General features: G+C 32.6%; 2 protein-coding genes across 2 annotated transcripts; both read left to right on the top strand.

The window, feature by feature from the left end:
• The first annotated feature begins 12410 nt into the window (after nucleotides 1–12410).
• LOC146995224 (uncharacterized) lies at nucleotides 12411–16393 on the top strand. The gene is made up of 6 exons (XM_085825170.1): nucleotides 12411–12696; nucleotides 13571–13736; nucleotides 13852–14150; nucleotides 14293–14445; nucleotides 14845–15015; nucleotides 15842–16393. Exons 1-6 carry the CDS (start codon nucleotides 12478–12480, stop codon nucleotides 16262–16264), a joined length of 1431 nt encoding a protein of 476 aa, XP_085681296.1. The 5' UTR covers nucleotides 12411–12477; the 3' UTR covers nucleotides 16265–16393.
• An 11679-nt stretch (nucleotides 16394–28072) lies between these two features.
• Nucleotides 28073–64623, top strand: LOC146995223 (uncharacterized). The gene is made up of 2 exons (XM_085825942.1): nucleotides 28073–29018; nucleotides 61274–64623. Exons 1-2 carry the CDS (start codon nucleotides 28228–28230, stop codon nucleotides 64470–64472), a joined length of 3990 nt encoding a protein of 1329 aa, XP_085682068.1. The 5' UTR covers nucleotides 28073–28227; the 3' UTR covers nucleotides 64473–64623.
• Nucleotides 64624–68468: the final 3845 nt, after the last annotated feature.

Genomic DNA, 68468 nt, shown 5'->3' with positions numbered 1-68468 from the left:
AGAGAGAGAGAGAGAGAGCTTAATTAAAAATTCTGAAAACGCTAATTTTCGCCCTTGTTTCTCGCAGTGGCAACAATGCTGATATCAGCAACAATGGCTGTGCGTGCCATAACACAATCAGAGAGAATTATATATTTGATGCGATTTCATCAAAAAAACATAAAATTAAAAAAAAATCCTTCTTTAATTCCATACACTTTAAAAGTCTTCTGAACTCTGTCTTGCTATTGCCACTTATTTTTGTTAAATATTACAATCCCATTTATCACAGACATGTACTATTATTTATATAATTCTTTAATTCCATACACTTTAAAAATGTTTAGAATTCTGTCTTGTTGTGGTCATTTATTTTTGCTAAATATTATAATCCGATTTATACTATTATTTATAAGTTGTTATAAAATTAATTTTTACAGCACGTGAGGTAATTATTTGTAAGTCTTATATTTAACTAGCAGCTACGCGGCGAGCCTTCGTCTGGCTTTTAAATGTACTGGGAAAATGCCTGAAGGGAATACCAAACGTTAAATTTAAAAACTGCGCAAAATTTTACTCTGCAGAACAACTTCATTAAAAAAAAATTCAATATATATATATATATATATATTACATATACCAAAATTACAATGAACTAAGCAATATCCCTTAATACAAATATTAATTATATTAATGAATAAATTAACCAACTTCCCGTTGCCTTCTCTCAACGAACGTCCAGTGTCCAAGAGAAACATTCAATTTAAAAACTGCACAGAATAATCGGCCTCATTTTTCCGAGTGGCAACAATGCTGAATTTCAACAGTCGGCAGTCCAGTATACAATTGAATGAAAAACTGTTGCCAAAACCACATTTCCAAAAGAATGAAACTATTCAAAATGATGCGATAAAATCGAAAATATGAAATAATAATAATAAGAAAAAAACTCATCGAATTTTGAAAAAATCGCTTCGAGGTGCACTGGCTCTTGTCTAGATGCATCTATATACCAAATTTCGTAGCCCTGGGTCTATTAGCTTACGCGCAGGACGAACGAAAGGCACACAGAGAGACTCTACCTTTTATTATATTACTAGCTTTTACCCGCGGCTCGTTGATGTCCTTAAATAAGTTTTTAACTCCACGTAAATTTTAAAAATACACTCCGCGTAAAATTTAAGTACTGCTCTTCTTGAATATCTATAGGGCCCCGGATATTTTGTGTTTACGCGAAGTGTATTGTCATGAAATCTAGTAAAACTGCCTGTGCTTAAATTGCCCCGGCTCCGGTACTTCTCAATTTTTAAGATAAAATACAATTCTAGCCGGAGCCCTAAATAAAATAAGCTCTGGTACTTCTTTTTATAAAATTGAGCCACAATTTCAAGGAAAAAAAAAAAAATTAGAATTCCTAACGTTTTAGTTTAACAATAAGCAGATCTTGCAATACTCTATTTCCCTAGAAATACGAACTCATGAGAACATGAGACGTTCAATTAAAGTCCCCTTACTCCCATGCGGAAACCTTTCCCTTTAAGAAGGGCAATAAATTTCGGGCAGTTTGTGAGATTCTTTGATCCTATATTCTCTGAGTACCGAAGTTGTCGAAGGCGCGTGAAAAGTGTTGCCGCGTCGTCAATCAGAGATGTGCAGTTGACGTACTAAGTAGACAATGGCTTTGTATGTCATATTTAAACGAAGAATAAGGTCGTAGATCTCTGAATCGGTGGCGAATTGATAGAAAATATGTTGATGCTTTTGCTCTGCCAAAAGGTGTTTTGATTGCGTATTTCAGATTGCCAAAATTTATAGTTATTTTAATTTGCGATGAACTGAGGGAGTATTTGGAGCCACATTCAGAAAACAAAAATGCAATTTCTACTGAAAGAAAGGTTATACTATTCCTGAAATTATAGATGTAAATTGTAATTGTATGCTTTAAATATGTAGAAGATAATAAGTTTATCAAGCACATAAACCTTCTTCATTTAATACAAATATAGACATCCGATAAGCTTCTACTCGATTTATGTGCAGCAAGAATTACGTTTACTTTAAAATCTAACAGTTGAATACCTTATGAAAAATACTGTGAACACAAAAAGGAATGTCGTTCATTATTACGCGAAATTCATACTTCCGTAAAATAAAAATTAATATATATATATATATATACATATATATTTGTAATAATAAAATTCCATAGTCAAGAATACACTTAAAATTTTAACTGTATGTTCTTTTCATTTTTAATGGCGACGTTCTCTTATTTGAATGTACGTGGGATTTAGTCAAGTTGTTTTCCCCGCCTTTTCTACACGTACAGTTATAGAATAGAAGTTATAGAATGTTCTGGAAATATTTAAAGCGAACTGGATTGGCTGACGTCATTTCTTGGTAGCTCTGCCTTTCCAGAGGCTATAAAAGGAATATCGGGGCTTTTTCTTAAATGTCACGATGCAGTAAACTTCATACAAAAAGTTATTAGTAATTGTTTTTATTTATTCCGGGTATCTGATTTTTGTAACTGTTATTTCTCCTGAATAATAATAAATGGATCCTGTTTTTTTAAACTTATCGTCTGATTATTTAAGCTACGACTAAAGCTGATACATCACAAGGAGTCGGCAGGAAAGGTGTACCCAAAAGGAAAATAATTCCAATGGAAGAGAAAGAACTTTTTAAGTGCAAGTTGTGTCTGTTTTTTGCGATTGAAGAATTGTGAATTGTGATACAGCTTTGTTATCGCATTTTGAGCGCGTCTCATAGTTAGAACCGCATGATTTGGATATCGTCTGCTGGAAAAAAGCTGAAAAATTTCAATTTTTTATGCTTTGTTTTTTTTAACAGCACACAAACGAACGGGTTTGGTTTATTAGATTACGGCAAAGCACTCGAGGGCCATCTGTCTTAAGGTAGGGATGCCTTCGTGGAGGACATTTAAGGGAAACTGGCTCGTATACACGTTACACATGGGGAAAACCACGAAAACACCCATGCAGCCAGCCCGTTCGCAGGATTCGAACCTCGGACCGAACTACCAGTGTTCAGCGACCACAAACGAACAAGATTAAATAGTGTACTCAACAGCCAAGTAAGAACATATTTTAAGAAATTATTTTTTCTCAGTGTGTGAACTAAGTTGCTACGGCAATAGTTGTTTTAAATATATTATGTTAAAGTAATTACGAGTTTATTTAAATTTCAAGTCTTATTCTAATTAATAGTATTCCAAGTAAGATTTGATATTATCCTGAAATGTGTAGTGATAATCATAATATTTGAGAATACAAAATTTTTATTTAAGTCTATTAGTCTATTATTCTATGAAGTATTGATAATACTCTGAAGAGATTTTGGTTTAAAGAAAAATATTTTATATATATATATAAAACTATGAAATAGCTTTATAATATTTTTTTCAGTAGCTGTACTACTACTAGTGTGATACTTTTAAAAATAACTTTTAGCTCAGAGGGCCTATTAATTTCGTTTTGCCATTTTGTGGCGTTTCACGATAAATGGCGTTTCACTTTTCAAATCTTTGCCACCAAGTATTATCGCACTCTATTATATTTAAAGAAATTAAATTATGAGGAATCTGCAGAATGTATGAATGTTTCTCGCACTGTGATAAAACAACGGTACCTAGAGCCATGAAATTCTGAATAACGTAATCCTCCATCCTAATATAGGCATCTGGAGGCCCAAATTTGGAACTGGGAATTTGTTTTATTATCTATTTCATATTTTGTAAAACATTTATGAGTTTTTGATTAAGAAACCCAACGATTTCAAAGCGAGCAATGGCAACATTGTATTTTCATCTCTAGCCCGCGAAACTATGTATCGGAAATTCTAAAGATATGCTTTTTATGTACATATAAATTTGTACATACAAATTATATGATATTGCTGTTGAATTGAATTTTATGGTTTAAGTGCGAAAAACATGATATTTAATAAATAAAGGTAACACGCAAAACGTTAAAAAAAATGGCCCTTTGGGAATAATATCAAATCTGAAGGCATTCAATTTTTTTTGTTTGTTTTGTGTGTGTGTGTGTGTGTAATTTTATTACGTTTTAAAACTAGTTTCTAATTGAGGACTTTCTAAGGGAAACTGGCTCGTATACACGTTACACATGGGAAAAGCCACGAAAACGCCGTCCAGCTCGTTCGCTTGATTCGAATCTCGGACCAAACTACCTGCGTTCAGCGGCTGGTGGGCTTGTTAGCAGAATTATACTGCATTATTATTGTATTATGCTATAAAGTAACAATGCTATAAGACTGAGGGTTTGTTCATGGAATAGTACTTTTGTAACCTATTATAGTATTAAAAAATCATTGTTTCTTTGCAAACTTAAAAAAAAAAAAAAAAAAAAAAAAAAAAAAATACAGTTTATAGCATATTATTTTTATATTGTAAAAGAGATATTACTAGTTTTCTATTTAAAATGTGTCAAAACGCAGGTTTGACAAGGACTTCAACTGCAGGAGACCTACACTGATTATTTTTACTTTAGTACTTGCATTGTGAAAATATTACTATCTTTTAATTATTTTTATAGAATAAAATCTTTTGAGAAGGAAAAATATTTAAACTGAGCAGTTCTTATATATATATAAAATTAAAATAACAGCAATGTAATATTAAAAAAAAGGTATTAGTAATTGTGTGAAAAAAATTGCAAAACGAATTAATCACACATACAGGATAGATTAGTTTAATTTTGGTTATATATTTTATATTGAAAAAATATTTTTTTTCATGTTAATTATAGAATAAATTATTTAAAATAAAGCATTTTGATGAGTGTGTGATAGTTCAATGCAGCAGCGATCGGCCATAGCGAATGAATTTTATTTCTTTTCCTGAAAGAAATAATTTTCATAGAAAAAGAAAATAAAAAAATCTGATGTGTACACCACGACTTCCTTGTACGTAATATTAAATTATGCGAATTTTTTTTTGCATTTCATTTAAACTTATTGGATTGAATTAAATCTACTTCGCCGACAGCGCATAAACCACAGTAGAATAAATGCATTCTTTAAAATTCACTCTAGTATTTGTTTACCATAGCGACACTCTGGCGCTATATTCACTTAACAGTATTAATAATTATATAACAGTTAACTTATATATTTCGTTCATATTATAACTCATAATGCACAAAATTTGCATCATTTAAAGAATAGAATTATCCAATCGTTGCCACCTGTTCTATTCAAATACTATAATAAAGCTAGAATGATGTATAAAAGAAATTAAGCAAACAAAATAAAAAAGAAACAGTTTTTCACAGACGATTGAGTATTTCTCATTTAATTAATTCAGTTCTCACTTCGCGAGAAGGCAAAAATACATAAAAACTCAAAATATCTATTTTAAAAATTACGAAGTAAATCTTAAACACTTATTTCCTCGAAAAAATTTTAGAAAGAATTAAGCATGATTTAATTGGCAATAATAAATGAATGCGTTATCTTTGTTGTTGGGAAGCTAAGTTTCTCTAGATTGGCAACAAATCCACTAGTCTCCTGTTTCAAATGTAAACATCAATGGTTGCCATTAAAAAAAGGCTTAGCGGCAATTAAACAACTTTAAAATTGCTGATAATTCTAAAAATATTGCACACAGATTTACTAAAGGCATAAAATCCTTAACCGGAAGATTAAAACAATATAATTCAATCATTTTTAAAGCAAAAAATGTACAATTTACAAACATATAAAAGTAAAAAAACTGAGATCACTGAGCCGGGTAACAGAGTGGATATATATATAAATATATTTATATACGTTTGGTGCGGCCGATTGCAACCAAAATACGAGGTGCACATCTACATGTTATATCAGTCCTATATACAAAATTTCAACGTTCTGAGGCTACTCATTTTTGAGTTATGCGAGATACGTTCGTACAGACGCCACGAAAAATTCTCTTCAGAATTAATTTTAAAGCAGTTTTATAATTTTTTTGAAGGAAAAGAGTATTTTATTCTGTCCTTACGTACAGATATCACGCAAAAACATCGTTAAATTGCATTCAATAGCGGTCAAAATGGATATTTTCGTTGAAATATGCTGCCTGAAACTTTTCGCGATTACAATACTTCCTTTTTACTTCGTACAAGGAAGTAAAAAGGGAAGAAATTTTAAGAAAGAAATATTTTCTTTCTAATTTCTTATTTAAAGAAATATTTTTCCAACAATAGTAATTGTAAATTGCGGGAAAACAGTTTTAATGTAAGCATGGGGAAAAAAAAAAAAAAAAAAAAAAAAAAACACCTTAGTTTGTTATTAGATTGTAATGCAAATTAATCATATTATAAATTTAATTGATTTAAATTGTTTATTTCTAAAAAGATTTGAAGTAAGCTTAATTCATTTACTCTTCTCTATTTACCATTGCTTTCGTGGTATTCCGTATCACTCTTTACTTCTTAGCTTTAAATTCCTGCGTTAACTTTGCCCTTAAAAAACGGGATTTTCCTTCACATAACACAGCAGCATATTCTGCTGCGTGTTGGTCATAATACTGTTTTGTGCAATTTTTTTCGAACTACAAACGCAGCGTGTGAAATAATAGGAGAATATTCCTAGAACTTATTTATGACTTACTTTTTTCTGGTCATTAAGTACTAAAGAGCTTTTGCCAGTAGATCGCATTAAAGTGCACTAGGCAAAGATATTTTTAAATAAATGGTACTAGGGAAGTACCAACACCCGTGGGCGAAGAAAATTCAGCTGCGTGAGCAGGCATATCTTAATACTTACGAAAGTAGGCGTTCATCATAAAAATTGTGCAGTGGTAAGCAATAGCATTAAATTGAAGCATGTAGGCAGGTTCAGTGAGTTGTATGGCAAATGCAGGTGGTGAGCTCAATATAGCTAGTAAGAGTGCAGGATAAGCAATAGTGAGACATCATGAAAATGGCGCGAAGACAGTTTGAAGCTGTGAATAGCATAAGAGTTCAAAGTCCTTCAGAAGTATGCAATAGTTAGATAGGCCGTAAAAAGTTCAAAAGTTCGTAGAATCATATGATAAAGTAAAAATTCATACAAAATAATTTTAAAAAATGAAATAGTAACATAAAAATCTTGAATAAAAATTTTTCTTGATTAACATAAGTATAAGATGCAACACAAATAATAGGATAGAGTCCAATCAGAGTTCAAGTAAATTTTAAAATTAAATTTTACAAGTTACCACCATAACGAATTGTGATGAATTGTCCTTGGGCGTTTGACAGTATATTCAATGGTTGGATCATAATCCAACATTTGTTTAATTGCGTTATACTGACTATGCTTCATCTTCTCGAAGAAGTTGTGAGCTGTCATGAGTATAAAGTTATGCACAGATGGAATTGTAACTCTGTTTTAAAGCACAAATAGGATTAAGATTCGAATCAAACAAAAACAGTTGCAATTTAGTATAGTTTAATGTAAACCTGATTAATTTTCAATAAGTTGATTTAAATTTTATAAAAACTGAAGTAAGTTAACTGCTGTTTATCTGTTTCAATTGCATTTTGAAAAAAATTGAAATTTGGGATTTATCTTCAAAGGAACAGCATGATCCTGACAGCAAGAAAAGTGTGGATGAACAATAGCTAAACAACATAAAAATTATGGCATGCAATATAAGTTTTTTATATGATATGCCTGTAACTTGTAAAATTTGGTAAAGTAAATAAAGAACAATCTATTCCTCAGCCAGCGCGCGCTATAAATATCGTCACTCGTCTGTACTGCGATTGGTCTAAAGCTCCTTGAAGCCTTGTTACCTTTCAGTAAAGTCAAATGGGCTCACCCGCCCACCAACTGAGGACCACAGAATGGCTTTCTCCGATAAGTTGTGATGCACGGAGTATAAAGAACATGGAGGTAGGAAAGGACCTCCATGATAAAGAAGGAGGGGAAACTGGTATTACCACTTTTCCGAAAAATGGTCCACTTTTGTCGCATTATTTACAGAGGGCGCTGCATTCGTTAGCTTTTCGTCTTTTCGTAGTATTTGATATAGGCAGCAATACAGAAAATATTGATTTGATATCAATTTCTATCATGAGTAATTCTTGTAATGCAACCTGCTTCGTCCCTGGATGCAACAGTGATTATACATCTGTTAGGCAGAAGAATAAAAGCTTGGAAATCAAGAATCCAAGTATATTTAGAGCTCCAAAGGTGAGCAACATTAATATCATGCCTGATCACAGTCAGACGAATTTATATAATTTTACAGAACGTCTGGATTGCTAGTAAATAAGAAGGTATTTAAAAAGTAATAGACTGGAAATTAGTTAAATATTTCACAGAACTTTAAATTGGAAATTAGTTAATTATTTCACATAACTTATGTGCATTTGCATTTCGTGCACGAAAGCAGGCAATCCTGAGATTTTAAAGTTAAATAAATTTCTGAAATTATGGAAGAATGATGGAATATGCGCCTCTTTATTTCATTTACAGAAAAGAAGATTAACTCATTTCCCCTTCTTTTCCGTTTGAAGTAGGTTTTTATAATAAATGGAAATGAACACTGTGCTGCTTAAAATTAACTTTACTTTCATGGTTGAGTGAAAACATAACAGCAGATAAGTGTAATAAAAAACTGATTTTCCAGGAGTTAAATTCAGCATATTAAATAAGTTATGACTATTATGAAATCATGCCACCTAATCACATAATTGAATGGCTGTTAAAAATTAAGATTTAAAACTTGATACACTGCACACTGAGAACCATTATGCACAAGGATTTTAAATTTAAATGTGTAAAACTATTCAAGCATTACGTGATGCAATTAAATTTTAATTTGCCATTACTATTTTCAAATTAAATTTTAATCATTAAATATTAAATTTGCATCAAAGTCACGTTAAAAAAAATTGCATACAACAAGAGTATTTTTATTTTGTATGTAACTGAATTCTGATATTTATACATACTTGTTGAAATATATTTTACAGGATCCTGTGCTGCTAGATAAATGGAGACACGCAATTCCTCGGGCCGACCGAATACTTTCAGAGTAGGATGTTGTATGCGAGCATCATTTTGCAGAAAGTGATGTGAAACGATTTTACGAGACGAAGTTGTCCTATGGGACAATATTCAAGTTGGAAATGGGCCGCCCTAGACTCAAAGAAGGAGCAATACCCTCAATCTTTCCAAATATGCCTTCATATTTATCCAAAACGTCACGTAAAAGAAAAGCACCTGCTGCAAGAAATGTGCCTGTGAATAAAAAGAACGCTCCATTGGTTGCAGATAATGTTGCCGCTACTAAAAAGGATTTTACATTTCCACTGTTGACTGAAAGTCTGCAGAAGATTTCCAAACCGCATTGTTTGTGGACTGTAAATTCTGTAGTTGAATTCATTGTATGTGCTCGATGGGCAACTAATTACATGTGTGAAAAAAGGGTTATAATTGATAAAGATATGACTATAAAGGTTAGTTTTGTTTTGACATTTTTATAATTTCAGTATTGCGCGTCAAACTGCACTTGGTACTATTGTGCTACACATTCATTGCTTTTTTTTTTTTTTTTTTTTTTTTTTTCATGTGTAATTTATTCTTCACTTATTTATTGTTATTTTTACAGATTTCTACGTTATCTTTTCTAAATTTTTGAGCTATGATTAGATGGATTTTTTTTTTTTTTTTTAATTAAGGAAATTGTCAGAGATGAAGATACTTGTCTGTAGTGTCTTAGAAGGCTTATTTTTCAATCATAAACATGTTCTGAGAGACATAACATGAAATTATGTCTCAATGGAAATGGATTAGGCATATTTCATTGTCATTGGTTTCATGCCTTAGGAAAGAAACCAACAAGTGTCTGGTTAAGAAGCACATGGCAGAGGAACCAACTATTATGACTGACGAATGGCAGGCATATCCATAGGCAGGCATGGGTATTATGTGCATAAGATTGTTGATTATCTCGCAAATTTTTTTAAGTTGCAACTGATGCACTTAGTCTAAAAAATCCTGCTGCCTCTGAAATTATGAGTACAAAATTGTGGTCTTGAAAAGTAGAATTAGCTAATCACCTACTGAATACCTGTTTCGACATGAAGTTAAGTGTAATGGCCAAGATCCATTGATTAAATCGTTATTAAAAATTTTCTCCTCGTAGGGTAATATGCATCTGTCAATTTCCTTAACAGCATAATTTTTGGGGGGGAGGGGGGATAAATGCCCTTTACAGGACCATATAAATCTGATAAGAGAGAAATGAAATTACTGTACATATATAGCAAGCTTTCTTTTTATCTCTTCTGTAATAATAGAATTCTTCTAAAAACATATTTCAATAATAATACTAGTAGCATGTATTGTACTTTCTTATGCTAGTTTTTACTTAGATGTGCTTAATATACTTATATAGCACGTGTAACAAGTTAAATTTGACAGGTGTAACAAGTTAAATATATGCTTAATATCATATTTCATCTGCTAACTTAACTATACCACTAAAAACATAGCCGTGTGCAAGCTTGGCAGTGAAAAAGTGCATTAGTGCTTACGAGTTCTGCCAGTAGTAAATACTTGTTTATTTATTTATTTTTTTAATGTAGGCATTTTTGAAAGATAGGCAGATTTTAATTTCCAAAAGTCGAATTACTTCTATTGAGGACTTAGCAGCTTGCTTAGAAGAAGTAGAATGTTATGTTATTTGCAGAAACATAGACAGGTTTGCTTTTAAAATGTTTATTTTCATTAAATTAGTTATTTTTGGTCATTATTCTAGTACTCAAAGAGAAACGCATATCCTAATTGAGAACATAATTAACTATATTGAGTTAAACTATGATTATATTTCCAGAGAAGAAAACTGCCTTGCATATGCAGGATCTGTTGGTTTCAAAAGACGCCCTAAAACCACTGCATGTCAGAACTGTATAGCTAATGAAAAAAAAAAAAAAAAAAAAGCAGCAGATCATCAACGGCTTAAAGAAAAAATCTGATGTGTACACCACATGACTTCCTTGTACGGAATATTAAATTATACGCACTTTTTTCTTGAATTTCATTTAAATTAATTGGAATGAATTAAATCTATTTCGTCGACAGCGCATAAACCACAATAGAATAAATGCACTCTTTAAAATTCACTATATTTGTTTACTATAACGACACTCTGAATGCACAAAATTTATATCATTTGAAGAATTATCGTTGCCACATGTTCTATTCAAATACTATAATAAAGCTAGAACGATGTATGAAAGAAATTAAGCAAACAAAACAGAAAAGAAACAGTTTTTCACAGACGATTGAGTATTTCTCATTCAATTAATTCAGTTCTCACTTAGCGACAAGGCAAAAAATACATAAAAACTCAAAATATCTGTATTAAAAATTACGAAGTAAATCTTAAACACTTATTTCCTCGTAAAAATTCCAGAAAGGATTAAGCATGATTTAATTCGCAATACTAAATGAAGGCGTTATGTTTGTGTTGCGAAGCTTAGTCTCTCTAGATTGGCAACAAGTCTACAATTCTGCTGTTTCAAATGTAAACAAATATGTCCGCCATGTTATTTAAAACTTAACCGCACTTAAAGAGCTTTTAAATTGTTGATAATTGTACAAATATTGCTTTCAGAATTACGAAAGGCATAAAAACCTTAATAGGAAGATAAAAACAACATAATTCAATCATTTTTAAAGCAAAAAATGTACAATTTACAAACATACAAGAGTAAAGATACTGAGATCACTGAGCCGGGTGACAGAGTGGATATATATATATATTTATATACGTTTGGTGCGGCCGATTGCAACTAAAATACGAGGTGCACATCTACATGTTATAGCAGTCCTATATACAAAATTTCAACGTTCTGAGGCTATTCGTTTTTGAGTTATGCGAGATACGTACGTACGCACGTACGTACATACGTTCGTACAGACGCCACGAAAAATTCTCTTCAGAATTCATTTTAAAGCAGTTTTTTAATTTTTTTTGGAGGAAAGGTGTCTTTTATTCTGTCCTTACGCACAGATATCACGCAAAAACATCGTTAAATTGCATTCGATAGCGGTCAAAATGGATATTTTCGTTGAAATATGTTGCCTGAAACTTTTCGCGATTACAATACTTCCTTTTTACTTCGTACAAGGAAGTAAAAAGAATGGAATTAAGGAAAAGGATTTGGCAGCAACATAAGATAATGAAAACATGGTATAAAAATATTGTTCGTAAGAATGTTCGTCTCGTGAGAAAGGTTAGAATTATGTATATTATATTCTTTTATTTCTTGTATACTTTTATTATTAAGATTGAAATTTATTTTTCTTAATTGATTGTAATTTCTTAATCTTGTGAAAATGGAAATGGAAAATATTAAGAAAAAATGTGCACAGGCAAACAAAGATGCTGTTAAGGACATTCTCTCAAGCTTGCCATCAACACAGCAAATATCAGTAGAAGCCTGCATAGCTGCTGCAAAAGTTAGTGGAAAGGGAATGAGATACATAGTTCAATGGGTGTATGAATGCTTACTGTTAAAAATAAATACCAGAAAAGCATATAAACACTTGAGAGAACATAACATCCTTGCACTGCCATGTATCAACACGTTGAATAGGTACATAAAAAGAATTAAGGGAGTTTATGGCTTCCAGGATGCAGTTTTTGATTCAATTCGTATCAAAACTGCCAATATGAGTCCCCCTGATCGGCATGTTATGACGTAATTTTATTTAACCATACAGGATTTTTTTTTTCTGTTATTTCTTTTCACATATTTAAAATTTCTATGGTTATTGGAATTCTTTTTTTTTTTTTTTTCTTTAATTTTCAGATTTTGTTTATTGTTAAACATTGTACAGAAATGCATTTATCAATTAAAAAAGAGAGAAGAAAAAAAAACTTTCGCATTATCAGCACCCTCACTGAAAACTCATAAAAAAGGAAATGTCTTATCTGGCAATCCCCCAGTGTCACCAAAAACTGTCTATTTGGCATGTGTCTGAGTACATGTTAATTTGCACTTTTGAAAATAGTTTTTTTATTTTTATAATTATTTTTTTTTTGGGGGGGGCGTTGCATTGATAGTTCTGTTTGGAAGAAATGGGATTAATTATCTCCAAACACAACTATCAATTAGTGTAATTACTTTTGTGGAGTTAAGCATGCAGGACAAAGAATGTAAAAAAAAATGCATTGTACAAGTAGACGTAAAGACGCCCATATAAATGTTAGTCTAAAGTCCCTAACGAGATCCCAAATGCTCTTTAAGGCTGGCAACAAGTTTGTGACTTTTCCTTAGGTGTGCTGATAACCAGGAAGTTAAAACAAAATGCGTGTGTAAATGTGTATTTTTTGCTTTACCAATGTATGATGAAGTTTTGGAATCATAAGGAAAATTATGAGAAAGAACTTATTTCAACTAAAACAGTGATAATTTCACCCTCTTCAAAGAAGCATTTCAACAAAAATGCACTTTTTTTCCATTTCTAAGTAGAAAAATTAATTAAAAAATATTTTTCTAATATTCTTTTTAGGAATCCTGCTTCTTGATAAAATGAGGGTATCCCCATCTATTGTTTTTGACAGAAAAAATTTCAAGTTCAAAATGTTCAAGGATTCACAGATTTAGGGGATTTCACACCTGATCATCAAAAGGAGCAGCAAGGAGACCATGTATTAGTTTTTATGTTCCAGCCATTCAAAGGAAAATGGGTGCAAGCAGTAGCATGTTTGAGTAAAGGGGCTGCTTCAGGTAAGATTAACTTTTCAAAACAATTGTATTTTGCTAAAAATAAAAAGGTTATATTTTAATGTCATATTAAAATTTGCAAACGATACAGTAAATCTGAGTTTTTAAAAACAAAAAATAGACATATATAAATTTAGATTCCTTAAAAATGAATGCATTACTGTTATAGGCTCTGTTTTGCATCATCTTATAGTAGAAGGAGTTTTGTTGTTAGTAAAGGCTGGATTATTTTTTGATGGGATAACTACTGATGGAGCAACATGGAATCGTAACATGTGGAAACAGTTTGGTATTTCTGACAAAAATACTAGCTGTGAGCACATGTGCGATCCAGATAGGAGGTTGTGGTTTCTTTCAGATTTCCCACATTTAATAAAAAATGTCAGAAACTGCATTTGCAGGAAACAGAATATTGTGGTAAGTTTGGAGGAATATTTAGGGACCAGTAAAATAAAAAGAAAGCTTGTCTTTATTGATGCCAAACTATAAGCAAAATATTTTCATCATTCAAGTATATATTTGTTACTTAAGAATTTAATCATTTGAATTTTCTTTTTAGACACTAGATGGGCTCATTCAGTTAAAGCACTGGGAAGCCATAATAACCATTGATAATCCCAGAGGATATAATTTAAAGCTCTGTCCACGTCTCACTCCAGATCATGTTCATCCCAAAAATTTCCAGAAAATGAATGTAGCAATGGCTTTTCAGGTGACAGATATTTTCTTGTAATACAAAACAATTAGTTTTATTTGTTTGCTCTAAAACAGAATGACAATTTTTAAAGCTGTGATGATACCAAAAAGAAAGTTGTTAATGACATACAAACAGTTATTCTATACTGAGATATGTAATGTCATATTAAAAAATCTTTTATTATAATAATCGAGTAAATTTGGTAAAATTATTGATAGATTATCTTATAAATATTAGCAAATATAAGTTGTGTCTGTTGGAATAATATTAAAAATGAAAATTCAAGTTATTAAAAAAGTAAGTGCATATAATCTAAAAATTTTATATGAGTATGAATGCTTAAAACTCAGTGATAAATGCCATCTTATTCTAAAAGTAAATATTCCATAAAATACTAACTATTATTTCTTACAGTTTTTTAGTGAATCTGTTGCTTCAGGTATGGAAATATACAAGGATCAACATAATGACCTGAAAGACTGCAATTCATCCATCGCTTTTATTAGGAAATTCAATTGCCTAATTGATGCGATGAATTCCCGTATACCTGCCACTGCTTTGAGATTTAATTCGTCTGAGCATAAGGTAAATACAAAGAAAAGATTTCAGTTACCTTTTAAGTTTTTGAAAGACGTATTCTAACAAAAAAAAAAAAAAAAAAAAAAAAAAAAAAAATATTTTCTTTATAGATTACTCAGAATTTCCTGGAATACATTTAACAATGGGAAATGCTTGGAAAAACTAACTTCCTTTCAGAGTCCACATGCATAGGCTTAAAAATCACTTTGGAATCTACATTGCAACTGTTTCAATATTTAAGCATTAAATGTGGATTTGAGTATTTGATGACATCACGTTTAAATCAAGATTCACTTGAAGTAAGATTTATAATTTAACTATTATAATAGTTGAAAAAAAATTCCATGTGTATTTTATATTATGTATTGTAATGCATTTTGCAGTAATTGACAAAATAACAGATAATCTTCTTAGTAAAACATAAATTTTATTTTTAGTTTACGGAGATAATTAATTTGAATACAGTCTTTTGGTTACAAATTTCTCAAGCATCTACTAGCTGATAAAACTTCAGAATTCTAAGTTTAAGCAATTTCTTACGTTGCTGAGCAATGGATACGTCATACAAATATGGCGTTGCCACTTCAATAATAAATAAAGTTATTTGTTAAGTAACGAAATATTACAGTATATTTGTGATTATCTGTATGTAGCCACAAATATTACATTGTTAGTCTGATGAAAGATCTGATGTTTTTCATTTAATATTAATGCTAAATAAAAGTTGATCTAAATTTATGAATGATCATACTTGCAATTAATTTACTACAATTTTGCATTCATTTGAATGCTATATTTTCCAGATATTGCGTAATATAATTTTATATTTCAGGTATTCTTCGGGATGATGAGAAGTGCATGTGGATCAAATGATCATCCGGATTCTGCAATTTTCTTGCAAGTATACAGACTGATCAGCACATACTCTTTGATTAAGCCAAATAAAGGATGCAGTGCTTCTTCTGAAGTATTGTCTTCCTTACTGGAGATGAGAGAGATGACATCTGAAAGGAAGAAGATCTGGAGAGATCAGTTGAACAGCATCTTGGATGGGTGGAAAACAGAACTTATTGAAGAAGCTTTGGAAAGCGATCATACATATAGCTTGCAGACAACATCTGATTTCATAATATCTTACATTGCAGGATATATAGGAAGACGTGTGAGCCGTTTTTCAAAGTGCAATGAATGTGTCAATTCTCTAAAAAATAATAGACAGGATAATTTGGAAAAAAAGGACAAATTAATTGCTTGAAAAAGTAAAGGGCATTTAATTTATCCTTCAGATGCTTTATTCTGTCTAATATCACAGTTAGAAGAAAGCACTATGAAAGTTTTGTCATCAGAACGAGTGCATGTTGACACACTTTTTAAAATAACATCTGCACTTGAAAATGGGCCTCCCATACAATTAACTGGTTGTAACGATCATTTGCACTCTTTTACAAATAGTATTTTGAGGTTTTTTTTAATAACACGAATGCATTTTGTTTGTAAGAGAGTTACAAATATAGACCGCAATAGAAAAACAAAAGAATTGCGTAAGCTTTCTAAGCTTACTTAATGTCTTTTATTTATTGAATTTATTTATTTTTTTAAGCCCAAAGGGTGTTAACACAGAAGGGCTAATTTTATTTTGGCATTTTGTGTTGAAAACTTTAAATGTCAATTCACTTTTCAAATTGCTGCCACCAAATATTATCAACCTGTGTTATATTTAAAGAAATTAAATAATGAAGTAGCTGCATAAATGTATTTATGTTTCTCGCATTGTAATAAAAAGATGGTACCTACAGCCATCAAATTTTGAATAACATAATCTTCCATCAAATATGGGCATCTGGAAGCCTTAATTTGAAATTTATTTTATTATTGATTTAATATTTTGTAACACTTCAATGAATTTTTGACTAACCAACTCAATAACTTCAAAGCAAGCAATAACAAAACTGTGCAGGTAAAAAAGAAATTTTTATCTTCAGTTGGGGAGACTGTATCAGAAATTGTAAAGATATGCTCATTTTAAAATTATTTTGCAATATTGCTGTTGAATTAAATTTTATGGTTTAAGTGCCAAGCACATGTTATTTAATAAATAAAGGTAACACACAAAAGGTTAAAAAAAAGTCTCTTTGGCATAATGTAAAATCTGAAAGGTTTCAGATTTTTTTTTTTTTTTTTTTTTTAACAAATTGTGTTTGAAGTATGTGAATATAGGTCTTAAACAAAGATGCTGTTACCCATACTGTTTGCATCTATACATCGTGAAATCTGTAAATATGCATGCTGAATGTATATTATTGTATAGCAGATCACATATTATGCACTGGAATATGTTTTCGTTACCAATTTTAGAGTGTATTTTAATTTACCTAATGTATAAATGCACACACTGGCCAACGAATTAGAAACCTTTGAGGTTTTCATTTTAATGCGTACTAGGGATGAAGTATGCAAATTTTTTTTTTTGTGAATGAAGCCCGTGAATCCATCTTGCCTTACTCGCATGTACAAGGGTTAGGTAGGGGTATCATGATATGGGGCATGTTCTGATGGCATGGAAGTGGTGCTGTGGTGTGCCTTGAGGGTAAACAGCCATGAGATACGTAGATATACCGGCAAATCAAGTGCACCTTGCAATGTTTCATTTTTACCCCAATGGTGACGGATACTTCATGCACGATAATGCAACTATATATCTTGTCAGAAGGGTTCATAATTGGTTTGCTGCACATCATTCTGACTTCCAACACCTTCCCTGCCCAGATAGATCTTAACCCCATAGAAAATGTATAGGATATGGTGGAAAGATGCATCTGACAGAGCTCTCCTCTTCCATCTAATTTACAAGATCTAAAAAGTTGCATAGCCAATTCTCTGGACGTAAATGCACTCCAGAAACATGTAGACTTGATGCCCAAAGGAATCAGAGCAGTTATGCGTGCAAACTGTGATCCAATAAAATATTGATCTTGCATTTCTAATTCATTGGTCAGTGTGTGTAAAACCTTATAAGCAATGATATAAATTTATATTTTTTTATAAATAATATTTCTTGCTTTCTCATTGTTTTGATTTAATAATGGTATTTTGTTCCCATATCTAAATAATTGGGTGCATAACTGGTCCAATTTTAATTTTTCAGCCAGTGTATATTATTTGTCTTGCTGTTTTGTTTGTTTTTATCCAAACATGATGTGTTAATATGTACTAAAGATGCAATAGCTGAATTTAATAATTTTTATGTTCCTTTAATTAATGTGGCTAATGTTATGCAAATGCTAATTGTTATACTATATCATTAGATTGCAATGCTTGTTTGAAACACAAATTCACTTTATATCCAGGTGAATCAGCAATCTTGCTCAGCAAATTTCTGATCCATGTACTTCAGAAATTACCAACATTTTGAAAAATCCTGCCTTGCTTAATTCAGCAAAAGTACATAATTTCTTCATAAATGATTCAATAAGCTTCTTATGTTTGTTTTGAATAAATGAAATAATGCTGAATTAGTTGTTGTCCCACTAGCACTGAAATCCTGTGAAAATGAGAAATTTTTCATATATCCCATCTTGGAGTTCAGAAAACGTACGAAATCTTATTGAAAGATTCTTTCGGAAGGGTATGACACAAAGAATTTTGTTCTCCCGTATCATTTACGTAACAAATACAAATCTTTCACTCCTAAACAGGCTCCATTTAAAGCTATCAGACTACCTAAATATCCAAATGACTTTATTTCCGTGTATATTGGTTGTCCTGTACGAAATTGTGGACATGATCTCATTATTCTAGATCATTTTTCTAAACATCTTGTTTTATGACCTCTCAAAAATCTCACTGCTGAAACTATTACAGCACATTTATTACAATATATGTACCTGGAAGACCAGCAATGATCTTGATTTAGGCACACAATACCCTTCACTGGTGTTTGAATCGATTACCAAATGCTTGGATATTAAATTATCTCACTGTATTCCTCAGAAACCTGAGTATAATGAACATGTTAATACCTGTATCAAGAGCTCTTTGCTTATACATCATGAAAAAGGTATTCCATTTGAAAATGCATTGCTTATCCATCAAAATATTTACAATGGTACTGTTCATCCTTCAACTGGTTATTCTCCTAATATTCTGCATTTTGGAAGAAAATTATCATTACCTTTTAATATGTTTAATCCTGATCCAAGGCCATTCAGGTGGAAAAATCACATTATTTGTGTGATCTTTTAACACTACTAAAACTAAGTTATGAGCATGCCTATGAGATGTTGGAATAAAGCAAATAGAACTGAATACTTGAAAAATGCCATATTAAGATCATTCAATGTTAATGATATAGTGTATGTGAAATATAAGGTTACATTCCAGCATAGGTTTTCGAAAACTTTTTTCTTCTAAAGTAAATGATGTAAATTATGTTATTTGTGCACTTGACAAGGATTTTTTCTCAGCCATTTAGAATTCATATCAGTTGCCTTCGTTTGGCTCCTAAAAGATTCTCCCACACTTCAGTACACTTAATTCTTTTTTTTTTTCACTCATTTCTTGTACTATCATAGAACATTATTACAAGTTATGCAATATGTTAAATTGTTCGAAATTTATTGTTATGTGTCTCTTATTGATTTCTTGATTGTGTGAGCATAATCATTAGAGTTTAAGACTTGATCACCCTTAAATATCATTTCGAGATTCAACGACATTGTGCCTAATATATACAAGTGCATAAGTGTTTATTTTCAAAATTTCCTGGTATGATGTGATTATAATGGTTTGTATTGTTTCTTCATCCTGTATGTGATTTATCTAATTAAGTGTAACTGGGGATGTACGAAAATTGCATTTTGCTTTATCATAGAAATACTTAATTTACAATTCTGTACTGTGTACTTGCAATATGGTATATTCAAAAGTTTTATGTACCATATTTATATCATGCACTTATATGTATTTTGCATAAAAAGTTGCTTGTATTGAATTATGGAATATTTAAGTAAGTGGTTCTATGTTTTAATGTTAAAAATTTTGTTTTTTTGTAGATGGCATGATTTTGGTGATACCTAAATGAAAAAATCTTCCCATTTAAAATGTAATCTATGTAATATGTATTTCAGACTGTTAGCGCCACAGTGATTGTCATGATTTTATATGAGGCTGGCACCATGTATCTGATGAGGTCACATTAAATTTATGTCTTTAGAATTATTACAGCCATCTAGAAACAGATATGGGATTTCATCTGACGACAACATTTTTGCCAACAGGTTTGTTATAACATGACCAAGCTATTTCATCAGACAACTCATTTCAGTTCAGTTTGTCTGCAAAGTGAAAGAAATATTACGATTGGTTGTTCTCGCTGTGGAATATTTTCATTTTGTTTCTTATCTTCTGCATTGTCTGTACTTTTAATTTTATCAAGAATCGAGGAATTCCAAGTTTTTATTTCGCTATTCTAAATTATGATACGAGTGTTCTTTCTAAATTCATTCTGGTCCTTTAATGTATTGATACAAAATTTAATTGAAAAATCCTTAAGTGTTCTTACCTTTTTTCTCATGTGAAGACTTTATTCGTTTAAAGCTTTTTGTTTTGGCTTTTCAAGTTTTTATCCTATTAGATGAACCCTTCTTTTGATGATGATAAATTATTAATCTTTGATGATGTGGAGATAAAGGGCTTCGTGCTAAGTACTCCATAAATTAAAATTTCTTGATCCTTGATATTTTCATTGGTTGAAATATGTAACTGTGCTAGCTTGTAAATAGTGGGAATTAGTGAATCTCTTAGTCTATTCATTGTTTTTAACGATGGATTTCTGCTGCGTGTACTCTTCTTGTTTCAAATATGTCGTAGTTGGATTTTTCGTGGTTGGCATTTCTTCGCCCTCTTTTGCAGTTAGCGGAATAAGCCCTACTATATTATGGTATTAGTACTGGAGATGTTTTATGTACCAAACAAAAAAAAAAAAAAAAAAAAAAAAAGTGATGACAGCTGCCGTTATTTTCCGAATTTGAGAGACAGCCCCTATACTTTTTTTTCTGGAGTATGTTTAACTTTTAGTCTCCACTTACCATATGAGAGATGTTGAAATGTTGTTAACGAAGGCTGTGAAACTACACTCAGTGCACAGAAATACAAATTTTTTAGGTGCCAGGAGGGATTCTACTGTGGCGGACTTCATGCAATCAATATAGAGCAAAGTCTGACGAGAATCGATAAATAAATTATCTTTGAAAATGTATCCAGGACTCTTCTTTCCCTTTTGTTGAACAGCTTAGCATGACATGGCAAATACCATGATCTTACCTTGGGTAAGCCGCTCTACCAAAGAATATGTATGTAGACTTTCTTTGGCTGTACTACTGAAGTATTCTCTTAACACTACACAGACACACACACCACCATAATGATCCCACAAAATTTCCAACTCGGACCAGTCCTTAAAATTGAATTATGATTCTACGCTATAAACTGTTTGCAAATATTACTGAACAAAATTTCCAATTCAGTCTATAAAACTTGTTAATTAAAATTTTTCTTTTATGCATTTCATTTTTTACATGTTATGCAATATTTAACAATATAATTAATACTCTGATACTCTATCCAACTTTCCAATATATGTAATTCTAAGTTCCATTCATAATGTTATTTTTTTTAAAAATATGTTGTTTAGCAGTACAGTAAGACCCCGCTTAACGCTGTTTCGTTTAGCGCTGTTTCGGTTTAGCGCTCTTTTATTTCAACCCGGGGATTCTCCGAAATTGTGCGCAGCGCTAGGTTTCCAAATAACGTATCCGAAACAGTGTAGTTGTGTTTCTTGCTTGGTGGACGCATTTTTATCATTTGAAACATTTGTTGACATTATTGTAAGTTTAAATTTGTATAATACTATAACGTTTAATACAGTGACAAATATTATGATCTTTACTTTTTATCATGGGTGATAATAAAAAACAAGAAAAGAAAGCAACCAGAAAAAGCATTTCACTGGAAACTCAAATGCAAGTGATTAGAAGATTAGATTCTGGTGAACGTCAATCTCAAATTAGTGCTGCATTGATTTTGGCAACTTCAACAATAAGGACAATTCTTAAGAATAAAGAAAAAATACTGTCATCGGCAACTGCAACTACGTCAAGCTCTGCAACTAGAATTACCCGTTCTAGAAATAACATTATAGAGGAAATGGAAAAACGACTGTCTATATGGATTGACGACGAAATTGAACGCAATATGCCATTAAGCCAATCTATCATAATGCCTTCTTGACAAAAAGGCAAATTGGAAACCCAGAATAGACTGAATGATCTGACTGAGAATTTTATTTGTTTTTAAAAGTATATGCGTTTATATTGTTTTTATTTTTGTAAGAAATAAATGTTTGATTTTATTTTTATTAAAAAAAATTATTAAATTTAATGCCTAACCATTTTTTATCCGTCTTCCCCTAACCCCATTATTTACATGTTAAGATAGCCTCGCTTACCGCTGTTTCGCATTACGCTCTACTTCGATGGAACGTATCCCCCGCGTTAAGCGGGGTCTTACTGTATACCCTTAGTGAAACTTCAGCATATGCCTGAATACTGCACCAAAATTTAATTTAAATGTTGAATTAATTGAACTTACAATAATATGTTAATTAAAGATCTTGAAGACACATTATTTTTTTTTTGTTTTGTTTTGTTATTTTTTCACATTTGGTTTGCTTTATTTAATTACACCAAACAACTTGCGGGCGATTTGCCTAAGGATACCTTCATTTCTAAAGGAAACTGGTTTGTATATATGTTTCACGTGGAAAGACCAGGAAAATGCCCATGCAGCTAGCCTTTTGGCGGGATTCGAACCCAGAACCAAACCGGTAGTGTTTGGTGAGTTTTGTTGCTCAACTGCTGGTGGGAAAGAACAAGGCACTTGGAAATTCAACATAAATTTAACAAATCACTCTAGCTTCCTATAGCTCACCCTTGTGTGTAACAATATAAAACAATACTGCAAAGATTGTTTCGGGATTATTTATATAATTACTGCTACATTTTTATTAAATTTTTGTTATTGAATTGAACTTGTTTTTTTCACTACGAGTCTTTAATCGTTGAAAAAGAGATATTAAATTGAGAATAAAAAAGTAAATAATTACTGCAAGAGATAACAGCCTTTAGTTTTATATAGTTAATGATATTTTTTAAATACCGCAGCAAGCATACATTAGGTATTCTGATATTAAACTGGTAGTTTTGCAACAAATGTAATTAGACTCTATTAGTAAATGATCAGTTCAATAAATGAAAATAAAAAATAAGGGATCTTTTCCAGTAAAACATAACACGTGCAAAACATTTTTTTCAAAAAAGCTACATGTACCAATTTGAAACTTAACAGCGAGAAAATATCATAACATTATAACTGTGATAAAATTTTTCTGAACATAAGAAATTCATCTTTTAGACTATTGAATGGGATAGAATTTTCCTCCTTTGGAAAGAAAAAAAAACATGTACTTTTAAAATAAAAAAGATCTGCATTATATTTTTAGTTAAAATACTGTATTTATTGGCATTTTATTAAATACTGCATTAAGTTAGTTCAAGCCGGACAAAATTAAAGACAGATTGAATTAGTTTCAATATTTTTTACTCTTTATATTTAATTATGAATAATATAGTTCAGCATAACCAAGTGCTCAGAATACTTAACTGAATTCAAATCCGAATTCTATTTTAAAATCTTTTGGAATCAATTTGAAACATACTTCTCAAATAACAAAGACATGAAAATTTTTAACAGAAAACGATAAAAATATCAAAATCAAAACTGACATTTGATTCATAAAAAAGAATAACTTATTATGATAGTAAAAAAAATTTACTGACTGAAGAAAAAGATTCTATAAGCTTCATTAAAATTTCGCCACGGTTTATTTCAAACTGTGTATCTAAGCATTTTACAAAATGAGAGACGCGAAGAAACTATTCTAATTAAATTTAACATATATACAGCAAGTATTATTACTAGTAATATGATTATTGTTCTAAGGGGCAGGGACTGAAAAATATCTTCAAATTAATCATTCATAAAAAGTGCTCCAAGCCTTACAGCATGAAAGCTGTAAATTAATTTTATAATTTGAGGAATAAAATACAATCATTAGTGAGCAGAATATTATAATGTTGATAATAACGCAATCCATCACATTAAAAACATAAACATTTTTTTCATTCGGTACTAAGGGATTCATGATGGTTGCTAGTTTTTCTTATAATGGCAAGTTAAAAATAAAGAGAGTGAAAAAAAAAAAAAATCTGAAATGTTTCAGATTTTAAATTACGTCCAAAGGGGCGTTTTATTAACGTTTTGAGTGTTACCTTTATTTATTAAATATCATGTTCTTTGCACTTAAACCATAAAATTCAGTTCAAGAGCAATATCGCAAAATAATGTTAAATTAAGCATATCTTTAGAATTTCCGATATACACAGTCTCGCGAGCTGGAGATAAAAGTATTTTTTTATATATATAACGTTGCCATTTCTCGCTTTTAAAGCATTGAGTTTGTAAATCAAAAATTCGTTAAAGTTTTACAAAATATAAAATCTATAATAAAACAAATTCCAAATGCCCATATTCGCAGTAGGATTTCGTCATTCAAAATTCGATGGCTCTATGTACCATTGTTTTATCACAAGGCGAGAAATAGACAATCATTTATGCAGATTTTTCATTATTTAATTTCTTCAAATATAATGCAGGACTCTAACATTTTGTGGCAACAGTTTGAAAAGTGAACCGACGTTTATGAGTCCGACGCAAAATCGCAAAACGAAAACAATAGTCCTTCAGGGACAAAGCCCCTTTGGACTAAAAAAAAAAAAAAAAGTCAAGATTAACTCCAAATACTATCAGGAACATATTTTATCGCCAATTTTTCTGAATGAAATACCATCGCTTTACCCACAGTGCCATCCATCTGTGAGACTCCATCAGGACAAAGCTAGCAGTCACACATCAAAATCCACTGTAAATTTCCTAAATTAAATGGAACAAAAAAATGGTATCAAGACCATAACCTTCACTGACAACTTGACATCAAGACCATTCCCTATTAAATTCCCGATGTGTCACCTATGGATTTTTGTGCATTCGGACTTTTAAAAACTGCATTATCCAAACGTTGTCCCAAAACCCTAACAGGACTCTGGAAAGCTGTTCGTGAGGAATGGGATAGAATACCTCTTCTGCCACTTCAAAAGGCATTATTATCCTGGAAATTGCGGTGTCGAAAGGTAGTTCAGAATAAGGGATGTCAAATAGAACATTTAAAACACAAGAATTTTATGTAATTTAGTTCTGTGAATACAATACACGTCGTCTAAAAAATGCGTGAACAGCCTCTGTAGCACTCAAAATACGTTATTTGCTTTCGCTTTTCCTTGGTTTTAGCGCACACAACGCATCTTTCTCCTACCTTTACTACCTTTTTCGTCAACGTAAATTTTCGGAAACTGTAAGTTTCCGTTTAACTTCCAGATAGACGGAAAGGTGGAGTGTCCGGTGATTTTGAACAAATTTTTAAGTTTATAAGTAAGGCCTCTTAGGCATGGCTAACGAAACGAAACTAAACAGAACCCCAACACATGTTCCAAAACTTCTTCAAAAGATACTCAGAAATACTATTTCATCCTCAAACCCTGTGTGACATCAGGTTTATATTAGAAAAATTCCTGTTTTTCTAAATCGAAAACAGCATCCACGATGACCGGAAAGTGATCAAGGAAAGACCCCCACCGGCGGGATATCCGTTACTGATCACGTCAATCTATACATTATATATAATTACATTATTTACCAAAATATAATGCCTGTGTCATTAATGGTCATTATATATAATGACCTATTAAATTGTGTAAGAAAAACAAAAACGCAGGATCTTTCCTCAGAAATGTGAGAAAGACGCATTACGCGTCGAGGAAGCTGATAGTCTTTTCCCTTCTGTAATAATGTTGTAATGTTACTTTTTATTAACCATGAAAGCTTATGTTGAGATTAAAAATAAATATAAAAAAATCTGATGTGTACACCACATGACTTCCTTGTACAGAATATTAAATTATACGAATTTTTTCTTGAATTTCATTTAAATTGATTGGATTGAATTAAATCTACTTCGTCGACAGCGCATAAACCACAATAGAATAAATGCACTCTTTAAAATTCACTGTATTTGTTTACTATAACGACACTCTGAATGCACAAAATTTATATCATTTGAAGAATTATCGTTGCCACATGTTCTATTCAAATACTATAATAAAGCTAAAACGATGTATGAAAGAAATTAAGCCAACAAAACAGAAAAGAAACAGTTTTTCACAGACGATTTAATATTTCTCATTCAATTAATTCAGCTCTCACTTCGCGAGAAGGCAAAAATACATAAAAACTCAAAATATCTGCATTAAAAATTACGAAGTAAATCTTAAACACTTATTTCCTCGAAAACATTCCAGAAAGGATTAAGCATGATTTAATTGGCAATAATAAATGAATGCGTTATCTTTGTTGTTGCGAAGCTAAGTTTCTCTAGATTGGCAACAAATCCACTAGTCTCCTGTTTCAAATGTAAACATCAATGGCCGCCATTAAAAACAGGTTTAGCGGCAATTAAACAACTTAAAAATTGCTGATAATTCTAAAAATATTGCACACAGATTTACTAAAGGCATAAAATCCTTAACCGGAAGATAAAAAAAAACATAATTCAATCATTTTTAAAGCAAAAAATGTACAATTTACAAACATATGACAGTAAAGAAACTGAGATCACTGAGCTGGGTAATACAGTGGATATATATATAAATATATTTATATACGTTTTGTGCTGGCGATGGCAACCAAAATACGAGGTGCACATCTACATGTTATAGCAGTCCTATATACAAAATTTCAACGTTCTGAGGCTACTCGTTTTTGAGTTATGCGAGATACGTACGCAAGTACGTACATACGTTCGTACAGACGCCACGAAAAATTCTCTTCAGAATTAATTTTTAAGCAGTTTATATATTTTTTTGGAGGAAAGGTGTCTTTTATTCTCTCCTTACGCACAGATATCACGCAAAAACATCGTTAAATTGCATTCGATAGCGATCAAAATGGATATTTTCGTTGAAATATGTTACCTGAAACTTTTCGCGATTACAATACTTCCTTTTTACTTCATACAAGGAAGTAAAAAGAGGAAAACTCTAATGAAATAAGCAAAAATGCCTGTGCCCCTTTAATTAACAGGCGCACTTATAAAGAGCCGCGATTTCCAGTTTGCTTATTTCAATAAATCTTTCAAAACCAGAAGCACAAAACAGAAACTAATGCCAGTACATGAAAGTCAAATACCGTATGAATCAAGCTATGTGAAAACAATTACCACTTAGGTCCATTTATTGACTTTTAAAAATTTAAATAAATCGTTCCGTTTTAATGTCGCGTATACGCGACGCTGGCCTAAACGGGTTAAGCCAATACAACGACAATCATTTTAAGCTATAAAACCTGTTATATAGTTTAGGTTTCAACAGATAAGTTACATTTTATAGCCTATAACCTTTCCTAATATATCAAAAGTAGTTCTTGAAAATTTCATGATGATCGGCTAAGTAATTCATGCGTGAAAGCGTAACAAACAAACTCACATTCGCATTTATAATATTAGTTAGGATAATATAAATATTTCTCCTTTCAAAATATTATAAAAAGAATTTAAATTAGTGACCAGCTCATTGAGAATTTTATACTTCAAGAATTTGAAAGGAAACTAAAATATCTGCGAACACTAATTCTCGAAAATTGGTGAAATTTCAATTGACCTTCAACCCCTAGAGTAACCCCGAAGGAAAAATCTTCACTTCTTCAAAGGCGATTGACATTTACGAGGACCAATAAGAATGTGTTGTATAGTGGGGAGGAGAGACAAAAATCTTTTACGAGTAATGGGAAATGGGTTTTCTTTTGCATTTGTACTGCGTCGAAGGAAGTTCCGTGTGAGGTCTTAGCGAGCTCTGAATTTTATTGTATTCTGCCGATCTGAGTGTAGAACACGAGAAAGGTTCCTACATTTTCTTAGAATTGCTTTGAACTTGCAAAGCTGGTGCTAAATAGGAAAGTGAATTTTGAAGGCACATTTATCTACAACTACTCACGATGGCAGTGAATGATATGTGGTGCTGGGTTGTCGATGGCAGTTCTATAGAGTACTTGGATCTAAAAATATCCGAATTTCAACGTGAGAAAATACCACGTGTAGTTTCCTCTCTTGATCTGAGTCTTCGATCTACTCCCCCGACTGCGCCTTATGTGCCATTGATTCCAGTTTTCGTAACAAAGTCGGGCAGAATGTGTGTTTCACTCCCTGATTGGACAGCCACGGTTTTTTTCGACTTCAGCAGAAACATATTACAAAAACTTGAATTAAATTGCGAAGAAGATATCGCAAAGCTGTATGTAAGTCATTTGAGAGCGTTCTGTCATTACGTCGAGAGATCTTTTTATTATGCCACCTGTTTTAGCAGTTCTTATCCACAGAACCAGCGTAGATCTGTCCCAAGATACAAGATCGAGTTAATAAACTCACTTAAACTGGAAGCGACATGGAAGCTAGTAGAGATTCTCTTCGGCAAAGTTCGTTTAGATTCTGGCGTTATCATGGATATCCTGGACCCAATATGCTCGTGGAAAAAAATAGCACAGATTTCCCTTAAGAGCGATCCTGCCATAACGGATTCTATTTTATCTCATCTTCGAAGGAATCAACGTTGGGTCACGACGGAGGAATTGATGAAGTTTTTTTCTTCCGATAAATTGGAAATGATTCGAACAAGACCGAAAAACCTTTTGGTTTTCCTCAACTATGGATTTAAGAGCATATATAATCCTACCTACTTCTTCTTAAATCGGATGATTTTACAATGGAGAGATGAAAACCCTCGTTTTTGGTAAGTCCTTTTCTCTTGTATATTTTCCCAATGATTAACAGCTAACTTTATCCAGCTGACCGTTGATTAGTGGTAATTTCACTCTGGCTCGATTGTATAAGTGCCTCTATTTATTTAGTTTTGTTATTATATCATGCCTAACGTAAGCATCACAAATGAGTCCCCCCATGAAGAATTTCTTTCTTAAATATGTATCTTTCATATATATGGTTAAAGTAAACAAATAACGATTTTTTCTTTTTTTACCTCAGCTATTTTTGCTACAGAACTCTGATTATTCGATCCCTTGCTATTTTTTCTAACGAAGGAAATTAAGCCTTTTGTTAACTAGTTTGTATGTTTTTAATTTTTCATTTTTAAAGTAATATTTAAAAAATATTTATTGTTATATAACGGGAATCAGGCGCGTAGCCAGGGGTTGTTCTAGGCGTCCGGTCTCCCCCAATATCACCGATACATTCCATATAGACCATAGACCATCGCGTTTTTAAGAGGTGTACGACCCGTGAGGGCCTTTACCAATCCATTTTTGTTTCCTTTTGGGATAAAATCATCTGATGTAAGATACCTGAATAATCAGGACTGAAGGAAATTCTCTATGGCTGTACTAACCAGCTGTGGATTCTATTTTTGTGTATATACTTTCGATAGTAATCTTTTCTGTTTAGATAATTTTTCTAGCGCATAGTTCATGAATTTTCACCTATCATAAGAGATGGGTACCATTTCGGAACAGCTTTAGTATTGGTCCTTTTGGCGATTTTTTTATTTGGCGACAAACTTCGGTCGCCAAGGTAGACCCGATTTTGAAGATCGGAAAAAAATGGCGGATTGTCAACAAAACCCGATCTAGACTAAATAACAATCCTAAAAAATAAGCTCTTAATCAGAATAAACAATCTTTCTCTAATTTTTAATATTTCTAGTACTGCAATGATAAATTCTTGAAACACTACTGTAAATGAATTTATGACAATTATTATGTTATGAGTAATGAAATTTACAAAATGTTAATATTTTTAATTACAAAATATAATGTATTAAACATTAATATTTTAAGTAGTTAGTTCATACTTATATTTTATTATATTAGTACTTAGCTAATATTTTAAATTTACAAAAGGTTAATTTTTATGTTTATGAACAATGAAATTTACAAAAGGTTAATAAATGCATTTCAAACTAATATATGTTACTTTACTTTCTTAGATTCTGAAAGATTTCTTAGATTCTAGAAATAAAAAAATATTTCAAAGTGAAAAAAATCAAATTCAATTATAATGGGCAAGTTTTGTACCAGTGTTAGAAATATTTTTTATGATTAAATATTGTAAATGGCAAAAATATTAAGAAGTGTGTATTTTTTAATCCCTCAATTTATTACAAGTAATTTTTGATTATAATTTAAAAGCTAAAATTAAATTATCATAATGAGTAAATTTTGTACCAATGGTAATAATACAACAATCATCGTAAATGATGATTTCTGTGAAAAATTCGAACAGTCATTGGAATCCACTAGTGGTGCAGTGATAGCCACTGAACAGTGGTAGTTCAGGCTGGCTATATGGGAGTTTTAGTAGTTTTCCGTACATGTAATGTGAATCTGAGCCAGTTTCTCTTAAAAAGTACTTTATGAAGGCATCCTTCTTCTGCTAGCCAGGATATGTATTTATTTTCTATTCATAATTCTCTCTTATTTTCTTATTTCTTAATTCTAAATCTTACTTCTGAAGAGAAGAAGTGTTGCATCTATAGGTCGAAAAATATGGTCAATATGTTTGCAAAATCCTGTCAGTTTTGGAAAGCATTTAAATAAACTAAATAATTTGTATATGATGCAAACAAAAATGCATTACACTATTTCATGTACTGAATAATTAATCAGGGAACAAAGTATATTGTAACGTTCCTTTATTTTGTAACCAGAGTTATTTTATGCTTGGGATCTTTACTGTCAATTTCCTCCATCCGTTTTCTCACCAGAATCCAAATGAAGTTTTTATTTTGTAAAACAAACCGTGTTTTGCCTTTTGAGGCCACATTACTAGGTTGCTAGATAAGAAAAGATTTGTAGTCTTCAGCCTTGCATTATAATTGCTGATAGTTGAATTCCAGGCCAGTTAAGTTTTTAACCAACTTTGCATTAAATTGATTTGTGCAGCCTTTGGGCTACAAATTTATTTGAATTTAAATTTTACATTTGAACTTAATTGTTATCATAAGTTATCTTGCCACAAGTGGTTGACTGAGTCGTAAGCACAAAGTGTGCCTTCTGTTCTGTACATCTAAACTTTATAATAGAATAAAAATATATCTTAACTTAATAGGAATATATCTAAACTTTATGATAATAACATTTAAAGACATTGAAATCAGTATCTAAGTGCTTGCCATGTAGTCAAATTTTTATATATAAATTGTACTCTTACTTTTATTATAGAGTTTTTATTACAAAAAATTCAGATTTCTATTAGATAAAATGTTTTAAGTAATGTAGAAAATTTGCATAAAATTTAAAATAAAAAGTCGACTGTTGTGTCAACATACTATTAATAAAAGTAATAATACTCAGTGAAGGTTATTCATATACAGCTGTTAGATTGTAAGATTTACAAAATTTGAGAACTCTAAATTATAAGCAATATATTCCATAATCTAAGCAACATTATATTTTTTATAGTCAGGCAAATTATGAAAATGTTATAAAAGCAATAATGAAACCGGATTTTGGTCCTGATTTGAACCTATGAATTCATGCAATTACACATCCCTATAGTTCTAATATGAGTTAAATAAGTATTTTTAGACCATGGTAATTTTGATCTCCTTAGCAAAGGAAACACCAAGAGTTTACTTCATGCTACTGAAAATGTGTTTTTTACCCCCCTGGGGGGGGAGTTTATAATAATATGCAGAGTTGAGATATGAAAATGTCAAGACTCATGTGATGTAATATTAAAAGCACCAGTTTTAACCATAAAAAATTCGGCTTTTTAAAAAATATTTTAAATGTTGTGCTTTCCTAAGACAAAAGTAACTTTAAGAAAAACACACAATTTATCCCTCCTGCCATCAAAGCTCTGATACCTATCAAATTCGTTAAAGTTACGTGGACAGAAATGGCGGCATGTTTGAAGCTCAGTATTTAGGGTTACCAAGGTTATCATAATTTTTCATTTATCGCTCCAAAATGTCGCCAACCAAATTTCTCGCCAAAAAGGATTAATACTAAAGCTGTGCCACCATTTCTGCCTTACAATACTTTTTAAAACATTAAAAATAATTTCTATTTACATATTTGAATAATAATATTTTCTACTTCTTGTTTTTCTTTTCTGTATTTCTATATACAGAATATTTCACGATTTTATGTACATTTATTTTCCTGATAGTAGTTTTTCCTGATTATATGCAAAAATTTTCTAAAATATATACAAGTCCTTTGCGTTTGTAGGCTCCGCGGAGGGTCGAACCGTTGATCTTAGGATGCTCAGTGGCAGGGGTTTAATCCCTCTCGGCTACCGGTCGCTTGTTGAGTTTTCACCATTTGCTGTTGTGATGTATTGTTCTTGGTCGTTTAAAGGGTTGAGATACTGTGTAATCGTATTTTCCTATTTTTCTGAGGATGTCATAGTTGCTATTGTCCAATTTTTGAAAGAAGTTATGAGAATGAATGAGGATTTCTGTATTTAGCTGGTTTATTTTAAGATCTCTGTGTAAGGTAGAATTCCTTACAAACCATGGTGCGTTTGTTATTAATCTTAGAGCTTTGTTTTGGATTTTTTGCAGGATCTCTCTGTTGCTCTTTGCTGCGCTTGCCCATGCTGGTGCAGCATATAATAGGATCGGGCGAATGCTTTGCAGGTAGAGAATTCTTTTGGTATTAATATTCAAAGGTGAATTCCTTCCAATAAGTGGGTATATAGATTGTAGAGCTTTGAGTGCTTTTGTTCTCGTTTCTATTATATGGTTTTTAAAGGTTAATTTTTCGTCCAGGAGGACTCCTAAGTATTTTGTAGTAGCTTTCCGGGGGATATTGTTGTTTTCAAATTTTATATCTTGATAAATGTGCCTGGATTGTGTGGTTTTTGAAGATGACTACTGTTGATTTGGTGGCATTTATTTTTATTTTCCAACCTTTGTACCAGGGAGCGAGTTGGTTTATTGCATTTTGTAATTTTTGCGTGGCGTAGTCCGGATTCATGGAGCTGCAGATAATAGCTGTATCGTCTGCGATACATTCCAAAAACGATACCAGTTTTTAAAATTTCTGGGAACAGCTTTAGTATTGGTCCTTTTGGCGATTTTTTGATTTGGCGACAAACGTAGGTCGCCAAGGTAGACCCGGCTTTGAAGATCGGAAAAAAATGGCGAATTGTCAACAAAACCCGATCTAGACTAAATAACAATCCTAAAAAATAAGCTCTTGATCAGAGTAAACAGTCTTTCTCTAATTTTCAACATTTCTAGAACTGCTATGATAAATTCTTGAAACACTACTGTGAATGAATTTATAGCAATTATTATGTTATGAGTAATGAAATTTACAAAAGGTTAATATTTTAAATTACAGAATATAATATTAATGTATTAAACATTAATATTTTCAGTAGTTAATTAATATTTAGGAAGCACTTCCGCAGAGAACCCGGTAAATGTAAACATCGCCAACTTTGGCGATAATAGTTCAAACCTGGTAACCTAGCTAATTCATCCTATTCGCTTGTGCGAAGGTTGTCGTTGTTCGCATTTGGAGATTTATATTATTCTTCTCTTATTTATTGTTATTTTTTCTGAATTTTTTAACAACGAATAGATAGAAATATTTTCGCATAATTAAAGAAGTTTTCGGCTCGTCAGTTCGGGATCAAAGGAAGAAAATATGGCGGGAGGGGTGAATGCTAATTTGTAACATGCTGTTCACGTTATGTTCTTAATTACTAACAGCTGTAAGCACGCAGAACCATCAGGTTTCCAAATCCTAAAATAATTTTAAAATGTATAAATTTCTAGTTTTATTAACTTAACAATGCTACTGAAGAAAATTTCATTACTGTTGAAGGTTATTTGTATTGTGAAATATATCATGAAAAAGGACAGGTATTTGTTGCAACGTAAAATGGTTTAAGCTGTATGCAAGTAACTTGGAAAAAAAAAAAAAAAAAAAAAAAACCTGAAAACTATGTAAAATGGATGTATTAAAGGTCATGCATTCATTAATTTATTACATGGACATGGCTCTTACCGAAATACATCAATCAACAGGCCAAGTACTTAATAATGAAAAATGACACTTGTAAGAGAAAAATTAGTATTCTATATGAATTAGAGAAAATACATATAATGTAAACGTAAGTATAAGAATACTAATTTTTATTTTTTAAATGAATTTCTATTTCCCCTTATGCTTAATACACTGTTTTCTGTGCTAACTTGAATTTAATACAAATTTATTTTCGTATATCACGTTTAACCTGTTAGTTTTACATCTACACACTTATTATCAGTGAATTTTTACTACCATTGTCTGCTAACTTGAATTTACATACACTAAAAACCACGTTTACAAAATATCACGTTTTACGGCTCGGCTCATCGGAGCTTGGCGAGTAAAAATGCAACGGCGCCAACGGGTTCTCTGCGGATGAAAACCCAATATTTATATTTTATTATATTAGTACTTAGCTAATATTTTTAATTTACAAAAGGTTAATTTTTATGTTTATGAATAATGAAATTTACAAAAGGTTAATAAATGCATTTCAAACTAATATATGTTACTTTAGTTTCTTAGATTCTGAAAGATTTCTTAGATTCTAGAAATAAAAAAATATTTCAAAGTGAAAAAAATCAAATTCAATTATAATGGGCAAGTTTTGTACCAGTGTTAGAAATATTTTTTATGATTAAATATTGTAAATGGTAAAAATATTAAGAAGTGTGTATTTTTTAATCCCTCAATTTATTACAAGTAATTTTTGATTATAATTTAAAAGCTAAAATTAAATTATCATAATGAGTAAATTTTGTACTAATGGTAATAATACAACAATCATCATAAATGATGATGATTTCTGTGAAAAATTCGAACAGTCATTGGAATCCACTAGTGGTGGAGTGATAGCCAATGAACAGTGGTAGTTCAGGCTGGTTATATGGGAGTTTTAGTAGTTTTCCGTACATGTAATGTGAATCTGAGCCAGTTTCTCTTAAAAAGTACTTTATGAAGGTATCCTTCTTCTGCTAGCCAGCACATGTATTTATTTTCTATTCATGATTCTCTCTTATTTTCTTATTTCTTAATTCTAAATCTTACTTCTGAAGTGAAGAAGTGTTGCATCTATAGGTCGAAAAATATGGTCAATATGTTTGAAAAAAACCTGTTCAGTTTTGGAAAGCATTTAAATAAAATAAATAATTTGTATATGATGCAAACAAAAATGCATTACACTATTTCATATAGTGAATAATTAATCAGAGAACAAAGTATATTGTAACGTTCCTTTATTTTGTAACCAGAGTTATTTTATGCTTGGGATCTTTACTGTCAATTTCCTCCATCCGTTTTCTCACCAGAATCTAAATGAAGTTTTTAGTTTGTAAAAACAAACCATGTTTTGCCTTTCGAGGCCATATTACTAGGTTGCTAGATAAGATAAGATTTGTAGTTTTCAGTCTTGCATTATAATTGCTGATAGTTGAATTCCATGCCGGTTAAGTTTTTAACCAACTTTGCATTAAATTGATTTGTGTAGCCTTTGGCTACAAATTTATTTGAATTTAAATTTTACATTTGAACTTAATTGTTATAAGTTATCTTGCCACAAGTGGTTGACTGAGTCGTAAGCACAAAGTGTGCCTTCTGTTCTGTACATCTAAACTTTATAATAGAATAAAAGTATATCTTAACTTAATACGAATATATCTAAACTTTATGATAATAACATTTAAAGACATTGAAATCAGTATCTAAGTGCTTGCCATGTAGTCAAATTTTTATATATAAATTGTACTCTTACTTTTATTATAGAGTTTTTATTACAAAAAATTCAGATTTCTGTTAGATAAAATGTTTAAGTAATGTAGAAAATTTGCATAAAATTTAAAATAAAAAGTCGACTGTTATGTCAACATACTATTAATAAAAGTAATAATACTCAGTGAAGGTTATTCATATACAGCTGTTAGGTTGTAAGATTTACAAAATTTGAGAACTCTAAATTATAAGCAATATATTCCATAATCTAAGCAACATTATATTTTTTATAGTCAGACAAATTATAAAAATGTTATAAAAGCAATAATGAAACCTGATTTTGGTCCTGATTTGAATTTATGAATTCATGCAATTACACATCCCTATAGTTGTAATATGAGGCAAATAAGTGTTTTTAGACCATAGTAATTTTTATCTCCTTAACAAAGGAAACACCAAGAGTTAACCTCATGCTACTGAAAATGTGTTTTTTTTTTCTTGTGTGGGGGGTGAGTTTATAATAATATGCAGAGTTGACATATGAAAAAATATCAAGACTCATGCGATGTAATATTAAAAGCACCAGTTTTAACTATTAAAATTTTGGCTTTTTAAAAAATATTTTAAATATTGTGCTTTTCTAACACAAAAGTAACTTTAAGAAAAACATGCAATTAATCCTTCCTGCCATCAAAGCTCCGATACCTACCAAATTCGTTAAATATGCGTGGACAGAACTGGCGGCATGTTTTAAGCTCAGTATTTAGAGTAACAAGGTTATCATAATTTTTCATTTATCGCTCTAAAATGTCGCCAAAAAAAATTTCTCGCCAAAAAGGACTAATACTAAAGCTGTGCCAATTTCTGATCCATAAAAATCATAATTAGCCCAAAGAGCGTCAGCCCAGAAGCGCTATTTCGTTTTGACATTTTGCGTTTATACACTTTTCAAACTGTTGCCAACAAATATTATCGCCCTGTATTATATTTAAAGAAATTAAATAATGAAAAATCTGCATAAATGCATGTATGTTTCTCGCACTATTATAAAACAACGGTACATGGAGCCATGAAGTTTTGAATGACGTAATCTTCCACCGAATAAGGGCATCTGGCAGTCCTAATTTGGAATTTCTTTTATTACCTATTTCGTCAGATGTTAAAGGATTTTTGATTAAGAAATTCAACGATTTCAACTATTGTTTTCGTTTTGTGATTTTGCGTCGAATCACTCTGAATGTCTATTTCATTTTTCAAACTGTTGCCAGCAAATATTATCGCCCTGTATTATATTTGAAAAAATTAAATAATGAAGAATCTCCATAAATGTGTGTTTCTTGCGTTGTGATAAAACGACGGTACCTAGAGCCATGCAATTTCGAATGAAATTCACAATAGTTTTAATATATCTGATAATTTTCATTTCACAGAGAAAAGTAAAATTAACTTTCTAAATAGTAGCATTTGTAAATTAGCAAGGAAATAAAAACTGAGTAAGCTAGATAATTAGATTTTTATGACCTTTTTAAATTTGCCATTTCCTAAATATTATATTGCATATTTCTCCTTTAAAATTTGAATTTCGGCTTATACAAATTTCTTGGAAAAATGGTGCATCTATATTAAAAATTTCATGAATATATCCCAAACACGTTTTTGATGTAATAAACATTAAAATTTCTTCTATTAAGAAATATTTGATATATAAATTCTTCAGAAATTGCATTATATAAAACTCAATACCTTCTACTTTTTATCAAGTAATATAGCAAATGAATTCACATAGAACAATAGACTCACACCTTCATTCAAAGCTATTTACATGAATGTTAAAACACATATATGATTTTTTTTAGTATAAGTATGTTAATATGAAACTATACGAATTACACTATGGTATATCACCAAAAACTGAATGGATTTATAAAAACCATAAAAATTTAGACAATTTTAATTCAAATTTGTGATCATTTAGAGCTCTACATTTTTACTGCTCAGGTTTTCTTGCATGATCTTTTATATTTACCTGATTTTACTGACAGATAATGTCTGAATTAAGTGCACAGAAATGTGAAACAATCTTTGATCATTTTGAGGCCAACCAATGGTAAGAGGTAAAATTCTTGGACACTGGGTAACCTGTAATCATTTCTGGCAAACAGGCTGGTTGCACGTGAATTTTGTATGGTTTCTTCCCCAAACCTAATGTGAATCTAAGTCAGTTTCCCTTCAAAAGCCTTTTACAAAGGCAAACATAAAACTCTCCTCTTAGGCAGATAACTTTCATGTGCTTTGCCTAAATTAAACAACCTAACCGTAATCATTTCTAAGTTATAACGGAAATTATCATATCTCATACGCTAATTAACTTAAAAGCAAAATAAGTAAAGCTAAATTTTTTTGTCGAACTGCATTTCAAATGCAGGCAACTTGGATATAAATTAAATTTTACAACAAATGTCAAAGCACTGTCATATGAATGCAATGAAAGTGAGAAAATGAAAATGCATACATAAAATCTATGTATTTGTTATAAAAGAATGTATTTTTACCTTAATTTCATGGTTCTTAGAGACTTTTTTGATTTTATCATCCCTTTAGAAAATTTTGCATGACTTCTACATCATTATAGCAATTTATATACTTATAAATATTATTAAATCAAACTGAGTCATGCAAGTAAGGCAGTTTGATTTAATAATATTTGAAAAATGAATTGGCAAACTAAAATGTACTCCATGAAAACATTATTCTTCTTAGTTTAATTTATGTAGTATTTATTTAATTTATGTACGTATGCTTTGCCTTACTCAAACAAACTAATTTTCATTTCGAAATGATAATGAAAATTATTACATCTGTTCTACTGGTTAACTTTAAACAAAATTAGCAATGCCAATTTTTTTTTTTGTTTGAATATAGTCAAATAATGTGCAAATTAGATTTCGAAACAATATTGAATTATATATGAATGAAATGAGAGAAATGATAATACACACATACACATATATACAAAAAATCCATTTATTTGGTGGAAAAAATAAGAGATACTTTACCTTTATATAACCCTAAATTTATTTTGAAAGTGTTTTATAGTTAGTTGCACATGGGGACAATAAGATGCCTGTTTAAAGCTTCTAAATTTTATTCTAATTAATGAAAAAGAATTTTGAGGGAATACAGAGCTATCAAATCAGGATTGTATGCGCAAACTGCATTTCGAAGAGCATTTTATTGATATATTTTACAGCCATACCGTCAGAGTTGAGGAAACAAAAATTTCACGAAGCAAAACAGTACATAAACCTGAAGCAATACTTACCACATTTAACGAATCTTACACTATTCAGAACTACAATGATCAGCTTTGATCACTGAAATAGTGAAAGACCTTGATAATATTTATTGCATCGATTGTTTGACATTGTCGTACAATAATGGCAAAAATGATTTGACAAAATATTATTAAACACGCCAATGTGAACTGTCAGTGCAGATGATATTTGCAGTAGGGGGAGGGGAGTTTTCATTAAAAGGTGATATTTCTTGTATCTTGATATTCTAGCTTAAATTTAAGTACAGCTTCTTTTCATCGAGTTCTATGAAGTTTTAAAAATTTACCTTTCTGACTTGTGTTTTCTTGCTTGTTTAAAGCTTTTGTGTAAAAATGAAATCGTGTGATATTATAAAATCTTAGATTTGAGCGATGATACAAATTGTACAAAACTGCTTCTTTCTATTATATTTACATTAAAAAAATTCACAACACACTTCTCAAGATATTCAATCAATGCATATAAACTATTTGAATGGTGTGTAAGATTCTTTTTACTAACTGAAGAAATAAATTCAGAATTTTCTGAATTGCTTTCCTGTCGTACATTTCTTAAAACTTCTGGAAAAGCAATAATCCACTTTCTAGCAACATAATGTAATAAATTTACATTGCTTTCCTGTCGTACATTTCTTAAAACTTCTGGAAAAGCAATAATCCACTTTCTAGCAACATAATGTAATAAATTTACATTGCTTTCCTGTCGTACATTTCTTAAAACTTCTGGAAAAGCAATAATCCACTTTCTAGCAACATAATGTAATAAATTTACATTGCTTTCCTGTCGTACATTTCTTAAAACTTCTGGAAAAGCAATAATCCACTTTCTAGCAACATAATGTAATAAATTTACATTGCTTTCCTGTCGTACATTTCTTAAAACTTCTGGAAAAGCAATAATCCACTTTCTAGCAACATAATGTAATAAATTTACATTGCTTTCCTGTCGTACATTTCTTAAAACTTCTGGAAAAGCAATAATCCACTTTCTAGCAACATAATGTAATAAATTATACGGGAGTCACTTTGTTGCAATGTGTATGTATGATCAACAGCTGTACAATAGAAATCAAATGTATCAACCAACTGACCTTTTTCAATTAGTTGGTCAATTACATACTCAATATGTTGTCTATTTTTGATAGCATGCATTTTATCAGTGGAAAATGCAAGAAGTGCAGTTATAACTTCTTCTGATACATTTGCATGCTTTGGTGATTTGGCGAGATTGTAAAAACGCAATGTTTCAACAATGTTCAAAAATTCACCAGGTGTTGGATGATCATCACAACCTTTAGACTGTCTGATGATACCAAATAAATTTTCTAATGCATCTTGACTTAGTCTTGAAGTTAAAATGTATTTTAAATTTAAATGTCATGTAATGAAGTAGAAACAATGTTGATTTTAACGTTACACGTAACCCTTCAACAGTTGAATGACTAATCAAACCAAGTTTCATATTCTGTTCTTTAGTGAGCTTTTCCCATTCATCCAGAAATGACAAAAAAATTAATAATGCTGTGTGCTTGTCCGAATTTAAAAATAAAGCTTCTGTAGGATATCTAGATGTCATTATATGAATTAATGAATTTATTATATGAATTAATTATATGAATTAATATTTCACGAACTGTATTGTACCTTCTAAATTACCGTACAATTCTTCTATTTCATTAGGGAAGAAATTAAGGCCATTGACTACTTCATTTCCAAACAACTAAAATGCTAAATCCATTCGCATCTTTTCAAAGTTATTGGGAAAAGATGCTTTCTATTAATATGTGGCATTGCTTTTAAAGCAACGGCACCACAATCTTCCTTTCCATGCACAAATTGTATGCCCTGGCCGCACTTCTCCATATGGTGTGTAAAATCCATGTTTCAAAAAAGTATTTCGCATACATTTTATTAAATGCGGAAAGTCAGATATAAAACTTACGCGTTTCATCACATCGATGATTTATCTAATATTCAGTTGTATTATCTGAATGAGTACCTATACCAAATTTCTTCCACATTACTTTATTCCACGTAGCACCATCACAAGTTATAAAATCTACACACAGATCTGCATTTTCTAACAAAATTGTTGCTTCTATTATCAAGTCAGCAAGCAAGATTCCTTTAGTATTGTTGCATGTGGCAAAAACTGCAACAATCTGCTTCCAGTCACCCATAAATGGTTGAAATAGGAATACTAATCCATGATTGCCTTGCTTTTTTTCATTTTGAAAATTTCCCAAGTCTATAAATACTTCAATTTGACCATCTGAACTCACGTGCAAATTTTCAGACAACTTCATTTCATGTATCAATATACCACTATGGAGAAAATAGACTTCCATACTTTGAGTTTTCACTTTGATTGCCCGAAAAACAGAATTACAGAAACCAAATCCACTGCGGTCATTTTTAACATATCTTTGAAGGGTGTTCTTTCCAGGCACAATCAGAATTTAATTTACACGGATATGTTCATAAAGTTTGGGTCCTTTCATTCTCATTATTATACATTCAATTAACCATTTTGGATCATAAATCATACCTTGAGTACTTTTACGTTTGGAGGCATTATTAGAAGCATTTATAGCAAGTAATTGCTTCGGATTTGAGGCAACAACAGAAGTGCACATTTCATTTGTTTTTAGTTCCTTCAGTTTTAAGGATAACTCTGTATTTTTTCCCTTAAACAGCATATCAATTTGTTTTTTTTTCTGTTATTACTTAGTTTTGATTTCAAATAATTATTTTTACAAATTTTTCTTTTCAGTAATCTATTTACATATTTACAATGCACACATGTTGCAGACTCATTCATCTTAATTGTACACTTTTTACTGTATATCTGATTATGCATAATATTTACATATTTATGATAGAGTTGATTATATTCCAAAATGGTCCAACTCCACTGCAGACAGGTATTGCATCAACCTTATTAAGTAAAATCATGAGCTCGCTCACAGAATTAAAAATAGCAGATTATTTTTTTTTGGCCACACGTGAAAACCTCTGCAGTGAATTCATCATTTTTTTTTTTTTTTTTTCACTGATACTGATTAATTTTCTGACCAAAGGGTACGACAAATTTTTATCATAAATAAAACAGATTTAAGAATACTATGGATTGGGGACAGCTTTTAATTTTTAATTTTGACCAAAATGGAGAAGGTAACTGGACAGTCTCTACATCACTTATCGTTAAAGTTCTTTTAACAGGGATGTTTTGAAATACCAATATTTTCTTTATTCATACATATTTTTGTCACAGTTGTTATATTATTTTTGACTTTCCTTTTCTGGAGAAAAGTGGCTTATTGAAATACTTTGGAGCATTCGGAAATATGCTAGGTATTGCTTCAGGTTTAAGCAGTTGTTTACCTGTTGGAATTTTTATTTCCTCGCCGTTAACAATATGATGGTAAAATTTCTCAATAAAATGTTCTTCAAAATGCAGTTCACACACACGGTGGTGGATCGATAGCTCTGCATCTCCTCTGGAGATTCTTTTCGCCCATTCTCGACGAAGTTTTTCGTCTTTGGAAACTTAAAACTGTGCTTTTGTGGCATTTTGGTGACCAGAGATACAGCCGGGAACAAAACACTTTCATGAGAGTTTTGCCGACATATCAAATTAAGATTTAGCAGCTCACAACAAAAAAGAATACGCAAGAATACCGTGTAAAATAATTAGCTCACTTACAGCATTAAAAGTAGTAGACTATCGTTTCGATCTTTAATATATGTCGATTTCAGAAGAAAGCAAGGGTCAGGTGTCAACGATTGAAAACAAACGTCTACCTGATTTCGATGTTTTAAGACGGGCGATGGGACGATAATCCCACTATATCTTCTAGTACACTATAACCAGAGTATGGAATGAAATTTGGCTACATAGCCCTTTCTTTCAGGGCTAAAGAAAGAGGCCTTCAGGGCCTGCCTTTCCTTCAAAATGATGTTTCCGGCATTTCCTTTCCCCTTTGCCACCCACGGAAGAATTTCTTTTCCCCACTGTCCTCCCATGGAGGTAGGAAAGGGAGGAGGGACCATTCCGCGCTAGAAGTGAAGCACTGCTTTGAAGCTTCGGTCACCAGACGGGGTGTTCTTTGTTTACATTCAGAAGTTCGCTTGACAAGATTCTGATAGTATTTCGACACACGACAGTTCCATAGAAATCGAAAAAGGAACACTCTCGCTAGAAAATTTTCATAGTGTGATGGATAATAGCAATTTGTATAGTTTACTGACATTTACGCAAAAATCACATCTTGGTTATTTTTCGATAACTAACAACAGCGATTTTGATTATGAATTTGTTTTATAAAATTCTAAGCTGTTGCACTACAAAAATATAGATTTTATGAAATTTGCTAAAAGAGATCTGCCAAAATTTATTTTCTAGAAGATTTGAAAAGTTTGAAACTTGATGCCTAAATGTAAATATAAAATTATGTATGTTAAAATATTTGTAATTAGGCACATAGGTCAGATTAAGTTTTTATTAAATAGAGTAACGCATGCAAGGGCTATCTGACTAAAGAGAGAGATGCCATCGTGGAGGGATTTCGAAGAAAAACTGACCTTTGAGTGGGTATTAAAAATAATACTTGTAATTTTCATTGAAATTATATACATATATATTTTTTATGTAAAACTTTCGGGTGTATGCTAAATTAGTGTAAATTACTTTACACGAAAAATATAGTGAATGCACAGAAATTAAAGATTTGCACATGCCGGAAATGATAAATAGGTAATATGTATGGGTATTTATGCATGTGCTTGCAAAAAGCATGTATCTGCCTTTGACAAAATACTTAAATATTCATTAAATTATTTATAAATGTATTTGAAATGAAGAATTTATTCACTTATAAACAACTGTGAAAGTACTGTAAAGAAATCTAATGATTAAATGTATCTAATTTATAATGATTATAAATCTTATCTAAATATATAATAACCTTAATATTCAATTGTAAACATAAATTGAAATCCTGTTGACAAATACGTTATAAAACTATTTAAGCAAGAATTGTTCGTATTGGGAAGCAATCTGTTAAAAGGTATTGTAAAGCAAATGCTATGAGATGCGCACTTTAGAACGTAATAAAGAGTTTTGGAATATGTATTGTTGAAATGAAGGGTTAAAAAAAAAAATCTGATAAGTATAATTAAAAGAATTATTCCCTTTACATTTTATAATAACTCAGTTACAAGTTTTATTCCCTTTCAGAAATGTTCAGAGAAAGTCAAATACTATTTAATACCTATTTAATAATTAGGAATTAGCGAAATACTTATATTTCGCTAATTCCTAATAATTCTCTAATTTAAAATGAACCGAATAGAGCATTAATTATAAATTGACTTACATTTTTCGATTTAAAAGAAGCCAAAAAATCATGTCATATTTAAGAAAGTATTTTAGGAAGAAGCTTTATAAATAGAAAAGAAATAATACATAATTTTAATATTAATAATACAATAAACTTTGATCTTAATTTTTGTACCTTAACCGAATAAAATAAAATTACCTTAATTTTTTTTTCTAATGTAATTAACGAAAACTTGTGAAAATATTTCATTCAAATTAAACCATTTTGAGAAAACTATCCTGTGAAAAGTATAGCATTTAATTCCGTTCAGAATGAAATGTTTAAAAATATGTTGTTTTCACATACTTAGGACTCTGAAGTGTTGTAGAAAAAGAAAATATATACATTTATATGTATATTTGCGACGTAATTACAAAATATTTACACCCGAACGCGTCAAATCCCATAGAACTCAATGGTAAATGACCCAATGTTTTAGTCACCACGTAGGGATCGCCGGTGCTTCAGAGCAGGGTACGGAGAAACTTGTTTAGGGCGACTCCATCTTACTTCCTACCTCCATGTGTCCTAATCTCAGACCCATGGAAGTAAGAAAGGTCAAACTTCCTACCTCCTTGCTTAGACCATGGGAGTTTTTCTCTGTCCATTTCTTATCTCTTTAATCTAATTCCGAATGCTGCCTATATCATGGAGGTAAGAAAGGATTGATTTACATTCAAGAAGCTCTCTTGAAAGAGCTCTGATAGCATTTCCACACACGACAGTTCCATACAAATCGAAAAACGAGACACTTCCGCATAAAAGAAACATTCATTGTGTGATGGATAATAGCAATTTGTATAGTTTAGTGACATTTATACAAAAATCACATCTTGGTTATTTTTCGATAACTAACAACAGCGATTGTGGTTATGAATTTGTTTTATAAAACTCTAAGCTGTTGAACTACAAAAACATAAGATTTTAGCAAAAATGCTATGCTTAAAGTAGGAAAAATACCTTACGGTACCCCTAGAATTGTATGTCCTACGATACCCTCGATAGAGTATTCGCTACTTTTATTTTATGTTCCAAACGCCAAAAAGTTTTAAATATAATAACTTCTTTTTTCATCTACATAACATTGTGACATGTGCTTTTTAAAATTTTTTAAAAAAGCGGCATTATAATTGCGCATTTTAAACTCATCATTTTATTTTAATAGAACTGAAAAATAACCAATTTGGTCTTGCACATTTTACTTATTTGGGTTAATTAAAAACGAAATGCTGCAATCTTCGTCAAAATTAATAAATATACACACAGTTATTCAAATGAGTTAACCTTTCCTTGATTTGTAAACACACATTTGTGTCAAATTATGTACAGTTTTACACTGATGTGTGGAACAAAAGACGAATACATTTGAGAATTCGGCGAATGAAACAATATTATGCAGAGTAAGGTACTCAACATTGCGATCTGATGGCAAAGCGGTTGAGGTTTGAGTGTGAAATGGATAGCTATTAATTATTATATTTCAGAGACCTCTTAAACTGAGTAAAAGAGGTATTGAGTGCTCTGCCAAAATATATTTGCTAGAAGATTTGAATTTGCTAATGAATGTATCCTAAAACGTGTTTTAAGTCAAAAGTTTGAAACTTGATGGTTAAATGTAAGTATCAAATTATGCATGTTAAAATATTTGTTATTAAGCATATAGGTCAGCTTAGGCTTTTATTAAATAGAGTAAGGCATGCAGGGGCTATCTGCCTAAAAGGAGAGATGGCATCGTGGAGGAATTTCGAAGAAAAACTGAATTTTGAGTGGGTACTAAAATAATGCATGTAATTTTCATTCAAATTATATTTATACATATTACCTACCATATCCATGTGGCGAAGAATCATCATCCATTATCTTTTAGTTCGGGCGCCACTGTGGTGTCATTAAGGATTTTTTTTAACACCGCACAGTGCCCACCAGCGGCCGAGCGGTAAAGTCGCTGAACACTGGTAGTTCAGTCCGAGGTTCGAATCACGCGAACGGGCTGGCTGCATGGGCGTTTTCGTGGTTTTCCCCATGTGTAACGTGTATACGAGCCAGTTTCCCTTAGAAACTCCTCCACGAAGGCATCCCTCCCTTTAGGCAGATGGCCCTCGTGTGCTTTGCCATAATTAAATACACCACACCACACCTTTAATACCGCACACATGAAAAATGAGCAATGCCCTAGCCGGGACTCGAACCCAGGATCTCTCGAATACGCGCCGAGTGTGCTAACGTTACTCCACGAAGATATGCAGAAAAAAGAGAGAATATACCTTATAAAGTATCTGAAAGATACTGCACTTAAAATTTTAAAATTCCACGGCAATGTTTCAAGTTGGTGGACGACAGAATATCCTGACATAAAACATCTATTGCTGTACAGTGCTCTTTCACGAGCGTTAATATTTGTTAATGTAGTCCTTGTAGTAGTATATTCTCATTTCTTGATAGTAAAGTTATCAGGTTCAATGTTTCTTCTAACCTTCTTCGGAAACATACAATGACCTGACTAGAACAGAGAGCTTACTAAAGCTATGTTCACTAATTGTAGTAAGTAGACAGGATACAGACGAAGGGTATACAAAACCCTTTATTTTTTTTCTTTATATACAATGACTTCCGTACTTCGGAATACAATGACCCTCCACTCGGGGTCTAACTTAAAAGATATCAAAATAAAACTAAACTCTAATTTAACTTTAGAATAAGATTGGCCTTATAATAACAGGAAGCGTATGTAGCACAGAGACTGTGAACACTACAATACGTTTAATTTATCAAGAGGATTAAAACCTCTGGCCTGGAAGGCAAAGTAGCAACTGCGTAACTTCTAAGGTAAGCGGCCTGCTTCGAACTCACGGCTTCCTCTCTTTTGCTTGGCAAAAAGGCCACACTTAAATACTTGGCGTTCGCCAGACAATTTTGCATAAACTCCTTCACGCTTATAATTCTGGCCGGAAGTAGAAAATAAGAAGTGATAGTAAAGATTTAAAATAAAATAAACGTTAGTAAAACTTAAGATCCTTACATACTTCCCGCCAGAGTTAATTAGTTTGAAACTGAGGTCTAAAACGACCTTGTTGAAAACTTTTAGCTCTAGAAACTAACGCGAGGCCAAACTTTTACAATCGTAACTTAGCTAGAAAGTAGAAAATTTTAAAAGAAAGAAATTTGTTACAATAGCAGCTCCCGGAATATACAACAATCTTTTTTCTTTTTCATCTGTACTGCATCAAAACAGGAGCTTTATTCAATTCTGGTTCCTTCCAGAGATCTGGAAGGAAAACTAGTTTAATGAAATGTTACAGAATGACATTGCAAATAACATATAGAATATACTTTTCTTAACATTCTTATTTCATTCATGACTATTTTAATTATCTCTCCCCCGTGCTCTCCGACATGTGTTGTAAAAACACCAAACACGAATGTGTTTCTGTCTATGTGTTCAACACTTCCTCCTACAATCAAAACACTAATGTGTTAAAATTCAACATACGAGACCTCTTAACACACCCTAATTTCAACTCTAGACCCTGAGGTACTATTCTGAAAGTGGCTAACTCTAAAGTGTAGCGTCAGAGAGCCTAACTACATCATTCAACCTTTAACACATATTCACCATGATTTAATCTTTACCGTCACACGAATAACAAATTTTTTAACATTACTTTCACTTTTACCATATCACGGTATTTCTAAACATTCAAAATAACAGTTCACATGTATACAAGAACATATCAAGATGCCGTTAATTTTACACATTTGAAAACATACATTAGTAGTACATTGTTAACTTCTATTCTTTTCAAAGCAAGTGCCAATTCTTTCTACATTGAAATAATACTACATTTCAAAAAGTCTTTCAGACTAAAACTTCTTTCTTGTTAGAATGTTTTAAATAAAATTTATACAATAACTTTTTACAATATTTAAGTCTTTACACAACGCTATTATACATCAACTTTAGTTTTACGCGCGAGTAATTGAAAAACATAATAAGAAAATCGGTCACAACTCATTTCTCGCCCTTTTGGCGATAAAGGTAGACCTCGCATGAGGTAAAACTTCTTGAAATCTGCCACTTGCAGTAAGAATGAAAGATTAACTTAAGTTTGTAAAGTAACATAAAATTTTACTTATCTTTGTAATATTCAGACATCCTTTTCTGGGCCCAGTCTTTGAAGGTGCTGCAGACCGTAGCTTGGTTGATCCTCCTTCTTGTACGGGCTCGCCCTTCAGTGCTTTCCTCTGGAAGCTTCCGTTTTTCACCACTACGGCCACCCTTGAACATCTTCCTTCTGTCCTCTGCTTGTGGTCTTGGCCGTTTGAAGGCAGCTGGTCTTGGTGGAACCGGGAAACTTCTGTCGTGATCCTGCTTGGACCTCGTTGTTGGCCGTTCAAATTTTTCTTGTACTTTTTCCTCCGCCGCTGATGGCCCTTCCGCAGTTCGGCGACTTTTGCTGCGGAGAGTTCTGTCGGATGAGTCAATCTTCCGTTTCACAGCCGGGTTATAGTTGCCGTCCTTTCTCCCGGTCTTTTCCACATACGTCGTCCTTCTCCCTTCTTCATTCTGGGGGTGTTCGTGAACTCTGTTTTTTGGACGGTGGAACGGCTTCTTTTTCTTTGTACCTTCAATTTTTCCGCGGGGCAATTTTCTTTTCACTTGCTTCTGTCTCTCATTGGCTTGCCCTTGTACTTGTCGTTTTCCCACCTCTGGAACTTGTACCTGCGGTGTCTGCCGTACCGGATCCTGCAAAAGATCTGAAGAGATTTGCATTTTATTACGGTCATAGAATGGTTTTATCTGGTCAATGTTTGCGGAACAGGTTTCACCATTTCTTGCCTTTAACACTACAACAGCGTGAGTTATTTTTTCTATAACATATGGTCCTTCAAAGCGTGGAAAAAATTTGGCAGTTTTATCTTCTGGTGCTGAAGAAAGTGAATGCTTAATTTTTAGTACTTCATCCCCTACTTTATAAGTTACTCCCCGTCGTTTCAAGTCATAATACAATTTTTGTTTTCTTTGTGCTACTTCCGTATTCTTTTTTGCTTCTTTTATTAGTTTTTCTATATCACCCATTTTAAATTCTGGGGCTCTTTGTTGCACATAAAATAGTTTATCTAACGGTGTTATAACCTTTCTGCCTAAAATAACTCAGCAGGAGTTTTGCCCGTTGTATCATGTTTTGCGGTCCTAAGGACGAAAGCAAATTCATTGACATAGTTATCCCAGCTTTTATGAAAATTTTTAACATAACTACGGATAATTTTCACTATATTTCTGTTGACCCGTTCCGCTATATTTGATTGCGGCCGATACGGGACCATTTTTAAATGACGTATGCCCAGTTTTTGGCACATGTCTTCAAATATATTACTTACAAATTGAGGACCATTATCCGATATAACTTTTAGGGGCGCCCCGTATTTTAAAATATATTTATTTAAAATAGAATCGGTAACTAATTTCGCGGAGGCTCGTTTTAAGGGAACAATTTCGGTCCATTTACTAAAATGATCAACTATAACAAGGAGATAGCGACTTTTGTTTAACTGACTTTTTGGGAAAGGGCCCAATAAATCGATGCCGATTATTTCATTTGGAAATTCGGATTTAATACTATTTAGAAACCCGGCCGGGCGGAAATTAATATAATTAACGGCTTGATATGTTGGGCAGGACTGGACATACGCCCTTGTTAACTTTTGCAGTTCAGGAAAGTAGACTGCCTCGCGTACGCGTTGAGTAGTTTTTCGAATACCAGCATGAGAAGCTAAAGGGCTGTCATGGAGCCCTTGCAGGATATTTAATCTAAGACTAGCTGGGATAACAGGTCGAAATTCGTTGTTGGAATTCGTAGTTTTTGTATAAAATAATAGACCATCTATTAGTTCGTAATGGGCCGCCCTATTTCTTATCGCCACAATATCTTGGTGGCTAAAATTTTCAGGATCCTTCAAATACTCATAAATACTTCCAAACTCAGGATCCTTACCCAGTTCGGTTATTACAGTTTCTCGGGAATTTATTGTACACGCTGTCAGCATTGCAACTTTTACGGTATTACCCTGTTCGTCTAATTTAATTCGTGACAGGGCATCTGCTACGATATTTTCCTTTCCGGGGGTATGCTTGATTACCAGATTATATTCTTGCAGCTTGAGTGCCCATCTTATTAACCTTGGGGATAAATTTTTTCCTGAGTACAATCTAGTTACCGCCGCATGATCAGAATATACTGTTATCGGCGCCTTTCCAAAATAGACTCGGAACTTTTGCACTGCTAACAGAACTGCAAGTGCCTCTCTCTCGGTCGCGGAATAGTTTCTTTGTGTTTGATTTAAAGTTCGGCTAAAAAATGCCACGGGCTGCTGATTTTGCGAAAGTACCGCTCCTACCGCATAATCCGAAGCAACCGCTGAAATTTCTAAATTTTCATCCTTTTCAGGAAATTTCAACACAGGGGCTTGCGTTAATGCTTGTTTTAATTTTTCGAAAGCACTATTGGCTTCGGCCGTCCACGAGAATCTTGCCTTTTTCCTTTTTAATTTTAACAATGGCTCAGCGATAGCCGCAAAATCTTTTATAAAGGACCTATAATATGAACAAAGTCCTAGAAAAGAAGAGAGCTTCTTTGCCGTGTTTGGAGTCGGATACTTTTGTACAGCGATTATTTTTGATTCATCTGTCTCGATCCCTTTTTGCGATATTTTGTAACCTAAATATTTTAATTCAGGGGCTGCAAATTTGCACTTTTCGACATTAACTTTTAGACCGGCCTCATTTAATAAAGAAAACACCTGTCTTAAATCCTGTATATGTTGGTCGAGATTATCACTAGTAATAATGATATCGTCTAAATAGATAAATGTGGACTTTCCAAGAACAGGTCTTAACACAATGTCCATGCATCGCTGAAATGTTGCTGGGGCCCCAGAAAGGCCAAACGGCATACGCAAAAATGCATAAGTGCCAGACTTGGTTATAAAAGCAGTCTTAGGCACGTCCTCAGGCCTGACCCCTATTTGAAAATAACCATTCGTTAAGTCTAAAGTCGTCATAAATTTGGTTGATTTTATGTTCCTTAAAATTTCTTCTATGATCGGTAACGGATATACCGGATATTTCGTTATGGAATTTAATTTACGGTAATCAATAGCGAATCTCCACCTTTTTGGATGCTCCAAAGGATAATCATTATTTTTCTTACATAAAACCACCGGGCTAGCATAACTACTTGAGATGGGCGTTATGATCTTTTTACGTAGCATATCGGTAGTATGCCATTCTATAATTTTTTCCTTATTCTTATCATACCGGTATGGTTTTTGACGAACCGGCAATGCATCTCCGGTGTCAATACTATGGTTAGTAACCTGAGTAAATCCTGGAATATCACTAAATAAGGAAGCAAATTCACTTACCACTTGTCGGATTCTATCTTGCTCGTCATTAGGCAGGTGGTCAAGATTTAACCTTGGCGGTTCAACCTTTTCTACACGCACTGGTTTCATTGTCAGCCTAAGAGACGCTTCATTAAAATCCAGTGTAGCTTGTGCCTCTGAAAGAAAGTCTATTCCTAGGATTAAATGTGCTTGCAAATTCTTTACTATAAAAAACATCACCTTTACTTGTTCGTCCTTGATACGGATATATAAAGGTACTTTACCTACGCACTTACATTCTTTTCCTTGCGCCGCTAATACTGTCGTATTATCCGCATTATATATGCGGTATTTGCGAAAATACTTTCTAAAAAAGACTTCTGCCACACAGGAACACTGCGCGCCGGTATCCAGGAGTGCGGTGGCCGGGATATTATTTACCAAGACTTCAATCTTCGGAAGAGTTAAATTTTTCACCATTACTGTATTTAACTTGTAGGAAGAGGGGTTTTCGTGGCCTTCGGATTTCCGCACCCTCTCGTCAGCAGAAATCCGTTTTAGTTTAAATTATTTTTCCTTTCGGTGCTTTCCTTCTTTCTCCACTGGCCTTGAGACTTTTTTCCTGGGTTGCTATTGAACTGTCGACGTTCGCCGGCTGTTTTTGAATGCTCGGGTTTCCTTGCCCACTGATTCGCTTTTTCTCCGTAGCCATGTGCTTGAGTTTGCTGTAGTCTTGGCGTACCAAATTGGTTTCGCTGTTGATATTGGCGTCTTCTTTCGACGTCCGCCGTTCTTCTACTTTCAAACTGGATTGCTAGCTCAAATAATTTTTCCAGTGTAGTCGGATTTCTCAATTCAATAAAGTCTTGCACTTGGGGTAGTAACCTCGGCAAAATCACTTGAATTATTTCAGGATCCGGACGGTTTCCATACAAGAGCTTGAAAACGTGAATTTTTCTTAAAATAAACCTGGAGATGTTTTCCATTCTTTGTTGATATATACTGAAAAGTTCTGTTTCTAATTTCGCACGATCCCTTACAACAGGGAAGGCTTTTAGTAGGGCAGTCTTGAAATTTTCGTAGGTATAGGTGGGACTTCCTGCTTGACCCAAGAGACTTCTGCCGATACATTTGAACCAGTTAAGCGCTTGGCCCCTCAAAGCGCTGGTAGCTAAGGTAACTTTTTGAAACTCGTGCACGGGGTAGAGCATGAAGTGGTCATCCAATTTTTCCAAAAAACTGGTTACCTGTGAGTTTCCATTAAACGTTGCTTCTGGTTTCATCGAAGCGCGCATGGTCTGGACAATATACCCAAATCCTTCCAGGGCGGCAGCTGGCATTTCTGGATTCTGAGCTGTTTCTGCAGGCAGCACAGGTTCTTCTTGAAACTCGGCCATGGTTATTCTTCGTCGGGCGCCACTATCAGGTTCAATGTTTCTTCTAACCTTCTTCGGAAACATACAATGACCTGACTAGAACAGAGAGCTTACTAAAGCTATGTTCACTAATTGTAGTAAGTAGACAGGATACAGACGAAGGGTATACAAAACCCTTTATTTTTTTTCTTTATATACAATGACTTCCGTACTTCGGAATACAATGACCCTCCACTCGGGGTCTAACTTAAAAGATATCAAAATAAAACTAAACTCTAATTTAACTTTAGAATAAGATTGGCCTTATAATAACAGGAAGCGTATGTAGCACAGAGACTGTGAACACTACAATACGTTTAATTTATCAAGAGGATTAAAACCTCTGGCCTGGAAGGCAAAGTAGCAACTGCGTAACTTCTAAGGTAAGCGGCCTGCTTCGAACTCACGGCTTCCTCTCTTTTGCTTGGCAAAAAGGCCACACTTAAATACTTGGCGTTCGCCAGACAATTTTGCATAAACTCCTTCACGCTTATAATTCTGGCCGGAAGTAGAAAATAAGAAGTGATAGTAAAGATTTAAAATAAAATAAACGTTAGTAAAACTTAAGATCCTTACAAAGTATTAACAGCAGTGTTCGTACGGTACCTTAAGAGTCGTTAAAAGTCCTTAGGTTTTTTTTCGGAATGGATTTCTTGTTCCTTAAAAGTTCTTAATTACGCCCAAAATCGGCAGAAGGTTCTTAATTTTAATCATCTGGAATTTTTGGCTGTTTTTACGACTGCCATTTAGAATGTGAATTAGCATTTTGAAGGAATATTTTTGGTGATTCACTGACAAATATGGTTATCTTTTGAACTGGTAAATGGGTTATAATATGTTCCTATTACTAATATAAATGGTTTTATACTCGAGTTGCTGACCAAGAAGTGAAACATAAGCATTTCGAAATTATTTCATTTTTTTCTAATGAAGAGCTCTTAAACAACTTTCTGCTTTTGGGGATATGAATTCTTTTATTAAATAGTTGTAAATATGGCGACTTATCAACGTTCTAACGATTTTAAGATCAGTTTCTATAGAAAATTTTTAATTCAAAGATCTGGAAATTTTTCGAAGATTTTTTTAGAACTTTGTAACACTGATAAATTTCATTTAAATAATGTAATATATTCAAATTACACTTAAAAATGATATTAAAATATAGTATTTTTATTTTTCGCTGTCATATTATAAAATTCTATTTTGGCCACTTGTTCTACAATATTTTAAATCAGAAAAATAAACAAGGTATAATGCTATAAAGCACAATTTACGAAACAGTTCTTAGCAAAAGCAAAACAGCTATATAATTAATTAAAAATGTCTCCTTTTTCATTTTATCATGGAAGAGTTTTTCCCATTTAATTGCTTCAGATTATTCAGTATTGTCACCATATGCATTAGTTTTTTTTTTTTTTTTTCTATAAAATTAATCTTACACTTTTTCGCTTTGATTTTTTTTCCAAAATATTTTTGGCTTTTCGCTGTAAGAGTAATTTTTCTTTAGGATTTTAAATATTGCAGCTTCGAAAGTTTAGGAGGATTTGAAGGCAAGATTTATAGACCCACGATTCTAGAAGATTCCAGAAAAGTGTGACAAAATGAAAAACGTGTTCATGGTATTAACACGTATTGGATGTATTTTACATTAATGTATGCAATGAATTTCTTAAATTTTGGAGAACATCTGGAAGAATAATGAAAACATAATATTTGAATGTTTTACTTCTGATAGAATATTTTTCTTAACATGTTAGCAATGTTTTCTTAATATTTATCACGCATATTTTTCTAAACATCCCTTTATTTTCCATACTTTTCGCTAGACACAAACACGGAGAATATCAAAAATGCTTCTAATCTAATCACATGGACAGGTGTTATAGAAAGGAATTTTTTTATTAATAAAGAAATTGAAAGCTGTAAATTTAAAAGTTTCATCTAATATTTCTTAATGCATTATACACACGGCTGTCGCTAGGCATTTGCAAACCTGATGGAATCTCTGTGGATTCTAAATTGACTTTCTAAATTCTGCTTCCAATGTCTGCTCTAAATTCTAAAAGTTTTGTCATTTCTAGATTTTGTCGTTTGGTGTGTCACTAAATTCTAAAAATTATGCCACACCAGCCGGCCCTTACCATATACCATTTCATATTTCTTCTAAACGTTCATATTACTAAAGAAATAAAATTAGCAGCATTTCCTATACATTCTAAATGCATTAATTTTTTTTTTTTTTTTTAGAAAGCAGAAATCTTTAATTAAATCAATCCAAAGCTTCTAAATAGAAAAGGAAACGTGTTGAAGAAAGAAAGTGAATACGTAAATAGAACAAAAATTATTCTTCAAAGATACCTACAGTTATTATTATGTAAACTTTCCATTTGTTTTATAATTTCAGCCTTTACTATAATTTCCAATTTTTATTTCCTCACCAGAATGCAAATCACTTAGACAGTTTTTAAACTGAGGTTTTTGGAATGCAAGACAGTGTGTTTCTGACCTCCGCTTGCTCGCTGCTGTTGTTACTACCAGCTCTGATAATTTGTAATTATTCGCCTTTGCATTATTGCTGCCGAAATTTGAAGTTGTTATGACGATTGAGTTACTGACCCAGCTTAAATTAAAATTAAATTGTATAGTTTTTGACGACTTGCCCTACAGTTTTAGTTTAAATCTGACTCTTAATGTTTAATTACATCACCACGAGATGTAATTGATTTTGATAGCATCAGAACATGCCTTTATGTTCAACGTTCTTTTAAAGTTACAGGCTTATTTAAACCTTTGTCTTACTCTGCAGTTAATTGGCCCACCAGCGGCCGAGCGGTAAGTCGCTAAACAGTGATAGTTCGGTCCGAGGTTGCAATCCCGCGAAAGGGCTGGCTGCATGGGCGTTTTTGTGGTTTTCTCCGTGTATAACTTGTAAACGAGCCAATTTTCCTTAGAAAGTCCTCCACGAAGGCATCCCTCCCCTTACGCAGATAGCCCTAGTGTGCTTTGCCATAATTAAATACAGCACCATACCATACCTTACTTTGCAGTTACTTCAACATTGCGATAATTTGCTTCCCCACTATCGGGAGGGGGTATACTATTTAACTTTTACCGGATCAAGTACACCGTCATACGTACATTATGCAGAGGTTGACAAGTTAGGAGATTGAACACGCAGAAACTAGTGAGAACATTGGTTTGCGTAATGAGGCAAATTTCTGAACGATTCTTAAAGAGAAGGAAATCCATATAAATCAGCCGAAATGTCTGTGGAGGCTTTGAATTAAAAAGACGCTTAAATATTTTGTTGAGTGTTGTTGCTACAAAATATAAGAATTTTGTAGCTTTTACTGTGTAATTATCCTAATATCAATTAAGAATCAATGTCATAAAATTGCATGTATTTTAAAGCGTGAAATTTTATTACATTGTAATTTTAATAGGGCATTTTTTTAAAGAATATTTTTAAAACATAAATAAAATTTAATAGTGGTGTTGTAAATCTTTATGACTAAGATTATCTATGTACCTAATTTAATTATTTATAACTGCTTCCCTAAAAAATTATCTCTGCATAGTACAGTTATTGCCTTTCAATAATCCTTACCGTGGTCACAAGGTAAAACACAAAAATGTACGAATTCATGTAAAAATTATTCTTCGCATCTAGTTAGACTTAAAATAATACAAAACAACTTATCACCTCTTGTGTTTTGTGGCTTATTGGAACCTTTAAGAATGTAAGATTCCTGTCTTTTAATTTACTGTTAAAGTTGAAAAACCGTAAGAACTGGTAAACGAATAATCGCTTTAGTTCAGTAGACAGAGAACAGAATTGGAGAAGAGTTAAATACCCTTTATTATTCTGTGTGTGTGTGTGTGTGATTATGGCAAAGCCTCGAGGGCTATCTGCCTAAGAGGAGGGATGCCTTCGTGGAGGACTTTCTAAGGGAAACTGGCTCGTATACACGTTACACATGGGGAAAACCACGAAAACGCCCATGCAGCCAGCCCGTTCGCGGGATTCGAACCTCGGACCGAACTGCCAGTGTTCAGCGACTTTACCGCTCGGCCGCTGGTGGGCCCTTTATTATTCCAAATAACGTTTAACAGATGACTCCTTTCTTGGAGTTTACAATAAAGCCTCCCCTCGGGCTTGAACTCAGGAAACAAGGAAGTCAAACTTAACTAATCGTAACTGAAAAGATATAGCCGAAGCTATTAAAATTCTAACACACTTGGCCCCTTAACGCTAACTAACGACGAAGTTATCAGGGACCTAAACTACGGCCGATTGTAAAAATAGCTTTAGAGAGAGTAAAGCCAAAATGCATGGAATTTCTTGCTCTTTCACGAAGTCAGTAGAACTTCAGAGTTAAATACTTCTTCTCCCCATTTGCATTCAACCGCGATTCCGAAAATAAGTTCTGGCCGGAAGTTGTAATCTGAGATTAAGGAGAGACAGGAAAGTAACTTTAACTCCAAATCAGCTGTCAGAAAAATCAAGATAAACCTTACAAGAAAATTAACTGGTTTCGAACCCTTGGAATTCTACGGGATGCTATAAGACAAACTGCGTTTTAACCACAGCCCAACCGTACCTACATCAGGTCTTTTAGGTTTATTCTGATCATCAGGTCTATCTTTAGGCAAACAGCTGTGGTGACCATAGCCAGTCTTTTGTTATGAATCATGTTGATTACGATTTTAATCTCATTTTAAACTATCCCAGCTGATATAAAATCTACCTGGTATTTACTAAACCTCTAGACTGAGAAAGTATGAGACATTAGAAAAAAATCTGAATAAAGCTAAGTGTTACTAATTTCGTAATAAAAAGTAAGTTAAATGTAATTTATCTTCTTTCAAATATGTCCAACTATTATAAGTGTAAAATACTTTATGATGTTATTTTGGTAAATTTCATAAACTTAATTTTATTCTCAACCTTTATAATTATGTTAATTAAATTGTGTTTAACAATAATGCATCCTACCTATAAATCTATTTTATTTTTAGAGGATGGCATTACAAAAGTAAAGGGCCCCCAGCGGCCGAGCGGTAAAGTCGCTGAACACTGGTAGTTCGGTCCGAGTTTCGAATCCCACGAACGGGCTGGCTGCATGGGTGTTTCGTGGTTTTCCCCATGTGTAACGTGTATACGAGCCAGTTTCCCTTAGAAAGTCCTCCACGAAAGCATCTCTCCCCTTAGGCAGAGAGCCCTCGAGGCTTTGCCGTAATTAAATAACTTAACTTAACTTACGAAAGTAAAGTTCAGGCATGGATAATATTTTTAACTAAGTTTACTCAGTTACCATTTGCTCTTAGGACCTTAATTTTTTTTTCATTAAGGGTCCTTAAAAATCCTTAAAAGAACGTCATTTCTGTTTGCAGAAATGTGTAAAAACCATGTTCGAATTTCCGATTTACCGTCTCGCGAGCTGAAGATAAAAAAGTTTTTTTTTTTTTTTTTTTCTTACTGTGTTGCCATTGCTCCTTTTGAAATCGCTGAGTTTCCTAATGAAAAATTCGTCAAATTTTTACAAAATATGAAATAGATAGTAAAACAAATTCGAATGGAGGAGTACGTTATTCAAAATTTGATGTCTTTGGGTACCGTTGTTTTTTCACAATGCGAAGTAACATACATTCTTCGTTACTTTATTTCTTTAAACATAATGCAAGGCGATAATATTTCGTAAGCAACTATTAGAAAAGTGAAAAGATGTTTTACAGTGGACGACGAAACATGCCAAAACGAACTCAATATCCCTTCTTGGCAAAATCTTTTCGCTAAAAAAGATTGAAGAAAAGTAGATTCATTATTTCATCGTTTCATTTTACAGCATAACTCAAGCTTTGCGCAACAATCTGCAGTAAAGATTTTAAGATTTATTTTAATTTTAAGAAACAAGTTATTTTATGTTAAAAGCATTTGCTATCACTCTTCAATATCCGTTTTCTTGAAAGACTGCAAATGAGGACCCAAATTAGGAAACAGAGCATGTTCTGTTTGAATGCCACGCTGCTAAGACTGCTATTCTCAGATAAGAGGTCATCATTTTCGGCGGTGCAGTGAAATTCTCGATAGCATCTTCACTCCAGTGAAGCTTAAGCCAAATTTTGCTTTGAATATACCTTCGCAACGTTCGGTTAGTTTCTACTTAGTTTAAATTCTAATTCCTTTGATGTCTAGCCATAATTGCTGGCCAATGTGTAAGCACAAGGAATGCCGTCTGTTCAACATTTTGGATTGTGAATAAAAGGGACTTTTACACCATTCGCAAGTTTCTATTTGCTTATGTATTATACATCTTATCATCGTGTTCGCTTATCGTCTTGCTTATCTAAATCGCTTACGTCTGAAGTGAAGTCTCGACTTCATGTATGTTACTAAAACAAGTGAGACGCTATAGTTTTTTTAATTAAGTTTTATTTATTTTTTAAAAGTTGTTAAAGACTATTTATTTAAACCGAGCGAGCTGAACAGAACGTACTCCTGGTGCTTACAAATCAAACAGAGATTATGATTAAAACTCAAAGTAAGAAATTTAAACCAAGTAGAAAGTAGACAAAAGCTAGGCAGAGATATTTAACATGAAAGTCGGGTGAAGTTTCACCGGAGTGAAGATACTATCCTCAAGTTTAAATGCTCGGCCGAAAGTCATGATCCCTTATCTAAGACACTAGCAATGTAGCAACGTGGCCTTCAAGAGGCAGAACGCGCACCGTCTGAATCATCTCGAACCTTTCTTTATACAGACGCGACCTAATTTTCATTATGGCTAGGAAACGGAAATTGAGATGTAATAGTAAAGGGTTTTAACACAAAATAATTGGTTATTTAAAATGAATCTTACGAGTTAGCAAAATAAATCAACTCACGAATAATCAAAAACTTATTGTAACAAATATTGTTAAACGTAAACACTAATTTAAGTGCCTCTACGCGAAACACATTTTTTTCTTACCCTTTTTAATAAAAGATTATCATAATATATATGTAAGGTATGTGCTAATTTTATAACAGTAACTTTAAGTTTATCGAACTTTCCTATCTCTTGTAAATCTAACTTCAGATTAGAATTTCTTAGCGTAATAAGTATTTAAATCGCAGTAAATGCACATGAGCACTAGAGAATATTTAAGTTCACTAATTTCGTCAGAGAGAGAATTGGGATTCCTGAATAGCGCGCTCTTGGCTTTTGGCAACGTCTCTTTAAGCTGTTAATATGCTCGACCGTCTAATGTGCTTTGATAGCTGCGCTAGCTAATCAGTATTACGGGCCAACTAGTTTAGATATTGTGTTATCTTCGGCTAAATCTCTTTAGTTAGTCATTAGTTGGTTCTTATTTTCAAGCCCAAATGGAGGCTCTCTTGTACGGCCTGAGAAAGGAGCCACCAGTGAATTTTTATTTTCAGCAACAAAGTGTAATTAACGCTCCTTAAGTTTACATTTCTGTTTTTGGACTTCAGCGATTATTCGCTTAGTAGTTTACTTGGTTCCTCAAAGTTTAGTTACCAGATAAAAGGGAGGAACATTCATATATATTAAGGAGATTTTGATTAATGCATAAACATTATTACGGTTTTACTTAAAATGTCAGTATCAACTGAAGCATTTCTTAAGTTAAAAGTTATGTCTCATTCTAACACAAATAGGTATCGTTGCTTAATTTCTGTCAGTGTTAAAATTAAAATACAAAATACTTTACATCAAATTATTGAAATTTTTACTTATTGTCTTAATGTCTCTTTTCAGGAAAATTTGTGGTAAAATCTTGGATTGCTTTAGGAGAAAAATGCCCATGGACAAGAGGGAAGCTATGATTCTTGAGATGTGCGCTATGTTCCTCGGCTGCGACGAAAGAGATTTGTCTAATTACATTGAGAGTATGTGTTACATATGGAGATCCATTCCCGATGTTTACATTACACTGGAAGAGATAAAACATACGCTTTTTAAGTTCTTGGATATCGAAAATGACGAATTTGTGGAAGAAATATGTCAGGAACTCCAGAGGCGGGGGTTTAACGGCTTTAAAGTCAAACAAGAGACAAACACCGCTCAGAACACTCCACGCGAAGAACCCAAGAGCAAGATAGAAGATTTATGGTTTGCCCATTCACATTTATCTGAAAAATATGATAGTCCTTACGATTGGCTTAGTATGCATAATTATTTCCGAGAAGAGGAAAGATGTTCACGTGACTCAAAGTTACAGTTGCCAGAGGAAATATTTTGCCCAAATTCTCGGGTTTCTAAAAATCCTGAGAGTTTTATCTCTCTACCGAGAGGTTTGTTTCTTCCATATAAGTTCATAGATCCACACTTTTTCCTTGCATTTGTTAGTATAAAATTATTGCATTTGACTAGAGTTGCAAAGTCCTTAATTAACACTGATAACAGCACCATTCAACCGCACACACCGTTTGCCCATAATCTAGACGCGGCCGAAGAGGTATTGGCTGGCACTTCACAGTCCTCAGAAGAATCTGGTGATTCCATTCATGAGAAAAGAAATCCGTTTCAATACTCTCGAGAAACGGTCAGACATTCCGTAACTCAAAATCCACAACAGGCAAGAGATTCTGTACGCCCAAAGAAAGAAATGTTTGAAGATCTCATACGTGAACCAGAGAATACGTTCCAGTATTATCTACAAGGGGCCAAACATTCTAAAACTCAAAATTCACAATGGACAAGAGATTCTATACCCTATAATCTAGGCTCGGTCGAAGAAGTATTGGCTAGCACTTCACAGGGCTCAGAACATCCTCGCGATCCCATTCGTGGGCCAAGGAATCGGGTGCAATACTCTCGAGAAACGGTCAGACATTCCGTAACTCAAAATCCACAACAGGCAAGAGATTCTGTACGCCCAAAGAAAGAAATGTTTGAAGATCTCATACGTGAACCAGAGAATACGTTCCAGTATTATCTACAAGGGGCCAAACATTCTAAAACTCAAAATTCACAATGGACAAGAGATTCTATACCCTATAATCTAGGCTCGGTCGAAGAAGTATTGGCTAGCACTTCACAGGGCTCAGAACATCCTCGCGATCCCATTCGTGGGCCAAGGAATCCGGTGCAATACTCTCGAGAAACGGTCAGACATTCCGTAACTCAAAATCCACAACGGGCAAGAGATTCTATACGCCCGAAGAAAGAAATGTCTGAAGATCTGATCCGTGAACCAGAGAATGCGTTCCAGTACTCTGGAGAAGCAGTCCGACTTTCTAAAACTCAAAATTCACAAAGGACAAGAGATCCTATATCCCAAAACTTAGGCTCGATCGGAGAAATATTGGCTAGCACTTTACGGGGTTTAGAAGAACCTTACGATCTCATTTGTGGGCAAAGGAATCCGTTGCAATACTCTCGAGAAGCGGTCAGACATTCCGTAACTCAAAATACACAATGGATGAGAGGTTCTACAAGCCCAAATAATGAAATGCCTGAAGATCTCATCCGTGAACCAGGGAATACGTTGCAGTACTCTCGAGGATCATTCAGAGGTTTCCTTCCTCGTAACTCACAAAAGATAGGAGAATCTGTGGCCAAAACAGGAGAAGAGCGTACCGACAAAATCAGAAGTACATCGAATCCTAGTTCAAAGTTGGTGCAAGAACGCGACAATCAAATCAATTTGCCAGGTCTATTGGACGACTCCATAAATGCACAGGCAAGTGATTCAAATTTTCAGTTGTCAGATGAAGAATTTTGCATTACCCCTCCGCAGAGAACTCAATTCAATTATTCTCAAGAAGCAATGAGATGCGGAGCTACTTACAATTCCTATTTGCCAGAAAAAACTGTTGATCAGCCAAATACAAATTCTCCGTTTTCTCAGGTGCCAGAAATTCCTGAGATCCCTATCTCTCAACCAAGGAATTTATATGAAACATTTGTGGTCGGAGCTCCGATGGATGGCATGCGCAACAGATTACCACTAATTTGCAACCCTTTATTTTCAGTAAAGAAACAAATGCACAATTTAAGAAAGGTGATTAGAGAACTACTTATTGGTAATTCCCAATGGATAGAAGACTGTGTCACTCAAGCAAGACAACGACACCCTGAAGGCAAGATCAGAAATACATCGTTTTCCAGTTCAAAGTTACCAGAAGAACCCGACAATCTTATGAATCTACCAAGTCTGTTGCCCGATTCCACAAGTGCGAGCAGCAGAAATACACATGATTCAAATTTTCAATTGCCAGATGAAGGATTTCGCATTATCCCTCCGAAGAAAATAAAGTTCAGTTACTCACAAGGAGCAATGAGATATGGAGCGATTTACGATCCCAATTTTCCAGAAGAAATTGAGTATCACCAAAATACAAATTACCTGCTTTCTCAAGCGACAGAAAATCCTGAGATCCTTTTCTCTCGAGCTAGGAATATAGCCGAATCTCGTATCAGAACTGCAATTTTTCGCATTTTGACCATACCAGACCGACTGTATATTCAAATCTTCAAATTCGATAGCGCGGTCAGAGATTTCCTGATTCGTAATTTGCAGTGGACGGAAGGTTCTGAAGATCCATCTATTGAAAATGTACAATTACCGGAAGAGCCGGACAACTCCAACATTCAAACGAGCAGCCTATTTCTCAGTAATCCAGGGGCGATGAGAAAATTACCGAATAACAATTCACAGTTTCTTGAGAACTTAAACTATGAAATGCCAATTACCGTGTCACATGCTCAAAGAGCTGCCAGGGATAGTCTGATTCATATTTCACAACGGACAGAAGACTCTGTAGATCGACAGACTCGCGATTCACAATATTTAGAAGTGCCTGTTCCCGCCGGCCTCCAACCTAGGCGTCTATTACACTATACCCGATGTGTGATCAGGGATGCACTGATTCTCAATTCGCAGCTACCACAAGGGATTGCACTTCTCAAATTACCCGATCGATTGCAATCATATTTAAAACTGGAACTGTAAATTTTTCACGCGGGGTATAATATTCATTCTAAAGGATTTCATACAGAATGCATCCTACATTCGCTTAATAGTTTCGCCAGAAACTTTTGAAACATTGTTACATAAATGTATGCATTTCTTTTGTAATAAGATAATAGCATTAAATTTTTTAATTTTTAATATGTGCGTCTTGATTGCCCTGCATGCACACACATACAGACTCTTGAACCGTACTCATTCGGAATTCTGTCGTGTGTGGAAATATGTACTATTCAACAATAAAATGGCAAAACGAAGACACATAATCCTTAAGATTGTGCAAATTAGGGATATTGTACATATTGGTAAGACATACAAATACAGTAGAGCTCTAATTATCCGAATCATCAACAATTCGGATAATTGGATTTTTTCTCAAGAAAGGGTCTACGTCTGTATGTACCGCATGTTGAAAATGGAAGGAAAAAAAACTATTTTCAAAGAAAAAGAGGTATTAGTTAATTAAAATGAAAAGGCAACACTTTTACGTACATGTTATACAGGGTACTCTATAGTACTTACATTATTACATAAATGCATGCATTTCTATTGTAATAAGATTCTACCATTAAACGTCATTGTTTGCTTCATGGAGGTAGGAAGTAAGATGGAGTCGCCCTAAACAAGTTTCTCCGTACCCTGCTCTGAAGCACCGGCGATCCCTACGTGGTGACCAAAACATTGGGTCATTTACCATTGAGTTCTATGGGATTTGACGCGTTCGGGTGTAAATATTTTGTAATTACGTCGCAAATATACATATAAATGTATATATTTTCTTTTTCTACAACACTTCAGAGTCCTAAGTATGTGAAAACAACATATTTTTAAACATTTCATTCTGAACGGAATTAAATGCTATACTTTTCACAGGATAGTTTTCTCAAAATGGTTTAATTTGAATGAAATATTTTCACAAGTTTTCGTTAATTACATTAGAAAAAAAAATTAAGGTAATTTTATTTTATTCGGTTAAGGTACAAAAATTAAGATCAAAGTTTATTGTATTATTAATATTAAAATTATGTATTATTTCTTTTCTATTTATAAAGCTTCTTCCTAAAATACTTTCTTAAATATGACATGATTTTTTGGCTTCTGAGGCATCTTTTAAATCGAAAAATGTAAGTCAATTTATAATTAATGCTTTATTCGGTTCATTTTAAATTAGAGAATTATTAGGAATTAGCTAATTCCTAATAATTAAATAGTACTTGACTTTCTCTGAACATTTCTGAAAGGGAGTAAAATAAGTTTTTTTTTTTTTTTTTTTTTTTTTTTAAGTATTATTTAAAACTTGTAACTGAGTTATTATAAAATGTAAATGGGAATAATTCTTTTAATTATACTTATCAGATTTTTTTTTTTTACACTTCATTTCAACAATACATATTCCAAAACTCTTTATTACGTTCTTAAGTGCGCATCTCATAGCATTTGCTTTACAATACCTTTTAACAGATTGCTTTCCAATACGAACAATTCTTGCTTAAATAGTTTTATAACGTATTTGTCAACAGGATTTCAATTTATGTTTACAATTCAATATTAAGGTTATTATATATTTAGATAAGATTTATAATTATTATAAATTAGATACATTTAATCATTAGATTTCTTTACAGTACTTTCACAGTTGTTTATAAGTGAATAAATTCTTCATTTCAAATACATTTATAAATAATTTAATGAATATTTAAGCCCACCAGCGGCCGAGCGGTAAAGTCGCTGAACACTGGTAGTTCGGTCCGAGGTTCGAATCCCGCGAACGGGCTGGCTGCATGGGTGTTTTCGTGGTTTTCCCTATGTGTAACGTGTATACGAGCCAGTTTCCCTTAGAAAGTCCTCCACGAAGGCATCCCTCCCTAGGCAGATAGCCCTAGTGTGCTTTGCCATAATTAAATACACCTTTAATGAATATTTAAGTATTTTGTCAAAGACAGATACATGCTTTTTGCAAGCACATGCATAAATACCCATACATATTACCTATTTATCATTTCCGGCATGTGCAAATCTTTAATTTCTGTGCATTCACTATATTTTTCGTGTAAAGTAATTTACACTAATTTAGCATACACCCGAAAGTTTTACATAAAAAATATATATGTATATAATTTCAATGAAAATTACAAGTATTATTTTTAATACCCACTCAAAGGTAAGTTTTTCTTCGAAATTCCTCCACGATGGCATCTCTCTCTTTAGGCATTCATGCATGCGTTACTCTATTTAATAAAAACTTAATCTGACCTATGTGCCTAATTACAAATATTTTAACATACATAATTTTATATTTACATTTAGGCATCAAGTTTCAAACTTTTCAAATCTTCTAGAAAATAAATTTTGGCAGATCTCTTTTAGCAAATTTCATAAAATCTATATTTTTGTAGTGCAACAGCTTAGAATTTTATAAAACAAATTCATAATCAAAATCGCTGTTGTTAGTTATCGAAAAATAACCAAGATGTGATTTTTGCGTAAATGTCAGTAAACTACAAATTGCTATTATCCATCACACTATGAATGTTTCTTTCATGCGAGAGTGTCCCTTTTTCGATTTCTATGGAACTGTCGTGTGTCGAAATACTATCAGAATCTTGTCAAGCGAGCTTCTGAATGTAAACAAAGAAAACCCCGTCTGGTGCAGGACTTAGAAGAGAAGGGCTAGCTCATAGAGATTTTTCCCCTGAAGCAGAAAGTGAGAAGTGAAGACGTAGCCATGATGACGCTGAGCGCGCCAATATAATTCACAGCTTGGAAATTAGCGTTTATGAACCAGCGTTTAAAATGAGCTGTATGTGAAAGATAGCTATAATTTGGAAGAGGCAATGTTACTGCTTTATGAATTTTAGACTGAACCATTAAAAAATTTAATAATGCTTACTCAATTTTAAAATAATAGATAAAATGTGCTACTCTTTTAACATAAAGTTCCGTGGTTTTTTTATTTTTATTTGCAGGTTTTTTTATTTAATGCACGTTTATTTCTAATCATTTCTTTATTTGCATGCTAACTGAGAGAATTTTTATGCTGCTTCTAAGATAACTATAATAGCAGCTATTTAAATTTATTCAAAAAAACAACTTTACATTGACATAGGTTTAAACATATATGACATATATAGCAACATTTCTGCTAACCTACGTTTGATTTTTTGCCTAATTGTAAATTTTACATTGTTATAATTCTCTTCCGATTCAATATAATAGATATTTTTTAAATAATTTTGTAATTTATACTTATATCTATATTACAATTAAATAAATGTATATAAGATTGTTACCTTAATTTTGACAAAATAGTTTTTATTCAGAGTACCTAAAACAGCTATTTAATTTTTCAAAAGTGTGAGTAAAGGAAACAGGTCTTTTTATGCCAATTACTTTGATGTTTTATACTATTATATTTTATCTAGAATGCTAATCTAGCACAAAATCTAATCAATAATTAGTTACAAAGGATACAATAAGAATAACTTTAACAAGTACTTTACAAAATTATTTTGTTAAATACTTGTTATTCTTGTTGGTACTATTTTGGTAATATTCATAATACCGAAGAGGCCCACCAGCGGCCGAGCGGTAAAGTCACTGAACACTGGTAGTTCGGTCCGAGGTTCTAATCCCGCGAATGGGCTAGCTGCATGGGTGTTTTCGTGGTTTTCCTCATGTGTAACGTGTATACGAGCCAGTTTCCCTTAGAAAGTCCTCCACGAAGGCATCCCTCCCCTTAGGCAGATAGCTCTAGTGTGCTTTGCCATAATTAAATACACACATACAGATAATACCGAAGATATTATCGATTAACTCATAGAAGTCAGATGCTTTCTGATTTCCTGTGGGGTAGAGTATACCTTTTGCGGAACTTTTTGAAAATAATGTTTTCTCTGGAGCGACTTTTTGTCTCTCGTTTCCCTTGACCATTAAATAATTTGGTTTTAGTTTGTGACACAATTTGATTTCTTCTCAATC

This window comes from Stegodyphus dumicola, chromosome 10, assembly GCF_044657685.1.
Source record: "Stegodyphus dumicola isolate Sdum_Otavi_A_Nest chromosome 10, ASM4465768v1".
Classification (NCBI taxonomy): domain Eukaryota; kingdom Metazoa; phylum Arthropoda; class Arachnida; order Araneae; family Eresidae; genus Stegodyphus; species Stegodyphus dumicola.
The sequence above is the reverse complement of the archived record's forward strand: the minus strand, read 5'-3'. Positions and strand labels throughout refer to the sequence as shown.

Coding starts and splice junctions, on each gene's coding strand:
- LOC146995224 (XM_085825170.1), top strand. CDS start 12,478: ATGAGATACATAGTTCAATGGGTGTATGAATGCTTACTGTTAAAAATA. Junction 12,697..13,570: donor TGAGTCCCCCTGATCGGCAT/GTTATGACGTAA, acceptor TGTTTTTGACAG/AAAAAATTTCAAGTTCAAAA. Junction 15,016..15,841: donor TTAATTCGTCTGAGCATAAG/GTAAATACAAAG, acceptor TTTATATTTCAG/GTATTCTTCGGGATGATGAG.
- LOC146995223 (XM_085825942.1), top strand. CDS start 28,228: ATGGCAGTGAATGATATGTGGTGCTGGGTTGTCGATGGCAGTTCTATA. Junction 29,019..61,273: donor GATGAAAACCCTCGTTTTTG/GTAAGTCCTTTT, acceptor GTCTCTTTTCAG/GAAAATTTGTGGTAAAATCT.